The 70,537-nt window shown below is 37.5% G+C and overlaps 6 protein-coding genes across 8 annotated transcripts; 5 read left to right on the forward strand and 1 right to left on the reverse strand.

The window, feature by feature from the left end:
* The first annotated feature begins 8,873 nt into the window (after positions 1–8,873).
* On the forward strand, positions 8,874–24,111 carry LOC126628508 (glycine--tRNA ligase, chloroplastic/mitochondrial 2). Of its 3 annotated transcripts, none has more exons than XM_050298224.1 (36): positions 8,874–9,210; positions 9,343–9,393; positions 9,832–9,899; positions 10,723–10,804; positions 10,941–11,004; positions 11,721–11,776; positions 11,932–12,009; positions 12,096–12,170; positions 12,247–12,317; positions 12,551–12,667; positions 12,762–12,863; positions 13,804–13,930; positions 14,180–14,263; positions 14,400–14,486; positions 15,202–15,303; positions 15,516–15,579; positions 15,702–15,757; positions 16,570–16,641; positions 17,066–17,148; positions 18,041–18,089; positions 18,224–18,286; positions 18,392–18,481; positions 18,559–18,645; positions 18,997–19,068; positions 19,177–19,235; positions 20,382–20,475; positions 20,661–20,879; positions 21,018–21,112; positions 21,517–21,607; positions 21,684–21,788; positions 22,058–22,096; positions 22,446–22,535; positions 22,876–22,977; positions 23,123–23,204; positions 23,305–23,390; positions 23,739–24,111. In XM_050298224.1, the coding sequence occupies exons 1-36, from the start codon at positions 8,947–8,949 to the stop codon at positions 23,835–23,837; spliced, it is 3,225 nt and encodes a 1,074-aa protein (XP_050154181.1). In that variant the 5' UTR covers positions 8,874–8,946; the 3' UTR covers positions 23,838–24,111. The 3 variants fall into 3 exon arrangements, with proteins under 3 accessions (XP_050154181.1, XP_050154180.1, XP_050154182.1); XM_050298225.1 differs by having other exon boundaries at positions 9,193–9,210; positions 9,832–9,909; XM_050298223.1 differs by having other exon boundaries at positions 18,224–18,481.
* A 1,275-nt stretch (positions 24,112–25,386) lies between these two features.
* On the forward strand, positions 25,387–29,791 carry LOC126628509 (RGG repeats nuclear RNA binding protein A-like). Its single transcript, XM_050298226.1, has 7 exons — positions 25,387–25,896; positions 26,815–27,142; positions 27,235–27,300; positions 27,434–27,566; positions 28,106–28,264; positions 28,366–28,419; positions 29,283–29,791. The coding sequence occupies exons 1-7, from the start codon at positions 25,698–25,700 to the stop codon at positions 29,466–29,468; spliced, it is 1,125 nt and encodes a 374-aa protein (XP_050154183.1). The 5' UTR covers positions 25,387–25,697; the 3' UTR covers positions 29,469–29,791.
* An 8,069-nt stretch (positions 29,792–37,860) lies between these two features.
* On the forward strand, positions 37,861–38,738 carry LOC126627984 (uclacyanin-3-like). The gene is made up of 2 exons (XM_050297565.1): positions 37,861–38,091; positions 38,209–38,738. Exons 1-2 carry the CDS (start codon positions 37,938–37,940, stop codon positions 38,580–38,582), a joined length of 528 nt encoding a protein of 175 aa, XP_050153522.1. The 5' UTR covers positions 37,861–37,937; the 3' UTR covers positions 38,583–38,738.
* Positions 38,739–39,363: 625 nt separating this feature from the next.
* Positions 39,364–42,387, forward strand: LOC126630607 (protein mago nashi homolog). The gene is made up of 3 exons (XM_050300752.1): positions 39,364–39,721; positions 41,431–41,607; positions 42,148–42,387. The coding sequence occupies exons 1-3, from the start codon at positions 39,503–39,505 to the stop codon at positions 42,205–42,207; spliced, it is 456 nt and encodes a 151-aa protein (XP_050156709.1). The 5' UTR covers positions 39,364–39,502; the 3' UTR covers positions 42,208–42,387.
* A 6,853-nt stretch (positions 42,388–49,240) lies between these two features.
* On the forward strand, positions 49,241–54,678 carry LOC126629741 (uncharacterized). Its single transcript, XM_050299847.1, has 15 exons — positions 49,241–49,921; positions 50,006–50,064; positions 50,334–51,224; positions 51,322–51,382; positions 51,480–51,542; positions 51,838–51,901; positions 51,986–52,079; positions 52,240–52,323; positions 52,453–52,542; positions 52,656–52,683; positions 52,924–53,454; positions 53,529–53,590; positions 53,785–53,894; positions 53,985–54,072; positions 54,318–54,678. Exons 1-15 carry the CDS (start codon positions 49,519–49,521, stop codon positions 54,570–54,572), a joined length of 2,883 nt encoding a protein of 960 aa, XP_050155804.1. The 5' UTR covers positions 49,241–49,518; the 3' UTR covers positions 54,573–54,678.
* On the reverse strand, positions 54,617–58,225 carry LOC126629742 (uncharacterized). Its single transcript, XM_050299848.1, has 5 exons — positions 57,794–58,225; positions 56,729–57,136; positions 56,071–56,163; positions 55,578–55,717; positions 54,617–55,246 (listed from the first exon to the last, which is right to left on the reverse strand). The coding sequence occupies exons 1-5, from the start codon at positions 58,172–58,174 to the stop codon at positions 54,796–54,798; spliced, it is 1,473 nt and encodes a 490-aa protein (XP_050155805.1). The 5' UTR covers positions 58,175–58,225; the 3' UTR covers positions 54,617–54,795.
* Between the last annotated feature and the right edge of the window lie 12,312 nt (positions 58,226–70,537).

Here is a 70,537-nt window from a genome sequence, read left to right on the forward strand (position 1 = left end):
ATGTTCCACTGTCCCCTCCACTCTCCCCCTTTGTAATCATTTTGTTTCACCTCAAAGGAAACGCTTGGCATAGAACATGGAGCTATGGGGTAGCGGAGGAATCTCAAATTGCGAACATAGTTCTTGGATCCTAAGTTCTTTAGGTAGAGTCTGTTATCTCTGTTTTTTGGGTCTAATTCCAATTTAATCGACTAAAATGGAGAACCCATTTCTGCATATTGATCAAGTGTTCTTTTGTCGGTTCGTCGGGAAATCTGGGTTGTGGGTTCGTCGGTATATCTGGGTAATGGGCTTGTCGAGAAGCAAATAGGGGGTTAGGTTCACAGGACGATGGAGATTGGCAAAAAGGCTGGATTTTGGTGACTGGGTTCGCGGGACGTTGGTGCTAGGGACGAGATTAACAATCCCGTAGTTTTTGGGGGGCTTAGCTAAGATCAGCTAGCGAAGGACTTAGTCGGCATGAGTCCGACTTAGTCTCATTAAACTCAATCCCTTTTCGCACCAAACACGGATTGGCTTACCAGTCTAGTCCAGTGAATCCTAATGAAACCAACAAACGCCCTTCTAGGGTGCGTTTGTGTAACAGACTATCTCTAATCGAACTAGCTTCAGAGACTAAGCTGGATTGACTTAGAATAGACTAAACTGGATTGATTTAGTGAAGAATTTGGTGTAACATCGGACTAAAAACAAGATTATCAAGAAACTTAAAATTATATTTATTATTTAATCCATATCTATAAAAATGTTGTAGAAATGGATGTCCACTCAAATAATGGGCAAGTTGCCCTTCCACTATTTAGCATGTGATTTACTTCTATAAAAACAACACTATGGAACACAACAAAAGAGGAGAGTTTCATAATTGGTGGTGGAGTTCACGGGAAAGATAGGAATGAAAAGAAAGAAAGAAAGAAAGAGAGGAAGGAAGGAAGAGGAAGAGAGAGAAGGAAGAGGAAAAGAGAAAATAGAGGAAGATGAGAGGAGATAATAGAGAGAGTTATCTTTGTACTCCTATTATTTCAAATTATAATGAAAGCACTTATGCTGCCCCGAGGACGTACTCCAGTCACACTGACTGTAGAGGAACCTCGTAAATTTTGTGTCTTGTTTCATTTATTCCACTGCACCCACAGTCAATTTCACAACACGTTATCAGCACGAAAATCTATCATGTCAATGGAAAGCACAACACCATAAATCCGGTGAAGCATTATCTACCTCTCACCTCGGTCAGCTAAAATCTCACAGAGTAGAGACGGCAAGCCAGACATGTCAAACAGGGAAGATCATCTTGTCAAAATTCCATCAACCTTTCTTTTATCACTTTTCTTTTATCACTCTAACTATTGATGTGCTAATCCTTATCCCTGCTAGACCTGCAATCTATTTTTCTCTCGTGGACAAGAAAGATGGAGAGATCTTACAGACAAACAAAGGTGCAGCAAAACAAGCAAAGGTATGTCCATTTTTCATTTCTCCCACCGCGCCAGAAGCGCCCCACCGAATTCCGGTGCGAATTGAAATTTCCAACGACCTGAAGTCGTTACGAGATAAGAAAACTCGTACCTGACAACTGGTTTCCAGAGATCCAGAAGAATCTCATTAGACTTGGAAACCCAGATCGTGTCGTTCTCAATGGATCTCGAGGACCTCCATGAATCCTCAGTTGTCTGAGATGGTGATGGCATGACTGACTCCACACAGGCCTCCCTCTTTTGTGCCTCCGTCAACCTCACTGTCATCTATGTCTCTGTGGAGAGATTCTTGCTTTACGATGCCATGTTCTTTGGGCCATGCGAGAACAACGTCAGTATCTGGTAGCCTTTTTGGATTGAATTGGTTTTGTGTGACCTCCACAACAACCCAGCTGATACTGGGTTTCGAGACTGGTAGAGACAGACAAAGAAAAGGGGGAAGATTATGGAATATGCATGGCACAATCTGGAAAAGGAAATAATGTATGATACCATTTGAAAAAGCAAGAAATAAATAAATAAAATTAAAAAGGAAATGGGGCCAATGATTTGGAAAGGTGCGTTGCACCATGTAAAAAATGAAAGAAAAAGGCAATGTTTTTTGGAATGGTGTAGAATGTGGTTGAATAAGAAAATAATAAAAATAAAATAAAGGTAAAGGTTTTTGGATGGTGTTACACCATCTGAAAAGAAAGAAGAAAATATGTATATATTTATTTATATGAATGGTGTTGGCTTAAAACACTTTCACAAGTTCTATTTATTTAAAGTAATTTATTTACAGTGGGTAGAATTATTACCCTTTGCTTTAAAGCTTTGATATTTATGTGAATGGTGCTGAATTAAAGCCCTTGTCACAAGCTTTAATTTATTTATTGTTCAATTTATTTACTATGGCTGGAATTACCGCCTATTGCTTTAATTTATTTATTGTACTTATCTTTTGTTACGATGAGTATAACAAGGACCAGAGTTCCTTGATTAGATCAGAACCTGCAGTTTCTTGATCCTCATCACATAAAATGATAGGACCCGAAGTTCCATCATGCAAAAAGATCAAACATGAAGTCCCTAGATCCTCAAGATCGGACATGAAGTTTCTTGATAAGTACCTTAAGTTTGAAGTGTCACAGTGCCTCAACTTAATTATAATAAAGGTCATAAAAATCTCAGTCCATAGACTATTTAATAAGGACCAGAAGTTCCTTATGTCCATACTTAAAATGGTTTAGCAGAAGCATTTATTAAGCGGATGAAATTGATTACCCGCGCTCTGCTCATGAAAACGAAATTACCAGTTTTCTACATGGGGACATGTCATTTTACATGACGCATTATTAAGTTCGGATGAGACCAGTTTCCAACCATCAATATTGCTCAGTACAACTCGTGTTTGGGAACTAGCCAAACATTATACATTTACGAGTTTTTGGTTGTGTTATCTATGTGCCTATTGCACTGCCACAACGTACTGAAATGGGCATTGATGTTGAACATCATCTATCATTCAATATTTAGAACCCTTGACTGGGGATATATTTACCGCTTGGTTTGCGGACTGTCATTTTGATAAGACAATTTTTCCGCTGCTAGGGGGAGAAAATATCGTTCCAAAAGAACAATGAGAAAATATCATTCCAGAAGAATGACGAGAAAGGATCGTTCCAGAAGAACGAAGAGAATTTATTTTATTTTGATTCATGAAGTAATCAAATGAAGTAAGAATAATTAAATGATGCAATGATGTGTGAATCAAATGCCAAATGCATTTAATGATGCAACAAAAGTGATGAAATCACATATATTTGTTGCAAATGTGCTTACAAAAATTGATGTCTCTGTTTGGACAAAATAATGAGGCAGTAAATGAGTTATCTGTTGCACGCCTGAAGTGTGACAAACCCTTAGACTAAAAAAAAAAGGTTCAATCCTTCAAAAGAAGAAGAATATCGCATTACTGAACTATTGCATTCTCGAAGCATAACTGTTGCATGCCAGAAGCATGACAATTGCCACATGGATACACATCCCAGAAAGGACAATCTGTGGACATGGGAATGTTGATGTCTCATGCATGAAGAATGATAGACGTATAGGTTCCAATGACTCAACTCTCGGAAGTGGAGATTAAGATCCAAGCTCTATAACGCTCAGGAAGAGGTTATGATCCGCATTCTCTAAATTACGACTATCCTGGAAAAGATAGTGTAATGCCCTTGAAGAGGCAATGGATATCCAAAGAAATAAAAAGCTTTTATGCATGTGCATGCACATGAGAATTTGGGATCATAGATTGATGATAACCAATGGTAATTTTGGTTTTTACAAGTAGCTACTAAAATCATCAATGAGCTGTGTTGATATTGAGTCTCGTTCTTTTCAACAAAAAACAAAGATGGAGAAAGGCAATTCCATTACAATTTTGTAAGAACGTGGGAAAATGGACCTATATATTTGAATGTAATACAAATAGTCAAAAGATGTTGAACCAAGAAGGTTACATTGGGCATTTGTAATACAGTGAAATACACTCACATGATATGACACAAGGTTGTAAACAAGTTCATATGAATGGAGAATTATATACGAAGGGTTGTGAGCCACCCACATCATATCTCCATAAGCAAATCCCTCAATTATACATGGGAGCAAGTTGCTCTGTATAAATTCCAAGGAAAATGTGTCATGAAGTGTAGAAAACCCTTGAAGGATTCAAATTGCTTGAAGTAAGCATCTGAAGGGTAAAACATAAAATATGTACTCAATACCAATGGATTATATAAATTGCCTTAGTGAGTACTATCATTATGATATTGTTGCAACATACTAAAATCTCTTGCAAGAGTCAATGACATTAAATTAGAACTCTTGAAGAGTTGATGATATTAAATTGGGACTCCTGAAGAGTCTAGAAAAATTATAAAGTGTTGAAGGAATTATTGTCTCGAGCTGCAGATCGAACAATCTACCAACACGAATCTTATCCATGATATTTATGATATTAAAAGAACCATATGGATTGCAGATTATGAGTTGAATACTCATATGATGAAGACACTAAGAATAATCATTTATCTTCGTAAGGGTAAAGATAAATTAATATTTGGTCAAGAAGTACCACATCTTAGTGAAGTATATGCTTTATTGTATTTGGCACAATACATTGAATGAAATAAAGCTTATTTATATCTCCAAGAAATTACAGATATATACATACACATGAGTTAAAACAAACAAACAGGATGGAGCATTCACAAAGGTTGCTCATGTGAAGCCTCAGTACTCGGAAGTACCCCAGAAGGGGGAGGCACTGGAGATTGATCATGTGGCACCCCAGTACTTAGCAAAACACCAGAAGGGGAAGGCATCAGTTACTTTCGGAATCTAGCAACGAACCTCTGGTGATCACTTTGAATCCGACTTTCGGATTCCTGCAGTTGGACGAGCTTTCTTTTCATGCTCGTAGAGTTATTATTTGCAAGCACGTGTAACACCCTATTCTCGTGCTTGAGCCATCTGATCTCTTGTTTAAGACTTGCCACCTCCGCCATCAATGATTCAACTTGGCGAGTTTGAGCAAGTAGGCGTTGGCCCATATTGGACACAGAGCCAGCACACTGAACACTGAGAGCCAATGAGTCTTGAACGGTCGACTTTTCAGACCGTTCTGAAATGATCTTGTTATCCCTTGGAGTAAGAAGATTCCTAGCTACCACAGTAGCGGTTATGTTATTCTTCATCACAGAGTCCCCAACCGTAAGAGGACCATTAGAAAATAAGAAGGACGGGCGCCATATATTATCCTGACGCTGCTCGTCTATATCACTCCTAAGACTCAAATCTAAGCAAATGTTAGATGGGCAAGTCATTTTTCAGAAATGATGAAGGAAAAACAGAGGTCAAATAAAATTTCAAAGGTGCAAGATAGGGGAAATTTCTACAGGCAGCAACTTTCTGAGCATACTCTTGAACACAATTGATGTCTTTATAAAAGAAGAGGCAACAGAGCCACTCATTCAGAGATCGAAGATGCACCACTCTCCGAATTTCAAAAGCCAGATTTTCCTGAATAAAATTCGTTGGCATTTTTCAGACGTAATCTCAGCTTTTCAGATATCGCGTGCAACTTTGTCAAAGATCTCTGACAAAGTTGAAAACGCGTAAATCTTACTGTTCTATTTACACCACAGTTGCTGACAAGAGTAAAAGCACAGCACCACCACTTGCTATTGAGAAATCTTTATATATGTCGACATCTGTTCTCCATAACAAGGCAGACTCGCAACACTGCAAGAATACCTAACTCTTCCTCATCTCCGAGAATGCATCTTCAACATAGCATCTCGAAATACTCAGTTTTCTTCCTCTCCGAGAATACCTCTTCAAACATGTCACACCAGAGCAAGATTATCACATATCTTCAGGGACCAGAGCAAGATTATCTCATATCATGCAATCTCCCTGTCCTTTCCTTTGTCCTTGTTCTTGCCTGCAAAGACAAGGATAAAGAAAGCAATATGTCAGAACCTCCACTCAAACTCCCGGTAAGGAACCGACTGCCTGGAACCTTTTCTGATTGCTTACCTAGTATTGCTCTCGAGTAGTCATCTTCAACGGTTGGAGCTGGGTCTCCAGTCACCAAGAAGTGACGAACCATCCAAAAGCAAGGGTTGCATTCCACTCCTGCATCAGAAGGCAAATACTGCAGGAGAAGATGCCACACATGCATAGGAGAAAACCAAGGAAAATACTACTTAAGCAAGGGGAGCAAGTAAGGCAAGTGAAAATGATACATTGAAGCATGTGGAGACAAGCGCAACAAACATGTGCTGATGCATCCCCGAGAAAGTCGAAGATCACTTGTCACGTGAAGCTCTTCACGGTACAACTTCATTCAAGATCAAGCCTCGAAGTCCTTGAAGAAATCACAAGTCCGATTCAAGATCAAATGTCCACCATCCTTGAATCAAATTCCGCTCCAGATAAAGAAGTAAATTCAGACCTTTGGTGCAGGTCTAGCAAAAGGCCCTCCAACCCAATTCAAGAACAAGCATGTGGAAAGTTAACAACAAGTAAATCAACTATTTCAGCAACTCTTCTTACTAAGAGACTAAAGCAGAATGATCAACGATCAACCTAAATGATTTGAAATCAGGGGGAGATACTCATCAGGGGAGCATCCAAAACAGATCAAGATTTTAACGAGTCAATCGAAGACTTGTGGCCATCCAAGGGGGAGTGTTGTAGAAATGGATGTCCACTCAAATAATGGGCAAGTTGCCCTTCCACTATTTAGCATGTGATTTACTTCTATAAAAACAACACTATGGAACACAACAAAAAAGGAGAGTTTCATAATTGGTGGTGGAGTTCACGGGAAAGATAGGAATGAAAAGAAAGAAAGAAAGAGAGGAAGGAAGGAAGAGGAAGAGAGAGAAGGAAGAGGAAGAGAGAAAATAGAGGAAGATGAGAGGAGATAATAGAGAGAGTTATCTTTGTATTCCTATTATTTCAAATTATAATGAAAGCACCTCTGCTGCCCTGAGGACGTACTCCAGTCACACTGACTGTAGAGGAACCTCGTAAATTTTGTGTCTTGTTTCATTTATTCCACTGCACCCACAGTCAATTTCACAACAAAAAATTTATTATTAATTCTATTTTTTTTCTTTTGTTTGTGCACCTTCCTCTTTCTCTCGAGAAATATCAATCCTCTCTACCAACATTAACCATGCTTTTGAAAGCTCTTTAATTTAGACACATAATTTTTTTCCCTTCATCAACCATGTTTTTGAAGGCTCTCCAATTTAGACACACAAATATGTTTTCCTTCATGGACCATGCTTTCATGGAATTCCCATTGGCAAAAAATCACATTTCAAAATCCCCAATTCCTACTAATGCCATTCCATTTTCTTTCGTTCTGTCTCTTAACTTTTTCACCAACTAAACACCTTTGAAAATTCCCAATTCCTACTAACTACTCACCTTATATGTCGCATAGATTGAGATCATAGTTCGCTAAATTTTCGCGACGGAACACAACTAGTGGGAGAATCAGCGGAAACGGGTGTTTGGCAAGGGAGAAAATTTAGGGCGTTTGTGAGGTTGAAACAGCGATGTGTATGTGTGATCTGAGATAGCAAAGGACCCATCTTTGGCATGTTTGGGTCAACATAGATGGCGGAAAACCCCAAATAGGGGCTGGGTTTGAGGGACAGTGAAGATCGGTGAGAGTTGTGTCTGATTTGGTCACTGGAGAAGGTGACTGCAGTTGCTACTCATGTAGACTAGGTTGCTGCTTGCAAACGAGGGAGACGGGACTAACAATCTCGTTGTTATTGGGGGGCGGGGTGGGTCTCGTTAATACCTCATACCAAGGGACTTAGTCGAGGCAAGTCCTTCTTTATCCCATTAAACTTAGTTCTGCTTATAACAAACACATGCTTACACTAATATCTAACTCAATTCAGTCCAATAAAACTTAACGATGCCAAACAATCGCCCTTAACGTCCTCACTACATTTAGATCCTCTTTGTTTTGTGGTTTCTTCCTTTTTGGTTGGTGGGCCCATTCCCAATTTATTAAGGGGAAAAAAAGACATTTTCAAAGGAAAGGGAATAAAAGTAACACTATTTATCAAATATAGCTAAAATTTAATTTTTAATTTCAAAAATGTCATTTTTTTATAAAAACTTTCAAATATATATAAAATTTCACTTAAATAGACACAAATACCCTTAAGTTTAACAATTAAATAAATTAAAAGCTTTTTAGCTCCTGTCGCCTCAATCTTTGGTCCAACTTCACCTTCGCTTCTACACTCCACCACCACAATCCTATCCCCTTCGACCCCCTCATTACCGACATTGAGCGTTGCCGCGAATACCACAAGTGGGAGCAGCAAAATTTCAATCATGCCTTCAACGCCTTTTTTCTTACTAATATCATTTTTAGTTTTAAATATAAAAATAGTTTTTAAAGTTAATTCACATGTCGTTATATGATTGTATTTGTGAGACCCACTTGGCGCCCAATCATCACACTAACATAGCTCATACCAAGGGACAGATTTTTCACGAAAAAACTAAAATAATCATGATGGACAAATTCAAAGAAAGATTAAAATGATTAACGATGAACAAATTCAAGAACACTATTATGGATTATCATTAATTGTTAAGGACCAAATAAATGAGTTATGTCAATGTCATGAATCATTTTGGCTAATTTTTTTTTAATTTATTTGATTGTTAAATATGAGGGTATTTGTGTTTATTTAGGTGAAATTTTAGATATATTTGAAAGATTTTATAAAAAAATTGACATTTTTGAAATTAGAAGTAAATTTTTGGTTATATTTGATAAATACTCGAAAAGTAAAACCCTTGTTCGGATTCAGTAGCTGATAAACCCAAGTGGGTAAGGCTGTGATACAAGCCTCAAACTCAGAGAGCGAAGCCGGCCATGGCCATCCTCGCTCTCCCACTAGTCATCTCCTTTCTCAAGCCCCACGCTTCCCGCCTCCGCCTCCTCCGCCCCGGTAACCCCAATAATCCTACCTGTCTCTACAACCCACTCTGCCACCTCCACTGCCGCCGCTTCACCAAAACCACCGTCTCCGCAGTTAGTACCTCCGCGGTTCCACAGCACGACTCGTCCACAAACCCCAACGATGAGCCCCGGAAAGCCTCCGTCCTTACTTTCCAGCAAGCCATTCAGCGGCTTCAGGTCTCACTCTTCAGTCCAAAGTCGTTTCCTTTTCACTCTGTGTTGCCAATTGCTTGATTAATTTTGTTGGGTAATCTCAGTTTTTCATGCTTTGATATTCCATTGATTGCATTGTCGTTTTCTGCTTTGTAGGAATATTGGGCTTCAGTTGGATGTGCCATAATGCAATGCAGCAACACAGAGGTAATGATTAGTGCTTAACTTTTTCACTTGGGTTTACTTATAAAGTTATGCTTTGTTTAATTCTTTCCCTTTTAGTTGTTGCTTGATTTGGAGAAATTGTTTTTCTGTGTTGAATTATAACCTCTGATCCGCATAGTGCACCTTTCGCCCTACTGTATGTTCAAAATTGTGTTTTGCATGTTGTTCTTTATCAAATTGGACTGAAAAGTCATTTTGCCCTTTTGTTGTTTTGATAAGTTAAAAACTTGTGATTAAGAAGAAGAAAGGTTCGCCAGGTGGACGGGGAATGCTGCAAAACTCAATGGGCAAAATAAGCACATAATTCTCTTATAGTTGTTTAGGTGGTTTGAGGCACTAAGCATCTTAGTTTTTGTCTGGCTATCCCAAATTTATGCCTAGTTACATATTTTTCTTACTGTGGCTTTGGTTATTGATCAGGTTGGAGCTGGGACTATGAATCCCTTGACATTCTTAAGGGTTCTTGGTCCAGAACCGTGGAATGTTGCGTAAGTATGCGTAAGTTTGTAAATTACTACAGTAACATATATTCAGAGGACTACGGTATCGATTTCCCTGATGTGTGGGGTTATCTGATCATAGTCATATTTATTACATTGCCGTAAGTTTCCTTTACCAACTTGGCCTTATAGAGTGTTACCTACCCACCCATATAAACCCTATCAGTTCTTACGCGGGATTCTTGTTCTTAACCTTCTCCCCAACTCAAACACTTTATGCCCTCATTGTGGTTGGAGCGCCTGCCTACCCACCCCATCGGCAGGGGATCAGTTATCTATGTGGACCCTCTGTATAGACGATTCGTGCGATATTGGATAAGGAACTAGTCCTGTCATGATCTTAATATCACAGGTTGTGAGCTTACTATACTAACTAAAGTACGAACCAAAGTGATAGGTGTCTATCCACCCTTATGAATCCTATATCAAATCTGTTGTGTCAAGGGCTAGACTCCATGAGTGTCCATGACTAAGGCCACCATGCACCGAAATTGTGCCCACTTAACCACCTAGGCCCAATCCCCTGGGTGTTATCAAGCCCAATGGACCTCAGGTGTGGGGTTTTATCTCAAAAGGTGTCTGTGCTATTAGAAGTGGAACACCCTTCTCCGATGTGGGATTCTCTTCACATCCATCTTGGCTTATATTGAGCCAGCCTTTTACACCAACGAAATCCACTTCCTATCTGATGTGGAATTCTTCTTTATGACATTTGTTCTTTTTTTTTTTCATTTTTGTAATTATTACCACATAGAGCAGCTGGTCCTTCAAGTTTTTCGTTTAACTGCCAATGTGGACTTCTTGATAATAGGTATGTGGAGCCTAGCATCCGACCAGATGATAGTCGTTATGGGGAAAATCCGAACAGGCTCCAGAGACACACTCAATTTCAGGTTAAGTTTGCTTTTTTTTTTCTTTCCCAAGCAAGTTAATGCAATTTTGGATGACACTTGGTTCTACTCTTTTTTGGTACAATTCTTTCATATTACCTGTTGTCATGGACAGTTCCTTTTCATGTATCTATCTCAGGTTATATTGAAGCCTGATCCTGGAAACTCACAAGACCTTTTCATCCGCAGCTTATCAGCTTTAGGTAGTCAATAAACATCTTTTTCTTTGAACCATTCAAACAAACCATAAACGTGTATGTGTATTGTGACTCTGTTCAAGTAATAGAAAGTGGCCTTGCTAATTGTGTGTGTGCATCACTTCAGTGTTTTCACACATATCTACCTGAATACATTGTATGCGTGTTCATATCTCTTACCGTACAATTCAAGCTTCAATTCCGGGTGGATAGTCAACAAATTATTTAATATGCTTATACACATAGTTCATATATATTATTTTAGGCTGCCCATTGCATACACGCCTTTAACTTGGCTTGTGCACCCTAGAACCTTTTATTAATGTTTTTACTTTCAAAGAAAAGGTAAACAAAATGAGAAAATACTAGTCTTAGATCCGATAAAGAATTGGAACTGATCTTTATCATGGATCAAAATAAGAAAGAGGACTCTCACATTGTTTGGTATGCTACTCATCAGGTCATGGGGTTCAAGTAAATTTTCCATTTCCAAAGGAAACTGGAAAGGCTTTGTTGTTGTTGTTGTTGTTGCAAAGGAAACTGGAAGATAAAGAATTATTGGGCGGTGTGTGTAATTCATTGTTAAGATGTGCAGATCTTACTTAGAGAAAAAAGCAAAGAATATAAAGATTTCATCCATATAACAAAATTTATAGCACTTGTTCCTGTAACTTCAACCATTTAACTTTGCCATTATCATTTTATGTTTGTATGCTTTGTAGGGATTGATGTCGGTGCACATGATATACGATTTGTGGAGGACAACTGGGAGAGTCCGGTAGTATTCTGTTAATTGGTGCTCAATCAGTTTTTCCTGTTAATTTTATGCAGTTTTTAATTGAGCCTCTGGGTGAGATGCAATTTAATACGTTGGTTAGATTTCCTTTCAATTGGCTGATATGCTATATACTTACTGATCATTAATGCTTTTAGGTGCTAGGAGCTTGGGGTTTGGGTTGGGAAATCTGGATGGATGGAATGGAGATTACACAGTTCACCTACTTTCAGCAGGTTTCTTATTTTACGTCAAATTGAAATATCATACACAGAATGTAGATTCAGTTTTTTTTACTATCTCTCTCTCTCTCTCTCTACAGGCTGGAAGTCTTCCCGTATCACCAGTATCGGTTGAAATCACTTATGGTCTAGAGCGTATCCTGATGCTGCTTCAGGTCAATTTATACATCTGATATTCTGCTTCTTTCTTTGTTCTTCTGTCCACTTAAGTTTTCCTTGACTAATTTGCAGGGAGTTGATCATTTTAAGAAAATTCAGTATGCTGATGGAATTACATACGGAGAGCTATTCTTGGAGAATGAGTAATGAACTACTGATTACGATCTCTTCTGTTGACATATACATATATTCTTTTACCCTGTGGAAGAGTGTGTTAGATTGATAAGGATCCAAAGAATTTATATTTGTACTGCACAATATTTTGAGTTGGAGATTCAGTAATGTTATGAATATGATACTATTCTTCTTCTTTGTTCATCTTATTTCTCATTTTCTAGTAAGAATGTAAAATAATATACGTTATATTTCTCTTCAGGAAGGAAATGAGTGCATATTATCTAGAGAATGCTGGGGTGCATCATCTTCAGAAACACTTTGATCTTTTCGAGGAGGAAGCTCGTTCATTGCTTGCTAAAGGCCTCGCAATTCCTGCGTATGACATGCTTTGTTACTTTGTCTTATTTTTGGAATTGCAACTAACGAGTTTTTGGTTCACATTTCTTTACATTTCCCCTATTACTTTCTAGGTATGATCAGCTTCTGAAAACATCACATTCTTTCAATATCTTAGACTCTAGAGGCTTTGTTGGGGTAACAGAGCGTGCTCGTTACTTTGGTCGGATGCGTAGGTAAGGTTTCTTTCCTGATAGCAAAGAAATTTGCTTGAAAACTTGTAGAACAATTTGTGTAGTCAAAATCAACGCTGGAAACTTTTCTCTGCTGTGGAATAGTATTGGGGAGTATAGTTAGAAGAGAACAAAGCTGAGCCATTTTTTCTTTGTTCAATAATAACTTTTCTCTGCTGTGGAATAGTATGGGGGAGTATAGTTAGAAAAGAACAAAGCTGAGCCATTTTTTCTTTGTTCAGTAATATACATCTCGGTACATTTATGTGAGAGTAGTGAGTACACACCCAGTTTTGTTGAGCCTAAATTGTTTTTTGGATTAATGTAGAAAAGTTGTAGAAAATATTATAGGTCACTGGTGAAATTTAGTAGAGTACAAAGCATTGTTATTGTAATTACCTAGTGGCTGCTATATATTGTAAACACAATCAGTCAATGAATATCAAGAAATTCTAATAAAAATGATCTGGTTTGACAAAAAAATGAGTATTATGCCAACATCAATTAGGAGAATATATTGGGGGCTTTGTCATATGGGTGTAGGTTGAGACGAAGGAGGGCCCTTGGGACTCTGGCAGCCATGAAAGTTCTGCGGGGCAGTTTTTATTTTTTTTGCTGGGCACTTGGACGGTGAAAGATGAAAGGATAAACATACAATAAAATCATAATCATCCTCATTAAATGACTTGGCACCATTCATTACAATTTGATCTATTTGAACGGCCAAGATAAAGGCTCCATATGCGCAGGGGCGAAGCCAGAAATTAACTAAGAGGGGGCACCTTAAAAATGTTGAGCTTTTTTTTGTGAGAAATAGAGCTAATGTTTACAAATGTTGAAAAAGTTAGTTATAAAATTTAAATACCTAATTTTGTGACTCTATTCCCCAATTTTGTGTCTATGCTTATTACTTCTCTTTGTTTCTTAAAAATGCTTTTATCAGTTTAGCTCGTCAGTGTGCACAACTTTGGTTAAAGACCAGGGAGTCCCTTGGATATCCGTTAGGCGCAATTTCTGAAACTGTTAGTCTTGTATGTCCTCAAGAGCTTGTGGAGGCAGCGGTTAAAAAGGTCAGCTTTTGTATATTTGGAAGCTTATCCGGAATGGTTTTACTTTGTTTTGTTTTCAATTAAATTCTGTTTCTTTAAGAACAAAATTGGTTTTGACCAAGAAAGAAATACAAAAATTTGGTTGAATTGAGGTTTTCAGAATTGCTATGTGTTCACCATTTCAGATGTTTAGGTATATGTCAATTTTTTATACATATGATTATTTCTTATTATTTAGTGTGCTTTTTTGTTTGTTGACTTATGTCCCAGGTGCATGATGATTCAAGGTTATTTGTTCTTGAAATTGGAACTGAAGAGATGCCACCACAAGATGTTGTTGATGCCAGCCAGCAAGTACAATTAATTTCATATGATGCAATATCATTTTTTTTACATGCATTTTGTCCTTTTTGAAATTCCATGAGCATTTTGAAAGTTATGTGCTTTTCCATGAGTTTGTTCTCTGATTGTGTTCAGCTGATCATTGCAGCTGAAAGATTTAACTGCTCAGTTACTAGCAAAGCAAAGATTGAGCCATGGTGAGATACAAGCTTTCGGCACACCTCGCAGACTGGTGGTAAGATTAGAAATTTTGTCTGTGTATGCATTGGCAATTTATAGATTTATACTTCTCAAACATTTTAATTTCGAAGATGAATTTTTCTTATTCCATTAGGTTTATCACCATAATTGGCTGATCAAGATATCCATTTCTTCTATTCTGTTTCTTCCTTTTTCGTTTTAAAGTGTTAAGATATTTTTAGTAGCCATATTCAGTTCACCCTTTTGTTGTGTTGAACCTCCATTTCATAATTCAGGCTTCTCTTTCTTTGAGATACTTCCACAGTTTTATGGTTGGATGTCTGGCCCCCCCTTTCTTCCTTTTTGCTGGGTTGAAATTTCTAGTTCTCAGGATGTCCATTTCTTCTATTATATCTCATTTTCTTTTTGAGTTTTAGATAGTTTTAGTGGCTATTTTTGTTTATCATTTTGTATGTGTTGAACTTCAGTTACATAATTTAAGTTTCTCTTTTTCAGTTTTTCTTCGATATCAGTTATGATGGTTCTCTTTCATCCTTTTCCTTTATGAAATTTCCAATTCAAGCCTTTATTTTATTTCATTGAGATTGCAGATGTTTTGACTTGTCATGTTGCCTACCTTAGATGCACTGTTTTATATAATTACGACATATTTATGCACGACTTGGAACTTAAATGAAGTACGTTGGGATTAGAGAATTTGTGGACATAGTCTTATGATCTTGCTTTGAATATTTACTTTTGCATTCTAGGTTTCTGTCGAGAATCTCTGCACTAGACAAATTGAGAATGAGGTTGAGGTTCGAGGACCTCCCGTTTCAAAAGCTTATGATGATCAGGGAAATCCTACAAAGGTGATACCTGAGTTTCCATTTCCTTTCTTTCCTATTTGGCCTCTCCTTGAAGGCTTGTGGGCCTTCTCCATTATACCTATTTGGTTTATCATGCTTATTGATGTCATTACATTTTCATATTAACGTAGTATAAGGATTGCCCATGTCATTAATTGTTATATTATAATGGATATACAAAGGTATTTAGTGTTGAACCTGCTATTTCATGTCAGGCTGCCGAGGGTTTCTGCCGGAGATACTCTGCACCATTGAACTCGTTATTTAGAAAGTCTGATGGTGAGACCTGGGCTGATTCACACTTTAGACGTGTTTTGAACCTCTTATTTCATGATTTAGATTTTGTTGCTGCTTTGTTCTAGTTGCAAACACTCATTAGGAGCTTGTTTCTCACTTTTCAGGGAAAACAGAGTATGTCTATGCTCGAGTAACAGAGTCTGCCCGACTTGCTGTTGAGGTTCAAGCTCTTATCTTTTCCTGTTTGCTAGAAGAATTGAATTTCAAATTTCTCATCTTTATTTATTTATTTCCTGTGGAAATTTCATCTGTACTTCAGTAGAAGCTGATGCCCTTTTAAAATGCTTATGTTGCTGTTCTGTGTGCTTATTGAAGTCATAAAACTGAAAGTGTTAACCTTTTCAAATTTATTAGCTAGTATATCCTTGGTAAGTTTGTTCAGTCAACTATTTGCATATGATGACAAAAGGAATAAGAAAAACCTCAAGGGTAGGAGAACATCTTTGGTTTTTTGTTTGAATTGGATGGGATCGTTGCAATATTATTATTGTTGTTTTGTTAGTATCATCATTCTTCGTCTTATTATTACTATTATTATTGTTGTTATTGTTATTGTTAATATATTTTCATTTAGACAGATAACATAAATAACTCTAAAGCATGTTTGGATATCTTTGTCTTGTATGTCATCCTGTATGTTGGTATGCAAGTTAATATGAGCAAAAAATTTGTGAACCCAACTAGTTGAATGCTATTTATGATTGTTATTCTTATGAATTAAACTGTTGTCCGTGAATGAATATGATTGCAAATGCCTCTATAAGTACATATGAACCCAATTGTTTGAGAAAGTTAATATGAACTGAAAACTTGTTCTGTGGTTTCCCTTTCTATGGACTTGATGGCTAGTTACTTTGGCTGCTGGATTAATTGCACTGTGGGTGGACCTCTGGTTCACTCTGTTTCCTAATGAAAAAAGTTGTCTATACAGTTTCATTGCAATAAAAATGTTTTTTTAATTCTCTTTATTAGGTTTTGTCTGAGGATTTTCCCAATGTGATTGCTAGACTTTCATTTCCAAAGTCAATGCGCTGGAACTCTCAGGTATATTGTATTTTAATTTTATGTTATATCTATGTGTGGACACATACTGGACTGTGGCTGAGATGGAGAACTAGCCCTACCCACCCTGCCTCGTTGCCATCAGTATAAGTGTACTTTCATGTTGTAGTGCGTGAAAATACCTGTACTTGTGTTTTCATTTATTCATCTATACTATTATAGAAAGCCCCTTCTGTGCCTGAAGAAACGTTATTATATCAGGACATTATGTCTTTTCATATAATTTCAGAAATTGTACAGTGCTCCATTATCCCACTTGAACACACTAGCCTAAAACTCCTGACTTTTGCTTACCTTGTTTCTTTTTATTATTGCCACGAAGAGGAGCAAGCTAATATCCTCAGAGTACTTGTAAGAGTATCGTTTAGCTAATATGTTATTTTTGTGTTTCTTGCATTGTATCTAGGTTATGTTTAGCAGACCTATTCGTTGGATTTTGGCGCTCCATGGAGATGTAGTAGTGCCCTTTGCTTTTGCTGAAGTTTTGAGGTAATAAGGGTTATGTGCATATCTCTGAAATCTGATTGTGTAGTTGAGTTATAATTTACATGGCTTGCTAAGCTGGACTTGTTTTGGGTTACATGAGGGAGAATGATCCCATAGCTCTTGAGTGGAAGTCCTCAACTCATTTGGGGTCATTTATCCCTTAAAATTATCTCTGTTGCTAATCACTAACCCATGTTAGTGGCCACATCATTGGCGTGATCAACAACTCATCTTTCTAACCCAAAATGCATGACCATTCTCCTTTTTATTGTTTAGAGAATAATTCACTAAATGTGTTTCAGTTCTCAGATTAATACATTGCACTTGGTGGCATATTATACCCGCCTCAAGCTTTTATTTGGTTGTACAACTTAGGTCTCAATTGGGAATTTGGGAGTTAAATGGTACTGCATGTCAATGCTCACAATGATGAAACAATTATTTATTATGTGCTATATCAATTCACAATGACATTGATCCAGTCACCGAAGGTTTTGTTTTTTACCACCAGTTATGTTTTTAATTGATTTTCTATCCAGTTTCTAGCTAATAATATGTTCGCCAGGTGAGTATATTTACAGGTGTCAAGATATGGTCTTGATAAGGTTGTTTTGGAAGATTCGTGTGGTAGTGTTGAAAATTATTCTTTATGTTGGCATATACATATCTACCAAGTTTTGTCATTGTCTCTCATATATGCTATTTTGATAAGTCCTGTTTGATGTCAGCCAGTACTCATTTTCTTTTCCTTTGAATTTGTGCATCTTACTGAAAAAATAATTAATAATCCCAAATTTACATTGTGCATTGTCGTACCATTGTTATTTGTTGTTGATATAACCGTGAACTTAATTATTTGGTTGTTCTATTACTCTTTTAATATTTTTTTTTGCAGTGGAAACCTGTCACATGGTCTCCGTAACACGCCTGCATCTACTGTCGTGGTATGTGTTGTCTCCCTCTCTCATGCGCTCTCTCTATATGTAAATATAGATATAAAATGAGAGAGCATAAAGGTCCTTTTTAGAGCTTCCTAGTGATCTTCTGACGATGCTAAGCTGCACAAGTATTGTCACAGGTTGATAGTGCTGAATCTTATGCTGGTGTAATGAGGAAGGTTGGGATCAATATTGAAATTGAGGTATCAATATCATATTGCAATTTGATAACTTTCTTCTTAGGAATAGCTCTTTCACATGACCTTATTAATAGTGACTGCTTACTTAAACAAGTACTCTACTCGCAGGAACGTAAGAAAACAGTATTGGAGGGGTCTAATGCATTAGCCAGAAGTGTAAACGGACAAGCGTTTATTCAGGAGGGCTTACTTAATGAGGTTGGTAAATTGTTGTCTGTGGTTGGCAGTGCCAACGATAAACATGTTTTTAATCATTTTCCAACAAATTATGATAGGTTGTAAATCTTGTTGAGGCACCTGTTCCACTCCTTGGGGAGTTTAAAAGGTCCTTCTTAGAGCTTCCTAGTGATCTTCTGACTATGGTAAGTTGTTTAATCTTTGTAGACTATCATGAAGTCCTTGTGAAGCTTAACTATATTTTGAAAAGGTAAACTAGGTATGGTTGGGATGCTTCCCATTGGGAAGGCTATTCCAAGTAAGGTGGAATTGCCTAGAAAATAGGAATGGCATCTGGGTCAATTAGATACTCGGTTGTGAAAATTTGTCCCAGTTCTGATGCAATTCTTTCAGAATTGGATAGAATCTATTGTTGTTTTGTTCTTTCTAATGGTTAGTTTTCCAATATCTAAATGGCAGGGATGATGGAAGATTTTTCTGTCATTTTTTTTAGAATTGTTTGTTTTTATTGACTATATTATGAGTGATCCCTGCAGGTTATGCAGAAGCATCAGAAGTATTTTGCTGTGAAAGATGAAAATGGAAGGCTGCTGCCATATTTCATTGCTGTGAGACATGCTTTCCAGTCATATATGACTCTTGACCTAATATTTTACTTTATGGTGGCAGTTAATATATTCATAGTTTGTTTTGTTGACGTGAGACCCTTTTTATAGGTGGCAAATGGAGCAATTGATGAGATTGTGGTAAAAAAAGGAAATGAGGCTGTACTGAGGTAAGCATGCATCTTGCTAATTCTTTTGTATTCCTTGTGCACTGGAAAGTTCATGATCTGCTGGATTTGCATTTTCTAATTGCTATTTTGGTGGACAAGTAAAGAAACCATGAGATATTTGTTCAGTGAAATGGTTTTGCTAATTCTTTTGTATTCCTTGTGCACTGGAAAGTTCATGATCTGCTGGATTTGCATTTTCTAATTGCTATTTTGGTGGACAAGTAAAGAAACCATGAGATATTTGTTCAGTGAAATGGTTTTAAAAATCTCTGTAGTGTGTTTCGTTGTACATATGCTAGCGCTTTCATACATGGTTTTGCACATGTGTCACATTTTTCTCCTTTGAAAAGAAAATAATGGGTGTAGCGGAGATGAGAATGCTTTGTTGGATGTGTGGGCACACAAGAAAGGATAAGATTAGGAATGAGGATATCCGAGGTAAAGTAGGAGTAGCCGAAATTGAAGGAAAGATGAGAGAAAATCGGTTACGGTGGTTTGGACATGTGAAACGAAGGCCTACTGACGCTCTGGCCAGAAGATGCGATTACTGGACAGAGGTTCAGGGCCGAAGGGGTAGAGGAAGAACTAGGAAGAGTTTGGAAGAGACTCTAAGAAAAGACTTAGAGTACTTGGATCTAACGGAAGACATGACACATAACCGAGTGCAATGGCGTTCTAGTATTCATATAGCCGACCCCACTTAGTGGGAAAAGGCTTTGTTGTTGTTGTTGAAAAGAAAATAATAAGTTTTAAGCCAAAGAAAAATCTCATAGGATAGATAGCCTGTTGTTGTAAAGCCATTATGCTCCCAAGATTAATTTTCATATAATGGGTGATATGGAATTTCAAGCTTAGGAGAAAAGTTCATGAGCTAATTGGCGTAACACGACACTGAACCTGTGTCTATATATGTTTGTTTCCAGTTATGTACTCTTTCCTTTTTCCCACTTCTGATATTCAGTGGCCACTGTTACCAAATATCAAATAGTGCAGGAGGGTAGATTTGCATAAAATCTTGTTCCTCGAACACTTTTTTCTGATGGGGCTGCTCTCTGGATTACATGCTGGCAGATTCTCTTCTTCAATTCAAGTTCTCTGACTTTTATTAATCTTGAAAAGTGTCTGAGCATTTCACTGTCTATGCAGAGCTCGCTATGAAGATGCTAAGTTCTTCTATGAAATGGATACACGGAAAAGGTTTTCAGAATTTAGAAGTCAACTGAAAGGGATTCTTTTCCATGTAAGCCTTTTATTTTGTCTTATGTAAGAAGAGAGTATCTTACCTTTTCATATTGATAAGAAAAAAAGAATGAGATGGTTATCAAAACTTAATGTTAGCTCAATAAAGAACAATTAGACAGTTTTAATATTTTATTTTATAAAGGATTCCTGATAATAGTTCCTTTATTTTGACCATATTAATAGGAGAAGTTAGGAACAATGCTGGACAAGGTGCTGCGCATACAGAATACGGTTAACAAGCTAAGCTTGGCTCTTGGAATGGATGAAAATACGAACAAAGTTGTCCAGGATGCTGCATCACTCGCTATGGCAGATCTGGCTACAGCGGTTGTCACAGAGTTTACTTCCCTTTCAGGAGTAATGGCTCGTCATTATGCTCTTAGAGATGGCTATTCAGAGCAGGTTTGTCTTGGTGCTGGTTATATTTTTCCTGTGTATTTGTGCACTCGAGCTTCTTGTGGGAATTGACAATGATAGTACTCTCACTTCTTGCTCAGAAGTAACTGCTCCTTACCCCACCTTTTTGTTGATATGTTTCAGGTTGCAGAAGCTTTGTTTGAGATCACACTTCCGAGGTTTTCTGGAGATACGCTTCCTAAAACTGATGCAGGCATAGTTCTATCTGTCGCTGACAGGTAATGCTGAGAACTTAGTAGGTCCATTTTAGTTTGCATTGAAGCATCGCAGTTTGTCAAATAGTCAACAGTACACACACGAATATATAGTACGAAGGGGGTGTATAATGCATGTTTATTTGCTTTTATTGGGGATAATTCTATGTGAAGACAGTTCACGTTTTTAATATGCAATGTCATTTTCCATCATGCTGCTTCCAGAAGAAAATTATCAAAATGAAAAACCCCAAAGAAGTTCGGGTTGTTTTGGTTTGACCTCTCTCATCTATGCATGGAATAATCATTTTTGCAAATGGTATGGGTATGCCCCACCATATCCTTTCAGGCTAAGTTGTTGATTGCATGTCTATCTTTCATAGTGGAACTCTAATTGCAAATCTCTTGACTTGATATGTCTTTTGCAGATTAGATAGTCTTGTCGGCTTATTTGCTGCTGGTTGTCAGCCCAGTTCTGCTAATGATGCGTTTGGCCTGAGACGAATCTCTTATGGTCTTGTAAGTTCATTGGTCATTCTGATGTTTTGAGGCTCAGCTAACTAAGATTAAACAAGTTAAAATTTGTTTCCTCTAGGTCCAGGTGTTAGTGGAGAAAGATAAGCATCTGGACTTACAACAAGCATTGGAACTTGCTGCAGATGTCCAACCCATTGAAGTAGATGCAAGTACTATAAATGATGTATGAACTAAACTTCTTAGTTATGGTTGGAAACTAGATTTTCTTTTTGGCCATAATCAGCATTTCAAATTAAAATATAATGTCGACATGAAGTTCTGAAAAGGAAGGGTAATGATGCAGAGAGGGTTATCATGAGTCATGATGTAACCTACCATCTAAAGGTTCCTTTGGGAATATTTAATTATATTAATGCTCTTGTTATCTTGTTGGAGTCAGTATGGGCATCAAGTGATGTTGATTGCATCTTTTTTCTTTGTCTCTCCACTCAGGCACATCAATTTGTTACACGGAGATTAGAACAATATCTGGTACGTATACATCTCCTGCATCCATCTGAATCCTGTTCTGTAATATTGTAGAGTAGAAAATATGGAAACAGCCCCTAAAAAAGTCTTGTATTTTGGTTTTCTCACGTTCATATGCTAGACTCTCTGAGTTTGCATGTTCATATGCTAGACTCTCCAAGTTTGCACGTTCATATGCTAGTCTGTCAGTATATTAGTTCTTTATTTTCTTCGTTTATGTTCCAATATTAGATTTTGTATAATTCACCTATTATAGTTTAACCTTATTATCTTTTCTTCTCATGGTATATTTTTGCTGTGTTACTTGTCTTATTCTTTGATTTTATACACTTTGGTTACATTATGTTTACAGGTTGATAAGGGAATAAGTTCAGAAGTGGTTCGTTCTGTACTTGCAGAGCGTGCAAATTCACCTTGCCTTGCAGCAAGATCTGCCTGTAAAGTAAGTTACGTGATTGTTACTGCTGATCCTGCTGCATAGTGTTCTGTGAATATGTTGACAAGGCCGTTAGATTTCTATGAGAAATATTTACTGTTTGTACTACCTTGAATTTGATGATGCTTGTAATATCATGACATCTGGATGCCTAAATCGTAAACCCATATTACTTGTGTTTTCTTTGGGCAGAACATTTTGACCAAAAAAGATGAATTATTTTCTGGTACTAAAAAAAAAGGATATATTTTTATTCCTTTTCATGTTTTCTAGTCTTTTTTTTTCCCTCACTTCTTTTACGTCTCAAATCATGTCAATTCTTTATGGTTTATATGATTAATTGTAGATGGAAGCCTTGTCAAAAGGTGAGCTTTTCCAAAAGGTTGTTGAAGCATATTCTCGTCCTACAAGAATAGTTCGAGGGAAGGATGTGGATCCTCATATTGAGGTACTCTTTCTCTGTAGTGAAGATTAATTTCTGTCTTTAGGACCTGAAATTGTCTGGTTGAATGGCTATTATGATTTCCGTACACTATTATTGCCTATCTTACTCTTAGCTTATATCCTCACAACGCATGTAATAAACTTCTTAGGTGGACGAGGCAGCCTTTGAGACAGACGAAGAGAAAGCATTATGGAATTCTTTCTTGTCCGTTCAAAACAAAATATGTCATGGTATTTCTATCTTTCTCCAAAAGATTTCCAATCTGTTTTAGAGTTGAATAACTTTGTTAGCATATTAAGTAACCTTGAACTCCTTCCTCGTGGCTCATAGGTATTGAGGTTGATGAGTTTGTTGCAGTATCGTCACAGCTACTACAACCCCTCGAGGATTTCTTTAATCATGTGTTTGTAATGGTGGTATGAATCCTCCCTTACCATTTGCTTGTACCACTTGCATCTTCACAGCTCGTACCTTGTACCTTGAACGTGTGTTTACTTGTATGCGTGTGTAAATTAGGATAAATTAGACAAGTATCCCCCTTGAGGTTTAATACATGCTAACAAAAACCGTAGAACTTCCAAAACTTACAGTCCGACTCTAAGAGTCGTTAGATCAGGGAATTGAATAATAGACTCCTTGAGGCAGCTACATCATTTGAAACTGCATTTTGATAATTCTTAAGTCCTAGTTCATTTGTATCGTCAATCGAGTTGAGACAAGAAAACAAAACTCAATTTGTCTTTTTGACATTTACGTGTACACAGGAAGAAGAAAGAATTCGGAAGAACAGGCTTGCTTTGCTGAAGAAAGTTTCCGACCTTCCAAGAGGAGTAGCCGACCTGTCAATTTTGCCTGGATTTTGAGTTGTCTGTCTTTCTTCTTGTCATTTAATAGCGAAGGGACGTCATTTTTTCGCTGAAGTGAAAAATACGAGGGAAAGAGAAGAGTCTCAAGGTTGTATTTGTCTTCCAATTTGTATGTTGATTTGCATATAATGTTATAGTTATCAGATATCAAGGCATGTTAATTACATTTTTTTTTTTGTGTGTAAATTGGATGAGTAGGAAATTCATTGTAAAGAAGAGAAAATAGTTTCACAAGTCAAAACCATAAAAATATAAATCAATGTTTTGAGCAGCTGTCATCGTTCTGGACATTATGAACGTGTTTAATTTGATCCGCGCTATATGTTTGGTTTTTCTTTCGATGATGTTTGATAACCGTTTTTATTATAATTATATATTTTTTCTTAGAGATGTAGGGAAAATTAAAAGGAGAGACGAAGATCACTAATATGATATATATTACCACTGTCTTGAGTTCAGTTATCAATTTTTAAAAATTGAAAAGTTTTTTCCTAAACGAGCTTTTAATTTTAAAAATAATAATTAAAATAAAGTAATTCTCAAACTATTAATATGAACATTATGCAAATTATTAATTGAAGGAGGCAGGCAAGAAAACGACATGTCTCAGTCTTATCCATTTTTTCTAAAAATACAGAGAGACAACGACACCATTCACTTGTTGATTGAGTGGAGCCCACCGAATGCCTTATCCCGACGACATCAACGGCCCTGATGATGCCACGTTGTTGCTACCGAGCATTGTGGATATAATAAGCCCTACATGCTTCCAATAACACAAGCTAAAACAACGCGTGAAACTTGACGTTTTGGAGACTTTCGTTTTTACAGGTCATGTGCATTTAAAGAGTTTCCATGTTGCAAATAATTTGTAATTCAGTTAGTTTTTTTTACCCTTTTTTGTGAGGGACGAAAGATTAAGTTTCTATTATATTATTTATTTCATCTTACATTTGTAACTCCAAGAGAAAAGAGAAAATCAAAAGTTAGACAAATTAATTGTTCGAAAAAAAAAAGTTAGACGAATTAATTGACAATGAATGATTTCATTCCAATTTGTCCATGCTATTTTTACTTTCTTTATTAGATGATGAATCTTGGTCGCTACTATACAATCGACTCTTCTTTTGCCCAATTGGATTGTTGAAGATTGATTCTTCTCCAGATCTGTCCATTGTTCTACATGTCCTTCTTAGCTAGATGCCGCATAATTTAATGTGGTGGTGCAACTTCAATTTGTGGTGATAAACAAATTGTTATGATTTAGATTTAATTAAGATTTGGTTGTTTCAAGGTTAGGTATGAGTTTTTAATACAACAATAAGACCTTTCACGAATGCTACTAAACTTCGAGCTTAAGTGACGTACCATGTTATATTTTGTTATTGTAGATTTTTTAGTCAATGTTAAAATTCGTATCTTGTACGCGTCTAGGATTTTGTTTTAGTGAATATCATTGATGTTTGTTAACAAAAATTGAAAATGAAATGTGTCTATTGGTTGGATATATTAGGCATGTGCATAGAAACGAGACTAAATAATAATAAATTGAGCATTTCAGATTAGGTTCCCAGAGACACGCATACTCTCACTCTATCCCTCTGTTCTTTGCTCTTTCGCTGGTTGCGGCTAGGGTTTTTCTCTCTCCTTCTCTCTTTCTCTCTTTCTCTCTCCCCGTTTCTCCCTCTCTGACCCCTAAAGCCTCAATCTTTCAGATCTCTCTCTCTCCCCTTAGTCTCGATATTATCCTCGTCTCAGTACATCCATGGAGATATTGGTAAGGTAGGGTCTCTTTGTCGCCTCTGACAGCAAGCATCTCGCGGATTTTTGGGTTTTTGTGGTGGGTTTATTGAAGAAATGGCGACCATGAACCCGTTTGATTTGTTGGGTGACGATGATGCCGAGGACCCGTCGCAGCTGATCGCAGCTCAGCAGCAGAAACTGGCTGCGGCGCCCAAGAAGGCGGTCCCGGCTCAGCCGGCCAAGGCAGGGGTTCAGGGTCAAGAGACCAAGCCGGCCAAGCTGCCTTCCAAGCCTGCACCTCCTGCTCAGGCTGGTGAGCTTCTGATTGTCGCTTTATATCTAGTTCTTTAGAAAATGCGTTGTGTTCTTGTTTGTTTGGTTTTTGTGAGGTTTCTTGGCATTTTGTTTATCAACTGGAAGTGGTTGCAATGGTGAAGTTATGATTGGAAATGGTTTGCCTTCTGTTTCTGTTGGTTTTGGGTAATCTTGGATTCTTTCCTTTTTCTTCATTGAGATTTAAGTTTCCGGTTTCGTTTACGGCTTTGAATGTTCCATGAATTTTGAATGTTGGATTTTTGTGGATTCTGTTAACTATGGATTGTATTGTTACTTGGTACATACGTTTATAGTCATAAGATTTTATACATTCACACCTACTCAAATGTATGTAATTGTGCATGTTTGCGCACTTTTGTATACGTGTGTTGATAAAATACACCCATGTATATTTCATTAAATGCATAATGTACTTTCATTTAGGGATGCATGTTTTTCTCAGAAAAATGCACAAAAGACAGCACTCAGAATGATACTTTTGTATGTATGTACATGCATAAATTAACAGTGGGCTACTTCGACTTTTGATTTTCTTACTCAGAATGGTACTCGTGTTTTTGTCGTGACTATGTTTAGGAGTATTTTATTGTGTTTGCATTTAAAAACACCATTTGAATCAGGGAACTTTTTGTTTTATTTTCTTTTGTTCTCTTCCCTGAAGCTTGGAAGTTGTGGGAAATAATAATGTGGAAAGTTTTATTTCACATTGTTGCGATTTATTGATATATGTATAAATATACAAGATGATACCTTTTCTGTGCCTATTATGACAATTTAAATTTGGTTGTATCATTTACTTTTTCGTGGGAACCAAGTTTCAGACTTTCAGTGATACTTTTTTGTGAAATTGCTTTCTGTTACTGTTTGTCTTAAGTAGTTGTTTCTTCTTGAGCAGTGAGGGATGCAAAGAATGAAGCTGGTCGCGGGGGAGGTCGTGGAGGTGGACGTGGATATGGTTATAACCGTGGGCGTGGTGGTGGTGGTGGTGGTGGTGGTGGTGGGGGTTACAATCGCGAATCAGCCAACTATGAGAACACATTCAGCAACAGTGGATCTCCTGCTGGTCAAGGTGCTCATGAAGATGGTGATGAGAAGGATAGGCGTGGCTATGGTGGACCTCGTGGTCCTTACCGTGGTGGTCGCCGCGGTGGTTTTGGAAATGGGGAAGTTGGTGATGGAGAACGCCGCAGGGTATATGAACGCCGTAGTGGGACTGGACGCGGGTAAATGTTACTTTTAGCTTTCCTTTCTATTACATTATATATTCATAAATTTCTGAGGCTTAATGTATTTTAATTTTTTGTTTTTTTTGCAGAAGTGAAGTCAAACGCGAAGGTTCTGGTCGTGGCAACTGGGGAGCACAAGCTGATGAACTTTCTGAGTAAATGCACCTCTCTTGCAATCCAATTGCATTATCACACTAAAATCCATTTTAATACCTAGTTTTATTTGGTTGAAATACATTTTAATTATGCTGGTGACCTTGATGTCTTAACATTTTTTTTTGTACATAGGGTGACCGAAGAAGTTGCTAATGTAACTGAAAAGAATTTAGGTGATGAGAAGCTTGTGGAAGAGGGAGATGCAGCAGATGGCAACAAGGATACCCCTGCTAAAGAACCTGGAGAAAAAGAACCTGAGGATAAGGTGAGTGTCTTCTTTTTTATTTTCATTTTTGTTGCAGCATCTCTCAATAGTTCTGCCTTTGTTTCCCTCCAGAATCAAGGCTATCTGAAATGTCTTGCTGCGGGTTTATTTATTTTCCGTAGGCGTCTAACATTAGTGCAAAGTAACAACTATTGGCTGTTGTAATCTTTAATGTAAATGCTGCAAAAATTGGTGTTATATGAGAATTTCATAGTAGGAACCCAAATAAGTGTTTTTTTCTGTCTTGCTAAAGAAAATGTCTGATTAGTTTAATTTGTTTCTATGTTGAACTGTGAAAACTCTCCTTGTTTCCTTTGTGAGGAACAATTACTTTGTTGCGTCAATTATTTTATTGAACAATCTTTTGTCCCTGTAGTTAGCTGCAGATTTTTATTAAATGCAGTCTTTTATGTGAAACCAGCTATGGTTGATGATTAGTTTGATGAACATAAAAATTTGGTATTAGATCTTTGTCTTGCCTTTTATTCAGTCAATAACTTATCTGCGGTTGGTGATTCTTTTTTATGGTTCTTGAATAGGAAATGACACTTGAAGAGTATGAGAAGGTGCTCGAGGAGAAGAGGAAGGCCCTTCAGGCACTTAAGACTACTGAGGAAAGAAAGGTTGATGCTAAGGAATTTGAATCATTCCAACAGCTATCAAACAAGAAGGCCAATGATGAAATCTTCATTAAATTGGTGAGATCCTCTAGTCCTTTGTAGGAGTATCTAAGTCCCCGTTCGTCTTGTGGAACTTAGCATCACACAGTCCATTCCACTTGACCTTTTCTTCTTCATAGGGCTCGGACAAGGATAAGAAGAAAGACGCTGAGAAGGAAGAAAAATCCAAAAAGGTACTACTGCCTTTACCTTTCATGGGAGGCTCTCTCTATTTATTAATTTTATTCTCAATCCTGGTTGCCTTCTATGCCCTCTGGCTTCTAGGAAGAATAGTTTTCTTCCCCACTTTTCTGTATCTGTATTTCTATTACACTCATTGGGATTTTGTGGCCTTTGTATGTCTAAGGTGTACCAAATTCCTGCCCAGGTATGATGCTATTGGATTTTCCCCTTCAATGTCTGCACTGCTGCTTTTTTTTCCCCCCTTTTAAAATAGAACCCAGTCCTCCTCCTATTTCTGTGTAGTTATGTTGGGTGCGTGTTATGGTTTAGTTGCAGGATGTGTATCCTGACCTACTGATCAGTTGATTTTGACGAGATCACTTATCCCGTGTTGGAGAATGTTCTTTTTTGCATTTGTAGTTGAAGGGAACATGGGGGCAACTCTATTCCTCTCCCATCCTTCACTGTCTGTTCACCAGAATAACTAACTAGTTAATGAATTATTCCTGGCAATTCCTTAGTCCATTTAGCAATCATTGCGCCAGAGCTCTTGAAATGTGCCATAACATGTTTGATCCCGTTGAACTATATGGGGTGGACAGACCACCATGATGTCTAAAATTGATTTGATATGTTAACTGGTATGGCTCAAAGAATTATTTTGGTGATGTAGTCTCCAAATTTCCTGATACATTTGTTCTGCATGAAATTGTTTTTCCATTGACATGCCCTAGGTGGTGTTCTCTCTGGTCATTACGAGAACATGCATGTTTGTTACGTGACACTTGTGCTACTCTTTCAATTGATTTACTTTGTTCATGCTCTCCTCCATGGATCACACTGAAATGCGGTTATCTTGTTCTTGTTGCCCTAGTCTGTCAGCATCAATGAGTTCTTAAAGCCTGCTGAAGGGGAGAGATCCTACAACCCAGGTGGTCGTGGCCGTGGCCGTGGTCGTGGTTCCAGAGGAGGAGGGTTTAGCAGCAATTACTCGCATAGCAGTGCGGCAGCCCCATCCATTGAAGATCCTGGGCAGTTCCCTACCTTGGGTGGCAAGTGAGTTTCATAAGAACCCTGCCTGCATTCTCAGTGGCATTCGATTTTTGGGTTCTTTCCGTTCATCTGAAGCAGGAAATTAGCTAGAATAATTGGGTTTCCTGTATTAATTTTTTTTTAAAAAGAAATTTTATGACTTAAAACTGTAAATTTCAATTTCATATGTCCCGGTAGGTTTTTTTTTTCTTTTTCTTTTTGAATTGTTATGCAATGTGACTTGGTTTTATGACTTTGGGGCTTGTGAACATCCTTGACCAGTTTTGCTTTCGAATAGATTGTATTGACTTATCGTCTCTGGAATTGGCTATTATTTTTCCTACTTGGTAACCCAGGAGTTGTGTTTTGCGTTATTCCGTTCTATTTTTGTAGTGGTGATGAGATATTTTAATCTGTATGGTCCGCAACAGTGCTCGGGAGATGAGCACTGTCACGGACCATTACACTAAGCTTGCATGCTAAGTTTGTTTGTTGTAGATGGCATGTACTTATCAGTAAGATGTCTTACTTATCAGTAAGATGTGTTGGTGGAAAATGCTGCTGTCGGATGTTATATGCTTAATTTACATGTGATGTAGATTTAGGGTTTTGTATTGCTTGATTTAGGTTTTGTGTTTCAGAAAGAACATACTGATATCTTAACTCGGTCGGGAGGATCAAATCTATCATCTTAATTCCATGACATTTGAAGTTTTGTTAGTATTCAACAAACCCGGACAATGTTTGCTTTCTTCCACCGGTTTAGGAAATACATATTTGGGACACTAATGCTAAAAGCGCTTCCAGTGCTTCTATTAGAAGCGTTTCAATTTTTTTATAGAAATGCAAGTGCTTTTTGAAAAAGTATTTGAAATGCTGTTTTGAAACACAGAACACTTTTAACTTTTTGAAAAAGTATTGAATTACAAATGCGAAATCTATAGTATGGTTGGGTTTTATTCAGTGGAAGACAGGTAGAATCTTTATTTTGAAGAGATAACGGAATAGTTTCGTCCCTCCAGGCAAATGTGTATCCTATGGATACAACAACAAAGTCTTATCTCAATAAGTGGGGTCGGGTGTAAGAATCTTCAAACGTCAATGCGCCAAATTTTTCGTCAAGTCTTCCGTTAGCTTCCACTTGTCCATGTCTTATCTCAAAGCCTCTTTCCAAGTTTTTTTAGGTTTTCCTATACTTTTTTTGCCCTGAGTATCTGTTTCATAATCGTATTTTCAAATTGGAGTATTTGTAGGTTATTGTTTCACATGTCCAAACTATCTCAATTGATTTTTTTCTCATCTTATCTTCAATTGCGGCCACTCCTACTTTACTTAAGATATTCTCGTTCTTAATTATGTCCTTTCTTGTTTGTCCACACATCCAACGAAGCATTCTCATCTTTGCTACACTCATTTTTTGCACGTGTTGATGCTTGACAACTTCAACATTTTGTGCAGTAAAGCATTGATAGCCTTATTGTTGTCCTATAAATTTTTTCCTTGAGCTTTAGTGGCATACAACGTCGTACAACACACTCGATGTGCTTTTCCACCTTATCCATCTAACTTGTATATGATTGAGATCTTCATCCAATTATGCGTTCTTTTGCAAGATAAATCCAAGATAACGAAAGCGTTCACTCTTTGGTACTCCCTAATCTCCAATCCTTACCCCTATCTTGTTTGGACCCCCATTCCCACTGAACTTGCACTACATGTATTCTATCTTTGACCTACATAAACGAAGACCTTTAGATTCCAACACTTCCCACCAAAGGTTAAGGCTTCACAATTACTCTCTCTTGCTTCATCTATCAACACTATACCATTTGCAAAAATCATACACCAAAGAATATCATCTTGAATATGTGCCGTTAACTTATCTATTACCAATGCAAAATGGTAAGAACTTAAAATTGAAATTTAGTGTAACAATATGATTATGAGAAATTTTTAGTTTGTCTTTCAAGAGTTCTTACTCGTATCCTTACTCCATCATACATATCTTTTATTGTTTGGATATATGCTACTCGTGCTCATTTTTCAAATCTATGGATACCTCACAAATATTATTGGATGGATTACACTTTAATCCATTATCAATTCTTTTGATTTGCTTAAAAGCATAAATCATTAGTTACTTAGTATTACGGTTTAGTGATATCATTTTTCACTTGTAAGTGAGAGGTCTTATATTCGATTCTCGCCATAAGCGAATTTGAATCATATTATTGTGAAACTTAGCCCACTTTCCAAACTATGTAGTATAAATAATATCGTTTGTTAAAAAAAAAACATAAACCATATGTATAAAAAATAAAAAAATAAAAAAAAGAATTTTAACGAAAAACTCCCGGTACTGTTCACTTTAACGAAAAACCATATTTTTACACTAAAAAGTCAATCCTGATACTATTCATTTTACCCTTTATTTTGTCCTTATTATTAAAACTCAAAATTTTCAAGGCATTTTCATTAGTTTTCCTAAAACCAAAAAACAAATGTAGAGTTGCTCATCTACCCTACTATAAAAAAGGAACATCCCATGGGGAAAAGTTTCAGTTCCTGCTGAATAATTTTCTCATATAATGGCATCAAACATGGACTAAAGTCTAAAATATTTAATTATTATTGATTCTTTCCCAAACACTTTGATACCAAAAAATAAAAAGAAATCCAATTGAAGATTCCCAATCACCCATAATTTTTGCAATAAAAGTTAGACACCCATCTCAGCCGGCCGTGGCATGGCAAAATGCAAATAGTGAGAAAAGAAACCCTTCAATTCCCAACTCAATCACATCATATAACAACAGAACAAGTGACTCTCTACCACAATAATGGAAATATGTGTTGTCCTTGCACCAGGAGTAAATTAACAACATATTTAATTCACAAGTTCCCCAAAAAGGGTTGGTTTAATTCAAAATCTGAGAAACGAAACCCACCAACTCCCAACTCAATCACATCATACATAACAACAGAAAACTCTACAAATAAATTAACACAAATTGCAAATTTAATTCACAAGTTTGCCAACGAGGGTTGGTTTAATTCAAAATTTGAGATTCCAAAGCACAACTTTTTGGATTAAAGTTTAAAGCACTAGTAGACACACCATTTTTTTGTTGGCCTCATCGGATAAACGGTCCTTATGATCATTAGTATTCGGAAGATAATTTATATGGTAAAAAATTACGATTTAAACTCATATGGTGAAATTTATTAAGATATATTCTCAAAATTAAACTTTCCGTTATTCCCTTATTAATAGCCTGCACATGAGCCTCATGTGTGAGGCTGAGATGGTCATCACATCCCTTCCGTTCATCATTCATAACTAGAACTCTCATTCACAATCGCTAGCCATTCTGAAGTAGAAATTGCGAGTTGAAGTCGAATCCGAATGCGCAAACAGAATTCTTCGACTGAAATTAGAGAGTGGAACTGACACACCCCGTCCCGAAGGAGGGCATGCTGGCCGTCACGTGAGAGTGACGTAACCATTTGCACAGTACGGAAGCTTTAAAGATACAATTTATAATTTGATACACCCGAAGGTGAGTCCTAATTTTGTCCAATCTGTCAGAACACCGTCGAATTCCTCGTAGTCACCACACCTTTGTGATTCCTGAACCTGGAGGGGCGCAAAACCAAAATTGAGTGGGTCAGTAAAACAATTCTTTTCCAAATCCAAACATTTCTCAAAACGTTGTAACCCCTCTCCGTAAAACCTGTATACTTTCCCAGAAATGTAAAATATAAATATACATATATATTCTCAAACTTCATTTTTTACTATCTCAACATTTTTCTTTATCAATCATGCCATGCCATGTCTAATTCAACAGTTAAGTATGGATGCATCAACAATAATCATATCAGGTGCAAGAAAGTAATCAACCGGAGGCCCTCTAATAGCCCTGCACGGTTGAACCTAGAGCTCAAAATCTATCACTCTCACACTCTGCCGGAGTCACTCCGCGTGACCTGTCCGGCCTTCTGCACATAAGTTACGCTCTAGTGCTTCTCATAAATCATCTGTGCACATAATCTAAGGTCACCCACCAGTCGGAATCTCACTAACACTCTCGCGACTGGCCTGTCGTACCCACTCCGCGTGGACTGTACGACTAGCATCTACTTGGATCCAAGACGAGCGTGCGATGCGGTGAATACTATAAGCACTAAACTATGGTGCAGGATTTGAGCTCAATATACATCAACATCATCATAACAGAAATAAATACTCACATGTGCGTCCACCGCACCATTTCATACATATGCATCATAAATCAATTCTTACCCGTGCGTCCACCGCACCAATTCATGCATATGCATCATAAATCAATTCTTACCTGTGCGTCCACCGCACTAATTCATACATATGCATCATATATTAATTCATGCATGGCATTTCAACTCACATTTCTATATACTTTTCATATCAATTCTATGCATGGTATTTCACTTCCCGTTTTTCCACATAACTCATATGCATTTCATTTTAAACATATTTTCATTTCAATTCAATTTCTGGGAAACGTCAAGTATATATATATACGGAAAACAAAACTGCCCACTCACAGAATACATCGACGTCTCGTAAGTCCCTGAGCATCCCTTGGCCATGCCCGATGCCCGCATAAACCTCACCTATACAAGAGTAACCAATTTGACGTTATTTAACGCCTAACCCAAATCTTAGTTAATAACTCCTCATATATTGCTCAAATTGGGTATATGAATATACCACCGTGACCTACACAACCTCAGGATCATCCCCATATTTTTAAAATAATTTTTGGAGTCCTCACGCGCCCCCACGCGCCTGACGTGGCACGGACCTACGCGCCCCCACGCGCGGCCACGTGTCGTGTACACTGACAGCACAGTAAACGGCAGTTAGGGAATATTCCGTTAAATCCTAGCATATTCCGTTAATAATTAACGGCGTCAGTCAACGCCGTTAGCATATTCCGTCAAAACTGACGGAATATTCCCTGTCTTCTCCGGCGATTCGCCGGTCGCCGGCGACTGTTCGCCGGTTTCTGGAAAAATTTCAAACTTGCTATTCTCCTTCGTTTTTCATCCATTTTTCACGTAGATTATACCAAATTGAAGCCCTAAACATCTACTATCACGTTGGACTAGTTTTAGGGTCTAAAAACAACGGGATCAAACTTTCAAAAATTCAAGAAATCGGCCTACCTTCGAACTAGGTGATCTCGACGTCCAATTCATGCCAACGAAGCACTCCGAGCTTCCTTGGGACTTCCTTAAGCTCACTGTGAGCTTGGTTTCACCTAAAACAAAGTCAATTCGAAGATCATGAACAGTGTTCTTCACGGGAACTTTGAAACTAGGGTTTTCCGAAGCAAAACTTACCTGAAATGGATACCATCGTGATCGTGGAGGTTCCAGGAGTTTGATGGTGGTCTTAACTCCGACGTTGGTGGAAGTTTAAGGTGGTTTTGTGGTGGTCCGTGTGAGTTCGAAGGAGAGGGAGAGAGAACTGAGAGTTTCGTGATGGAGGAGAGAGAGAGACAGTATGCAGAAAATAGGGAGAGGATTGAGGGATGTGGGGATCCCTCGTGGTCCTTTTCCAATCCCCAACTCCAAACCACAAAATTTTAACCCTAAAATCTAAGTTCCATCCTTAATAAATTCCATTTTATTTTCAAAACTTAGGAACCTAGATAATTAACAACTTGAGCTTCTCATACTTAGTATTTCTTAAGGGCAATTTCGTCCATTCACAGCCACGAATGTAATATTTTGGAACGGGCTGTGACAGGAACGATGAAACAATGAATTTCACGCAGTTGGGTGTTAGGGTTCATCGTTGGAAATCAAATTGGGTTTGAGCGAAAGGTATGTATTTGTTTTGGTTTCTGATTGATGTTGTTCCGTCCAATATATACTACTTCTTTCCGAATCGTGTAACAATTAATCAGATTCCATTTGTTATTGTGCAAGCCACAATGGCAAATCGTCAAACAATGTGCATTTGTTATTAATCAGAGTGGTTTGGTTCGGTTTCAAAGACTGTATTAAACTGAATTAAAGGAATCTTTGATTAGTTTAGTTTGTTCGGTGGACCTATTCGAAAACAGCTTAAGCCAAACCAAACCCTTTTACGTTAATTTTATTATTTGTTGACCCTAGATATAATTTGGTTATGACCATTTATAATAAATTATATTCCATCACACACAATAATGCCAATCTTTAACATATTATTATATTTCGTTGTTTGTCATTTTGATCACATACTGCCAATCATTCATAGTTGAGATGTCTCACTTTTAGGTTATAACAATGCATGTGTTACAATTTGGGTGAAATAGTAAAATCATGTGACGGTGTTCCAAGTACACCAAAAAATTACGTTGAAGAAAAGTAGTGCATCAGCTGGTGCTTGCCGAAATTGCTTTAAAACGTCATCTCCAAACGACTTATCTCCATGTTTTCAATCGTTTTTGAAATATTTAATTTGTTTGAATAAGAGAATAGCATATGGCTTCTTGTATGTAATCGTAGAGAAAATTGTACCAAGTGTATTTTAACTTTATCCAAATAGAGTAATGATCCTCAATTAAAAATCTATGATTATTGGTCCTTTGATTCATCAAAATATATAGCTATAGTATTTTTCGTCAATTCCGTTAAACTTCCATTAAAATGAGTTATGTGCCACGTATGTGAGGTCAGAATGAAGGGGAAAATATGGGAAACTAAATGAAAAAAAAATGTAGAAATGGTCCTTCGACTTTAACCCAATTTGATGAATGGTCACTCGACTTAAACCCAATTGGAACGATGGTCCCTCAACTCTAACCCAATTGTAGCAATGGTTCTTTCAACACGATTAAAATTCTGACGGAGTTGACGAAAATGATCATAGTTGCACCTTTTGAGGAGTTAAGAGACCATTCGTCATGGATTTTTAGTTGAGGAACAATTGTTTCAATTGAGTTCAAGTTGAGGGACCATTGCTACAATTTCCTCTGTAATCGTAACGTGAGTGACACTCTCTACAAAGGTCGAACAAGCGACTCTCAATCGCATTGGCCATATCCTTTGACTTCACCTCTGGTCTTGTGTGGTGCCTATTCTATACTAGTTTTTGGTTTAGGTGTGGCGATAACGATCGAAATGGCATCGCTTTTTACTTCAAAATTATGTCATATATGAGAGGAAGAAGTTTGAACATGTATGGCTCATGAATAAAATAAGGAATGCTTTAACAACTCCACCGGTTTCTTGGTGTTACACAGTCAACAATCATTTTCCCAAGGCTAACAAATACATTTTCCAATATTTGAAGATGCATGAGAGAACAAAAGGTGTGGGTTCAAAGGGTACCTAATCTCTACATTTTGATGTTCCTTATCTCATGTTAGGTGGCAATGATAGAGCAAAAATAAATACATTGATATAAATGATGAAATCATGCATATATATACACACACGTATAGAATGTAGAGGTATTTACGGATTTTTCCCCAAACTCCTAAGGAACTGCAAATTTTCTCTAGAATTTTAATTTTAGCCGATTACCCTCCCTAAACTTTTATAATTGGCCAATTCCCCCCCCCCCAAACTTTAATTTTAGCTGATTAACTCCTGAACTTTCGTAATTGGGGAATTTCCCCCCTTAAACGTTAATTTTAGCCGATTATTCATGAACGTTTATAATTGGCCAGTTTATAGTAACAAATTTGTTGAGATGAGTAATTAGTTTTCTTATTTGAATTTGGGTCTTGAGATTGAACTAGCGGAAGAGAAGAAGAAGAAAACAATATGTTGTCCACATTAAGAATAAAATTACCATTTTGCCCTCAAATAGTTGGAATGTGCCGTGCACGTGACCAAGATGAACGGAAAATTGGTTAAAAAAACTCCAAAATCTAATGGCAGGGGGAAATTGGCCAATTAAAAAGTTTAGGGGTAATCGGATAAAATTAAAGTTCAGGAGGAAAATTAGTAATTATAAAATTTCAGGAGATAATTGACTAAAATTAAAATCGAAAGGGAAAATTGACAGATATATTGACCTTCTACTTCATTAGGTTAGCTTAACTTTTGCTAGGGTTTCTGTGTTAATGTATGAGGACATAATGACTAAGCTAACCTTTTGCATATACTTTTGCCTAGCACACGAAAGTTGACGAAAAGCTGCTCTAGTTTTCCTTCTCTATTTTAACAAAGAATTGAGTAATAATGTGCATCATCTCCACCAAGTCCTTAACAACTAAAGCTATACAGAAGAATAATTGTTTTAGTAGTAGGAAAATAGTAGCACCCAAACCAAATAAAGGTGTTGTTGGTAGGTGAATGATTCTCTCTCATTCCTATTTGTATATTACTAACAACTCATTATACTTTCAGCTAGCTGCCTCCCTATATATGACATATTACATGCTCAAGGGTCCTCAGCACTCTCTCTCTCTCTCTCTCTCTCTCTCTAAACTACACAGAGAAGACTTCAAACATGGCCATTGCAACAGCTCTGCTGGTCCTCCTGCTGGCAGCCCCAACAGTGTATGGAGTGCAGCACATTGTCGGTGACGCCTCTGGTTGGAGCACATCGGTAGATTATGACTCTTGGGCTGCAAGTAACGCCTTCACTGTTGGTGACACTCTCGGTAATCACATGCTCTTCATAACCCATGATTGCTCTTTCTACGCTATAAAATAGGGAGCTCATAGGCACTTGAACATGTTTCTCTAACACCTCTTGACCTAAAATTTGATCTTACCAGTGTTCAACTATGGTAGTTCCCACAAAGTGGATATTGTAAACCAAGCTGACTTCGCCAGTTGCAGTTCAAGCAATTCCCTAAAAACCTATGATGATGGCGCCACAACAATCACCCTCTCCCAACCTGGTCCAGCCTACTTCATATGCCCTTCTGCAGGTCACTGTGGTAATGGCATGAAGCTTTCGGTCAACGTTGTAGCAGCTGGCACCCCAAGTGGTACTCCGTCAACCACCCCATCTACACCCACCACTCCTGGAAGCATTGTTTCACCACCGCCACCACCACCGCCTCCTAAGGGAGCAGCAAATACTCTTGACATGAATATGCTTGGGTTTCCACTTGTGTTGGCAACCTTGGTTGCATTCATGGGCTAGGGAGGAGGCAATGCTATTGATCTTTGTTTTTTTTTCTTTTTCTTTTTCTAGTTTAATAATTGACCAAATCTTCTTGTATTTTGCTGAATTTGGGTGGTGTTAAGAGATGATAATGTAGATCTTATGTTTATTATGAATGAACAATTGGTTCGTAAACTTTCGGAATCTCTTATCAAATACCCTTTGTCTGATAAACCTTGTATTTTACCCCTACTAATACACTGCCCTGCATTTTTCCTTCAACAATATTTGAAGTCGAAAGCTCTGGTTCGTTTCGAATACGTCGTGTGGAAGACGCTGCCGGAGACGGTCTGTGAAACTCAATGAAAATATTTTAATGCACGGGGAAGTTACAATTCAATTTTTGTAAATATTGTCCAATTCTGTTGGGCAATAATTAACGGGTCATTTAGAACCCAATTTCATCTTAAGCTCGGTTATTAACGGGTCATTTATAACCTAGTTTCACCTTAAGCTTGGTTTGACTGATTTGTTGTCAGCCATTTAGACTTGTCCGCACACATATGACTCGTTTGAATATGCTTTTAAAATGATTAAAAACGCTTTTAGTGAAAATGATTTTAAAACCAATTCTTCGTAAAAATACAAGTAAATCCTGAAAAATCACTTAAATGCTTCCTAGAAGAAGCAAACTTTTTAAATGCTTTTGAAATCAAAAATATTTATTTCAAAAACGTTTTTATTTATTTTAAAAGTAGACCTAAACGAATTCATTGTTCGAAAACACAGATCCGGCCCTCTAAAATATTAATTTACAATTAAGCCCAGCACGAGAGTCGCGCGACCCACAAAATTCAACCCCTTTTACCTTCGCCTGAAGTCCTCAAATCTAAACCCCCTCCTCCTTCCTTCCACTCCATCTGATTTCAAAGGACAAAAAGCAAGCGAGAGAGACGGAGATGGCCGGAGAGGAAGAGAACAGTGAGTTCTACCTTAGGTACTACGTCGGCCACAAGGGCAAGTTCGGCCACGAGTTCCTGGAGTTCGAGTTTCGACCCGACGGCAAGCTCCGCTACGCCAACAATTCCAACTACAAGAACGACACCATCATCCGCAAGGAGGTCTACGTCACTCCCGCCGTCGTCAGGGAGTGCCGTCGTATCATCTCGGAGAGTGAGGTTCGTCTTCAATTGTAAACCCTTTTGTTTCTGTCACTTGTAATCTCTCTATTTGTTTTGTTTTGGGTTTCAGGGTTTAAGGGTTCTTTTTTTTTTTTTTTTTTTTGATCTGGTGATTAGGGTTTTACGGTTCGTCTGTTGTTGGGGAAGTTTTGTTGGGGTCGGTGTAATGCTACAATTGCCTACATTGCATAAAGAAGTACGATATTTTGGTGTTTTATATGAGTTATTGGGTGCTGTATTGGAATTATATTATGCAGTTTAGGGTTTGTTTTAGGAAATTTTGAGGGATTTCTGCTATTTTTATTTATTTAAGGGTGTTTTGTTATGTGGGTTTGTGTTTGTTATGGGAAATTTGATGGGTTAAGTGGAATTTAGCGTAAATGGGATATTCTCTGTTTGGTTTCTCAGATTGGGGGAAGGGAAACAAGGTGGATCTTTCGTGCATGATCGATATTTTACGGGGGCTGGATTGTTTGGATTGTCACTTGTTAGTGTCTAACTGTCTATTAATTTAATTATTTACGTTATGTTGATTATTTGTTTCCGCTTTAGCCTTGGATTTTCGTTTGGGTTCTGTGAAAGTTGAGGTCGAAGAAAATAAGGTGGTATTGAGTTTAAAAGAGGTTTCATGTCTTGTGTTAGGAACGTGAATGCATTTCAGCTTATGACTATTACCCTATATTTGGATTAGGAAATTTAAACTTCCTGTAACTTAGGCTAAATTTGTTAGGTGTGCCCTACAAAATGACTTGGTCCAATACATTTGGCAAAACTTTCAAATGACACCTTTCAAGGTTCTATTTTGAAAGTACTTTGTTTAATGTATTTGTAGTGTTTGAGTAGCTCATTGCTGATATCCTTCTGGTGCATTTATACCAATTAAGTGTAAAGTTCCTTGGTACTTTGAAAGCCCCTCATCCAAAACATAGGTTTATGGTCATCTGATTGATGGTTTAGGCTTTTCTATCTCATCCTCGAGGAGTCAGGGGATTGAGAAAAAGTAAAGTATATATGTGTTTGGTTCTCGTAGGATCTAAGCAATTGTGATTTAATGTGGTTGGTTTTAGATGTGATTTAATGTGGCTGGTTTTAGAGGTGATTTAATGTATGGTTTCAGCAATATACTACCACCCTTTGGTTAAAGTTTTTGGGTTTCCTGCTTGGAGGCTGAGAGCATGGAAAATTCGAGATTGGGGAAATGACAAGGAAATTGTGCCTGTCCAGTGTAGGCAAATATTAGATAAAATAAGTGTATTAAGTTAGAAACTGCGAGCTTTTGGTTTCCTAAAGTCATTGATGACTAGTATTTAATAGTAACATTATTGGAGTGTATTTTTGGATTCTCAGGTATTGATAGCAATCTGAATTTTCTTCTAATATTTCAGTTAACATTAAGTTCACAACATTGAAATTGGGGAATCAAGAGCAAGGAAATCACCTCTAAAACATGAAGTTCTATTTTTCCATTAATTAATAACACTTGTTTCAGATTGCCATCTAATAAGGTTAAAGGAAACGTTGATATTGGGTGGAATTAGCTATGTTTTATTAAAGGATGGAAAACAAACATTCGTTTTATCTTAACTGAACAGTGAAAGTACTTGTCAAACTGATTGATCTTGGGAACTGTATTCTTCCCGGAATTTGAGTATTGGAATTCTGTTGTCCTGATTTCCTTAATTGGTTGCATGTTTGCTTCAATTCAGATCATGAAGGAAGATGACGTGAACTGGCCAGAACCTGACCGTGTTGGGCGGCAGGAGCTTGAAATTGTAATGGGGAATGAGCATATCTCCTTCACTACTTCAAAGATCGGATCGCTTGTTGATGTCCAGAGCAGTAAGGATCCTGAAGGTCTTCGTATCTTTTATTATCTCGTTCAGGTTAGTTAATTTGCACTTTCATTTAGTATTAGGAGATGCTTTCCTTTCCTGGATTCTCATTGCATAATGCTGATAGCTCATACATGTCACTGCTGTAATTATGTCCTCCCATAAGCGAGATTTCACCGTGTATAATTGCTGCATGGTATGAGCTTGAGCTTGTTCTGTGGAATACACTTCTAGTATTCAATGCATTCTTGTATGTTATGTCGTAGATGGAGAGAACATGCTATTATGTGCATATGTGAGTTTTTGAGAATCAGGTGCTTAACAGGGCAGTGCTTTTTCCGCGGATGTTCAAACCGTTTGGTGTTGAATGGCTTATCTTATGGAAGAATGATAAGATGGTATCTCTGCCCAATTTTGCATGGGTGGTGGGTCTATGCTGGTTTTTCTATTTATGCAATGAAACACCTTAGTTTCCTCACATGTTGTATATTGTGTCCATTTTTAGCCTCGTATACGAGTTCTTTCATGAGTGACTCAGCATGAGTTTTCTGCCCATGACTGTTTCTTAATGACGTTTTTATTTGATCGCAGGATCTGAAGTGCTTTGTGTTCTCTCTCATCTCCCTTCACTTCAAGATCAAGCCGATATAAGATGTATCAGTGTTTGCTTGACAAGTTGCACTCCTGGGTTTTGTATGCCTTTCGATACAGTTTACATTTTTAATATGAAGGCCTAATCATTTGACAATCATTTTGTAACTTCTGTTATTTGGATGGTTACAAGTGGATTTCGGAATATAGGCCAAATGGAATTCTACAATCTGTTGCGAAGTCTCCAGTTTCTTGGTGTCGACTCTGCACCTCCTACTCTGTGTGTTTCGGGGCTGCAGGCGGCAGCGGTTCATTGTACCGTGTGCGCTTTCTTACGTGCAACTGCCAAAGAAAGCAGAAAGTATGCCAACTGATTTAGGTGGAATTTATGATATTAACATGATCATTGTCGTTTCGCAACTCACTGTATTGCTTCAAGTGCATTGCAATTCTCTCTTTCAATATTCTTACTCACTCCCCAAAAGGTCAGAGCCTAGAGAGACTAAATTTCTAAATCAAATCTCGTAAATTAAATGATGTGGATACTGATGATTGGATTATTTCTCTCTAGCATTATTCCCTGGAGAGACAAGCAAGTACGACTACCCGGACTTGGGCTAGCTTTGAATCAAACAAGTAATTTGAAGGGCATTTTTATACGCATCCTGGAGAGGTCATTCTAGAATGATATGAGCTTGATCTATTGGTAACTATCCATCTTGGAACGGAGCACACTTTTAGAAACATAATTAGCGCCAATTGTGAGTAAACTATATATTTCTTCTACATAGACTTGAGTAAAAGCCAATCCGACTAGGGCACCATGCCCAAGCCCACCCCCTTGTATCCAGGGTGGTGTCGTTCATTTTATCTTTTGTAGAGGCTAGTTATCTTTAAGGTTAGACACTCATTCACCTTTTCTTTTATATAAGCGATATTCTACTGAAATTAATCGAATTTGAGTACATAGGGGATATCAGGTCTAATCTAACCAATGCGGCTACATCCACGTTTTGCGACACTCATTCAGTTAGAAGATGAAAGATCCACTTTAAGATAGTGTGGAAAAATATGTTTGTGCGAAAATTAGGTTTCATGACATCTTCCAATCATTATTTTTACATAAGCTTTATCATGATAGTGATTGACAGATATCGGCTACCAATCTATAGTATATTTTATGTTTACTTGTGGCTGATTCATAGAATTTCATGTTTATAAATGGAGGTTCTACAATAAATTTCATGTTTATAATTAGAGGTTCTACAATAAATTTCTATGTAATGAACATCTCAACCATATTATAAATCTCTGTAAAGAACATCTCTACAAAGATTCAATAAAAATAAAGGAAAACTAACTTGAAAACTTTGAGGTTTAATGATAAGGACAAAATAAAAGGTAAAGTGAATAGTACCAGGATTGACTTTTTAGTGTGAAAATGTGGTTTTTCGTTAAAGTGAACAGTACCGGGTGCTTTTCGTTAAAGTTCCCTAAAAATAAAGGTTGTTTAGTCAATCAATTATAACAAAATAGATAGATGTGGTTCTTACTACTTTTATCTAATCCGTCCAAACGTTTTTATACAATATGAAGACTAAACGATCTCATATTGTATTCATTTTATAAAGTTTTTTTTTTTTTATCATAAGCATGAAGTTCCGTAATCGGCCACATAATAAATTGAGGAGAAACTCCTTGTCACAGCCTGTCCCGAAATTTATTTATTGTGGATGTGAAATGACGGAATTGCCCTTAAAGGCTATTAAGGTACGTGTGACATGTTATTCGTATAAATGTATACTCTCCTAAGTTCTTGGAAAATTTAATTAAGTAGATTAAAATGGTATGCATTTTTGTGTGGTTAGGGATTTAAGAAATTGTGAGTTTGTGTTGGGTGGACCACACACACACGGGACAAGCACCTCCCCGTGCTCTCTCTTTCTTCCCTCTCAGTTTCTCTCTCTCTCTTCCTCTCGAAACTGTACAGACAAGGCACCAAACCCTCAAATCTTCACGGATCGACGTCAAAAAGGTGAGTTTCTTCATCCTTGCAACCTCCTGAGTTGAATGGTACCATTTTTAGAACTGGAAACCCTCAAAATCACGTGAAATCCGAACCCCAGTTTGATGTCACTGTTCATGCACACGTGAAATGTTGATTTTCAGGGAATTCTAAGCTTACTGGGAGAGTACTTAGTTTGAAGGTTTTGGACGTCGGGATCGTAGGGTTCGAAGTTGGCCGATTTTCTTGGATTTTCTTTGGTGAGATTTCGTATGTTTTTTAGCCTTAAAGTAGTATAGCGTGATTCTACATGCTTAGGGCTTCATTTTGATATAAAATGCGTAAGAAATGGTTGAGAATTGACGGAGAACAAGGAGATTGAAAAATCCCCAGTTTTCCGGCGCCGGCAAAACCAGTCCGGCGACTAGAGGAAGAAGATGACGCGCGTGGGGGCGCGTGGGTCCGTGCCCCTCCCGGTGCGTGGAGGCGCGTGCAGCATTGAAATTTTTTTCTAAAAATACCTCGACGTCTGTGACGTCGAGTAGGTCACTGTAGTATATTCATATACACAATTTGAGCATCGTATGAGAAGTTATTACGTATTGTTGATTGTATGCTTTAAAATAACGTTTTTATAGTTGTTTCGTATATAGGTGATACCTATCCCGAGGACGAGCGTATTCAAGGGCGTCACGGGGGTTACGGCCCTTCGACTTACCAGTGAGTGGGTAGTTATTTTCTGTATTTACCTATATACTATTGATTTTTCCCCAAAATTGAATTTAAATGAAAGTATGTTTTAAAATGCCATGCATGCATATTATGAAATATCTGAGTTCGTCATGGATGCATATATATATATGAAATGGTGTTGTGGACGCACAGGTGAGTATCAGGTGAATTTTATGTTATTCAGGTGAATTATTGATGATGCGAATTGTGTTGAGAGCTCATAACCTGCACCCCTGGTGTTAATGCTTATATTATTCACCCGCACCACACGCTCACCTTGGATCCAAGTAGGTGCATGTCGTACAGACCATTAGAGGGTTCCGACATGTCGTACAGACCATTAGAGGTGGTTCCGACTTGTAGGTGATTTTAGATTATTATACAGTTGTTGATGAGAGAAGCACTAGAGCGTATTCTTACACCTTTCTTATCGTACGGACTACTTCAGGTAGTTTCGATTTATGTGCAAAGTAACGCCGTACAAGTCACTATGGTGACTCCGGTTGGTTGGATATTGAGCTATAGAATTAACCGTACAAGACTAGTTGCAAGGTCTCCAGTTGATTCATTATTTCACCTGTTATATTGATGCATCCTTAATTTGTTATTGACACTTATACCATGGCATACTTTCTGGTTTTTGATAAAGATTTGTGATTTGAGATATATGAAGGTTTATATGCATGTTATGTTATTTTCTGGGAAAGTATACAAGTTTTACAGCGAGGGGTTAGAAATGTTATTAAATGAAATGTTTTCGAAAAGTTTTGTTTTACTAACCCACTCAATTTTGTTTTGCACTCCTCCAGGTTCTAGTTAGCAACGTTGGTGGCCCACGAGGATTCCCACGGCGTTCTGATAGACTCCTTAAATGTAGGACTCACCTGCGGGTGTTGTAATTTTAGTTATAGTCCTACTTGACTGCACCTAGTACTTACGCTCTGAATATATGTGTTTCACACTTAAACCCACTCTAGCATGTTAGTTGGATATTATTGCTAGTAGTTGGTTTTTATTTATTCGTATTTCCTTTATCTTTTGCTTCCGCATTGCACTTTTGGTTACGTCACGCTCACGTGACGGCCAGCACGCCTTGATTCTAGGATCGGGGTGTGTCACTCCTTCTCATCCATTGAGGAACAAGCTAATTCCTAACAAATTTCCATAATTTGCTACATTTTTTTGTGCCCATCCATAATTTGCTACATGATTTCATTTTCTAGTACATCATATCATCCTAAAATCCAACATGTCATCAAACTTAATAATTGATATAGTCACAACTCATAGATTAATAACTTCAATGTTCGCTAAACCTTCAAATTCAACATCTTAACCTAGTTGGTAACCATAAAGGAAACTACATGAATAAAATAAAAGGAAAATTTCATTTAAACTCATATAACTTTTCTCTACATCCAATTTAAACTTTAAATGTGAAATGTATGTATTACCCTATTGCATAATCACCATCAAGTACTAGATAAAATTAACAGTAAAATAAAATTTATTTTTAAACCCACACCCAATAATATAACCTAACAAAAAATGACACTCAATACAAATCATGTTATTAAAAAATTCATCAGCAATAGAGTTTTTATGTTTATGTTCATGCTTCTGTCTCTTACAAAAAAATTGACAGCACCCGGTACAAATGAACAAAAAAATTTCTCACCAAATGGAGTTGCTCTCAACTAACTTTTCTTCTATCTTCCTTCGAACTGTGACCTAGGTGCAAACATATGCTGATATATACACACCAGCGAGTGTGCTGGATAAGCCAAAATAAATAAATGAAAGAGGGTAGTTTAAAGAGGATGACTTGTTTGACATGGTTACACAAAGCAACATAGGATTTATCGAGAGCAACAATGTAGAGGGTAATGGAGACTCCATTAAAAGAAATTGTTGGAAGGAGATAACGTTAGAGGAGAGAATGCTTTGATTTTGGATTTTTATTTTTTTAAATGGGTGTAAAAGATAAACTGAATTGGGTTTGTGAGGACAGTTTAAGTAATGAATTTGGGTTTAAAGAGATATTAATAATTTAATTAAAAATAATATGGGTGTAAAGAGTAAGATAAGTGTAAAGAGAGGTTATATTATATGAGTTCAAATAAAAATTTCCAAAATAAAATCATATAAATATCAATACCAAAGCAACTGGTCCGATTCGAGTTAGGTTAGTTTACAAATGCTAAAAAACTATAACCAAACTAATTCATTACGATTTAATTTTGTTTGTTGACTTTTCTTTAGCCAAAACTAAACTAAACCGTCACTCAGTAATACGGTATGGTGATATTCCTCTTTACTTGTAAGTGAAAGATCTTAGGTTCGAATCTCGTAAAATGATAATTCGATACTAAATTAGGTAGCTCATTGTGTGTCTTAGCCGAACTTCCACACTTTTCAGTGCAGTATAATCGGTTCGATTGGGTTGATGCCCACCTTAGGCCATCTCCAACCGAGGGCTGGCCAGATGGCTCGTTTTAGCCATCTGGCCCTCCAAGATATTAATATTTTAATGAACAGTACATGACCATATTTGCCTCCGTTTCCAACTGAGGGTCATAGGGCTTGTTTTAGCCCTGTCACAAAAAACCGTCTTCAACCGAGGGCCAAGGGCCAAACATAATTTATTATTTAAATTTAAAAACTACAACAACTTAAATTCAAATCCAACAACAACTTAAATTTAAAAACTACAACTTATATTTAAAAATTACAACTTAAATTTAAAAACAACGAATTAAATTTAAAAACTACAAATTAAATTTAAAAACTACAAATTAAATTTAAAAACAACATTAACTTGAATTTAAAAACTATAACAACTTAAATTTAATATCCATAATCAACATCATCCGCCATTGTAGGAGTACAGTCAGAGGTAAACAACTGCCGCCAGGTCATAATTTTTGTTTTTTTTTCCTATCAAAATAGGCATTACTCATTGGAGTGTAATTCGAAGTGTTCATTTCCATATTCTTATCATCCATCTCTTCTTGTATTTGTGTGACCCGTTCTTCATGCCTACTTTTCCTTTCTTTTGCCTCAAGGGCATTTTGCTCTGCTGTTAATTGCAATGAGGCCGCCATTTCATGTTGAGCGGCGTAATCATCATTTGCCTTGCCATTTTCCTTCAACCTTCGTGCCTTGTTTCGTCCTATAGCCCTAGGTATGAAACCTTCACCCGAAGACGAATTTTCTACCCTTATTTGTTGAATGGTTGGAGATCCATCTTCATCCATATCTGCAGCTGAGGATGCAATTCCGAACAGCAGCGTATGAGCTCTATGTGGTGGATCTTCAAATAACACCCACCTTTTACAAATTTCCCAACAATTGTGAAATTGAAAAGGTTTCAAACTGCTCTCCATATACAATTCCTCTGCTTGGCGTACCTAGAAAAAAATTAAAGGAAATTAATTTATGAAATTAAATGTAATATAATTAAATATTTAAAATAAATTATGAAAACACTTACTTTGTCGTAGTAATTAACGCCGTTTTCATGTCTACTTGCAGCTGCTAACAATGCTTGATGCCATTTGTTCAAACTTGGTTGAAGATGTTTCTTCCATCTTGAAGAAAAATTCTCGTGGTTTCAAATATTCACTGGAGTTGTGCCTTAATAGAACTCTAAGTATTTTTTGGACACACGAGTCCAAACACCGTCATTTGTTTGACAATTCCCCCTACACTATCTTCCGACACCCATCTATAAGCCTTGCAAAGAGCTTCATCTTTTTTTTTCAGGTCCAAGCCCTACTTTTCATTGCATACGATGCCATTTGAAAATTATTGAAAAAATTGAAGGATAGATTTTTGAAAGAGGAAAGAAAATATGAGAATTGAAATGGTGAAACTTTTGTGAGAAATGGTGAATGAATATTTAGGTATATATAGGGAAAAAAATAGAATTTTTGAGAATTAAAAAAAAAAGGCCCAAAAAACCTAAAAAAAAAATTTGAATCCAAAGGTAACTAGCACCAGCTAGCAACGACTAGTTGACATCAGTTAGCCGTTAGATTCAAATTTCTTTTTAAGCATTCCTATCAGTTATAACCGACATGATTAATGTTTTTTCTGGCCAGTCCCCAGCTAGTTGGTTGGGTGCATGCAGCCAGCCTTCCAGCCCTTTGGCCTTTTCAAATTCCGTGGGGCCCTCTCAGATTCCACGAACCTTTTGACCTAACTCTCAATTGAAGACGATTTTTAAACTATTTTCGACCCTCTAGACCATTTTGTTGGAAATGACCTTAGCCGAGGCGGGAGGGGTACATTAGTGCAATTTCATTCCAACTTTGTGGCGGTTTCCTCCCGAGGCCAAGTCAAAAGAGCGCGAAAGCCTAAAATAATTCCAATTTCCCGCTTCTCTTCATCACTTCCATTAAAATTCTCTTCTCTTTTTTAACCCAAAAATTAAAATAAAATTTACATTTCTTTTTTTATTTTATTTTTAATTTTGTCATTACAAAATTTCTAATCCTGTTTGGTTGCGGAGAAAATGAGACAGAAAATCAGCTCCGCTTGAGCTGCTCCAAACGCCAGAGTCCACCACAAACTTGAAATGTTAGCTCTCAGCTCTCCAATTCAAACCGGAAATCGTTTAATCAAAGCCCGCCATGCCAGAGCACCACCTCACGAGCTCAGAGCAGCGGCAACAACAACCACCGCGACGGTTTACAAGAAGCGCGGTGGAGAGAGAAAAGACAGGGCACAATTGCTCCGTTCTGTCGACCATTGGCCACCCCGCTAGTCCGGAAGAACTTGCTTCGCGATGCCGATCATCCGATGCGACTGCAGACAGTGTTCCGAGGCTGTGCTCGATCCCTAACTCTCCAATTTATGTGGCGGATAAGGGACTAGTGTCAGCCGCGGCGGTTTCGGCTTCAGGGGAGTTCGTGCCCGATACAATGCGGAATGGTAATGTGAAGGCATACTCTAGGAAACGGAAAAGGCAGGTTTCGAACAATGCGAGGGTGCCGACGGCGGCGAAAAGGAGATTGCATTTACCAACAGAGAATGGTATGAAATTTTGTGTGTTTCAAATTTTGAATTTTCGTTGCTTTTATTGCAACTTATTAATTGAAAATTGAAATGATATATCAGGTGAAGCAGATGGAAAGTTGGGATGTTTGCCAAATGCTTCTAACTGCGATTTTCTTGAGGTATTCTCATGTCTACTTTTAAATTCCTCGAAATCGTTAATCTTTTTGTCGAGACGATATTCTAAACTACTGTATTTCACGGGGGAGGGAAGTTTGAATTTGGGTGCAAGGGGCAGACGCGATGTCTTAGTCAACAGACCAAACCGACGTACACTAGAAGTTGTTATATCATATGTTACCATTTTATTATGCCTGTTGTAATTTCAACTTGGACTTGTATCTGTGTTTGTTGACTTTTGTTACTTTAACTGTCATGAAATTTCGAGCAGGGTAATTCAAATAACGAGAGAGCTTTGGTTCCCTTACCTCTTGATTTTAATCCTCCCGAGTCTTCAAGTTTTTGCATGACACATTTGGAACATCGGGAGGGCAATGCTGGTGTTCAGTCGAGCACTTTAATGCATGAAGAAAGCCCACCCGACGTACACCATAGTCTTCTCACAATTGGGACAGATTCTTGCAGCCTGAAGCCAGTTGAAGTTGATAGAGGTACAGCATGCTTCCTAGATGTGAAATTGCCTCCACAAAGTAGTAGTTATGATCGGAAACCATGCCAGGAAGCTGTGGCTGGCAACAGAAAATTAGAAAATGAAACTGATTATACTCCCACATTTTGCTTAGAGGATGACAAGCAAAGCAATATTGATGCTGGCATTCATGATACTCATTCGTGCAAAGCTTCAACGGATCAATTAATAGAAGATGCACAAACTCCGGCGGAAAATAATGTAGAGGAAGGTTTTCTTGAATTTGGGGCAGAAGCAGAAGCTGAAAATTTTGTTCTATCAGTGAAGCTTGGGGAAGCACTAGCAAGTTGCTTGGACTCTAGAAATGCTGTGAACATAACCTTGGACAAAGACCAGAGTATGAAAAAGGCAGAGTCTATGCCCGACCCCATATTAGCTGAATGCCCTTCCCCTAAGAAGCAGTTGGGAAAATCGTCGGGCAAATTGAAGGGCTTGTTCAAGAATTTTCCTTGCCAAGAACAAGTTCTCATGGAGTCATTAGAATATAATGAACTTGTTAACATTCCCAAACAGGAGAACCAGTGTAAAACTTATCAGAAATCTCGCTCTATAGAACCTAACTTGAAGAGTAGCAAGAAAAAGAACATACATGCAAAAGAAAACATGGTGGATACTACCTCTTTATCTCCACAGGTAAGTAGTATTATTGAACTGCTCCTTGTGCTTTTTTGGGATGGGTAGTTAAATGGAAGGATCTACATGATGTGTATTGGGTTTTTTGTTGGACCAGCTGGAGAAAATACAACTACCTCAGTTAGACAATTTTATCATAGAGGAAGAAGAAGGTTCAGGTATGCAGAATTTAGTTGTATGTCCTGTTTATAGATGAATTAAACGTTCAGACAATTTTTGTTGTTTTTCTGCCATTTATCACGCTCAATCATCCAGGTGGTTATGGCACTGTTTACCGGGCTAAGCGAAAGAATGATGGAAAAATATTTGCTATTAAATGTAAGCGAAACACATCTCCCACTTGCATTCTGTTCTTGACTGTTAGAGTTTCTTAAACAGATGTTTTCTATGATGCTGAATGATGAGAAATTTACAGCTTGTAAGATGGAAAACAATTAGAAATTATGAGAGAAGTCTTGTGAGCATTGTAGCTTACAAGAAAACCAAAATTACTTGCATGACTGTTTGAAAGCTTGTGAATTTCATTTTTGTTTTGACAATAAGCACTGAAGTCACTAAATACATGAGAATAAAGTTGCCATTATTGATGCTATATTTTTTGCTTACTCCTCAGATCCCCATGTCAAAGCTCATAAACACCATTTTGATACTGAGCGAAAAATGCTTGAGCGTTTTGGGTAAGTAATAAGATTTCATTTCAAAAAGAAATACCATATGCAAAATTGTAAACTAAAATTTTCTATTGAAACCAAATGATGCAGGGGTAGGAACTTCATTATAAAATATGAAGGTTCCTTCAGAAGTGGTGATAGTGAGTGCTTTATTTTGGAACATGTTGAGCATGACAGACCTGAGGTACTCATGAAATGCTTCAGTTCAGATTTTTGTATCAGGTTTACGTTGCAACCCCAGATTGATAAGTTGTGATCAAATTAAAACCTCTTTTAGCAAAAGTGAAGTGTTTGGAAGAACTATCTTTTTCAAAGCCTTATTCTAGTTTCATCTTAACTGGTAGGTGTTGAAGAAAGAAATAGATCTATACCAGCTCCAGTGGTATGGCTATTGCATGTTTAGAGCCCTTAATTGCTTACATCAGCAGGTAAGATTACTACGATTATCGCACATCTGTTTAATATTCTTCATGGATCCAATTTTTCGTTTTAAAAAATGATGAATGAAGGATACCAAATAACCTCAAGGATTTCTAAACTTCATTTTACGGTTACAGGATGTGGTGCACAGAGATGTTAAGCCTGGAAATTTCCTCTTCTCTCGTAGGCTAAACAAAGGTTACCTCATTGATTTCAACCTTGCTAAGGTTAGGATCTTGTATTGCTAGTGCTGCCCTGCTCGTGCAACTTTATTTCTTTATGCTTTCATTTTCAGTGAACAAATCTGATTGTTTGCAGTCTCTATTTTCTTGTTTCACAGCATTTACCGCAAAAGTACACAATTGGAAGTAAGTTGGTCTTTTAAGCTATTTTACAAGGTGTTGCCTGCGTCATATCTTATTGCAATAGCCATTACTCTGGGAAGTGCAAACACTAAAGCAGATGTCTCGACGTGCTTCCTTCCCAAATCACTCATCATCTGCATTCTGTTGTCTTTATCGTGCCTTTTTTTGGTGTAGTACATGCATTATGTTATGAAATTCATCTCACATTCATCTGATCAACTGATGGATCTCTACGTCTCTCAGGTAAATCAAAATCAAGTCCTCACGTGTCCTTTAGTCATGTCCCTCTCCCTCAATCTAAATCTGCTCTACTGAACGGAGAAAAAAAGTTTGTAACAGGTGATCTTACAGATACCAAATTAGGGCAAACAACAGATTCTAAGCGAACTCATGAGCCTCGTAAGGATGTAAGGAAGCGGGATAATGATGGTCCCTTGAAAATCTATCCTGATATGGGCGGTGGTAATAGATATAAAATCCAAGGTGCCGAGGGCTCAGGTATGACCTCTGCGAAGGATGTGATAAGCACCAGAACCCCATCTACAGAAAGGGCAAGGGAACCTCTGCCGTGCTTAGGTAGAAAAGAGTTGATCAGCCTGGTGCAGGATGCGGTTCTCGGTCCAAACCATGATGCAAAAAACACTCCTGCTTCCCAAAGGAAAAGGATTGCCGCCCCTCCAGGCAAGATTGACAATAAAATCATCTATACAAGTCCAATGTCTCTGCATTTTACTGGTGGCTCTGTATCCGCTGCCAAGTTATTGAAAAGCAAAGGTGTGTAAATGGATGGAATTTTTTCAAATAAGGATACTAGTAATGTGGCTGCTAACCGCTTCAGTTGTCTTTAGGTAATGGGAGACAAAAGAAAGAAGGTTCATGCGTCGGAACCAAGGGATTCCGTGCTCCAGAGGTGAGGTTTCCCCTTTGCCCTTATTTTTAGATGCTTTTCTGCTAACGCTGTTAATAAATGGGATCAAAGTTGAACGAAATTGAGTCAAAGTGAGGTTTTCACAGTGCGTCCTGTTTTTGAGGATGTCTTGCACACAGAATATCTCCTTGTGTCCTGTCTTTGCGAGTCTAATATTTGACTTCTCCATTTTTCAGGTGTTGTTGAGATCTTTGCATCAAGGCCCGAAGGTTGACGTCTGGTCAGCCGGAGTCACCCTCCTTTACCTGATCATGGGAAGAACTCCTTTTACCGGAGAACCGGAACAGTAAATCCTTAGGCTTATTACAAAAATAGGTCGTTACGTTTCCTTTTATGCTCATGTCCTTACTCACTGACGATATCCCAACCATGGCAGGAGTATAAAAGACATTGCAACGTTACGGGGCAGTGAAGATCTATGGGAAGTGGCCAAGCTGCACGACCGGGAATCCTCATTTCCAGTGGTATCTCTTTTGATTCGATTTTTTTTTTTTTTTTTGCTTCTTGTTTTCGGAACAGAAATACACTAAACACTGAGAACCGATACAACAAACACCTCCGAAAGATTCGAAATCAATAACGATTTACAACGAAGTTTTTCGTTGATTTCGTATACATGTTCAACACTGCGTTTCCTTGTTGTATGGTTGCCTTCCCATTGTTTAAGTTTCTGCTACATTGGAAATCAAGTTGTTTCCGATTTTCCCAGGAGTTGCTGGATATCAAATCCTTGCCGTCAATGAAGCTGCAAAGTTGGTGCAAGGCTCGGACAAAAAGAGGTCAGTTTTTCAGGCAAATTCCGAGATCGCTATTCGATCTTGTGGACAAGTGCCTGACGGTAAACCCAAGGCAGAGGATCAGCGCAGAGGAAGCTCTGCAGCATGAGTTCTTTGCCCCGTGCCATGAGAGCCTGATGAAGCAGAGAATGTTCAGGCGTGAGGTTATGAGCACCCAGAATGAGTAAAAATGTCAAAACATCAAATTTTAAAGGAAAGTTGTGCTGCACGATTATGTTGGAGTGCTAATAACAATTCCCTTTTGAATACCATCAATATGTAAATTTTCGAGCATTCAGTGTTGTTTCTTTCTTAATCTAGACTATGGAGATAATGTACAGCCAATTACTATAAAACCGGGGAAAAACAATTGAGAACGAAGAAACAGATCAAAACTGTTTCAAGAAAAGTTTACGCAGGTAGCGGATCAGACCACCGTCTTTTTACCTCTGACTTTGATCGGACCTCCTTGAGTTTCCCATCTACTCCATAATCCCTCTCCATAACAAGGTTGATCCCTTCATCAGAGTACCATCCGACTCCAATGCAAAGGATGCCATCCTTATTTACATCAACATAGGCAGTGACACCACCCGGTAGCCAAAGCATAGTCACATCTTGCATGTCTACCATCTCTTCTTCTCCGAAGTAAACTGGATTCCCAGGCAAGCTTCTCTTTTTTAGAGTTTCTGTGCAAAGATAGACATATGGAGTGCTATCGTTTTGAGCCATAGACATCTCATCGATCTCCTCACCAAATATTGGAGTGGCACTGACCTCAAATACCTTCCAGGATCCAGCCAGCTCTGATGGCCGGGTTCGTTTGCGCTGAGAAAAGGGTTTCAAATCCAACTCCTGGTCACTGTTTATGGTGCAATAGGCATCAAATGAGTTCTCCAGTTACAAAATTGACGACACAAATTACTTACTAGAAGAAATTCAAACTGTAGAAAAACCTAAACAATACAGAAGTGACAAATGGACTTTCAACAAATGCTGAAGTAACAATAGAATAAAGATTTCAATTCCAATTGAAGGTCACAATATGCAAAAGCTTTATGGCCGTTAGAGTTGCCCAAACAGACTTTTAATAACATAAAGCGAATTCACGTTCCAATTAAACAGTACCAATGTATACAATTTATAACAAATGTCACAAACTTCAATGTGAAGTAAACTGCAGCTTATGATACCTTTGGTCATGAAGATTGGCAGGGCTATCCCACTGCTCTTCATAAACAGCTACTCTCATTATCTGTATGTTTGAACCACCGTTGCTGAATTCTATAGTATGAACAATACGAAGTCTCTTATGGCAACCTTTAACCAAGCACTAGACAAAAAAAGAGCAAGAAACTTAGTTTTTAAGTTAAACAAGAAATGTTCCATTTTTCTCAGCTTTAGTTTGCAAGACCATTTATACCAACCACTTTAGTAAAAGAAAAGGTATATTAATCAATTCCACAATTCAACTAACTAATCAGCGGGAGATCTTTACTCTATGCACAAGTTAATGATGTGCAATATTGGCTTTTTTATATTTTATACAGACATTGAAATTGCAAGTCCACAAAAACAAAACAATCACCCCCTGTTCATTGGCATGAATGAATGAAAACATGAATTTACCAAAATAGATTTACGCGTGACGCTGAAAATCAACCATGCATACCATGTAAAACTTACCTGTTCAAATTTGAAAGTTGGTGAAAGGTAATATTGAGAATCATCAACTTCACCAACCGGGATATCAACAGGGCCCCTTGAATAAGATCCATCCTGCACATTATCAATCAGAACATTAAATAGTTGCCATTAGTGTTCATTGGTAAAACAGAAAAAGAAAGACCCCTTATTTCTCCTTCATGAACTCATTGTTTAAAGGCAAGGGTGTTTCCAAGTAATAAAGGAATACACTGTTGAAAACTCTCAAAAAGCTACCTCGATGTTAAACAAGATTCACATTTATCAGACTCAATACTAAATAAGTTCTTAGTCATAGTGTATTTGTTGCAAAAGTTGAATACGTAGTTTATCTTATAGGCCAAAAATTGATGAATCATACATTTTCTAAAATTCAACCTGAGGTGCATGGGACTACTGTAAAAATGGAATTATAACCCAATAAAAAAGAAGCAAGTAGTCACTTCAAACCTAAAATACATTTATAACTGCTTAAGCATTCTCTCAATAGCAAGAAATGATAATATAGAAATGCAAACAGCAAGAAAGTCCAAAAGTCTTAATCTGAAAACTAAAAATGTCATCGCTTGTTCTTGGTACCGTAGCACTAGCTTAGCATGCATTATGAAAATCACTGACGTAGGACAAGGATCAAGCATACCTCAAAGAAAACAAGACCAGGTTCCTTGCCCATGAGATCTTCTTCCATCACATCACTTCTTTCAAAGTTAAAAGACCCAAATTGAGGCAAAACACGATTTTTCCCACTTCTGTCAGCATAACTTTTGGGTAAAGCTGCATCTCCAACTTTATGCTGTGGTATTTCACCATAAGGGTTTAGAGTCACCCAATTAATCTTCGTCTGGATTTGAGATGTTGGCCCTCCAGACGAAGATGGAACATCCTCAATGCGGGAAACAGTATAGCAATCATATAGGTGCTCATTCCTGCTTCCGACTTCAATAGGTTCCATTTCAGCAGTGATGGGTGAAAAGACAGCTCCAACCCCCTTCCATATCCCACTGACGCTACTAGCAAATGTATTCCATGCTGGTCTTATTACAGGTTCCTGACAGGAAAAACCACCATTGAGTTAGGTTAACTTTAAGACACCAAAACCGCTGCCTCAAATTTCTGTATAGCAACCACCTACATGAATACCCATATTCTCACAAAATTTGCACAAATAATTTCCATTTTGTTTATTCAGAAAAATTTCACAAATGTTCTGAGTGACGGCAATAAGTTGTGCAAATTTCCCAAGATGTGAAGGCAGAACTTCAAATATAGTTACTCCTAGAAAATTTGAAGCAGCATGAGTCTCGAGCACTCTCAAGAGTGCCAATTATCGTCGAATAAAAATCCTTCGTTTTACTTGATAACCAACAAGAAGTAGTAAACTAATGTTTTAGCTACTTCTTAATTCTACTTCTTTCCATTATCTCCGAATTCGAACACTAACATATAAAAATTCATGACCAAATGCTGTAATGGAAAATATAGAAGCCACTACCAGAGCATGAGGTATATTTTCTACCAAGTGCCCAATTCCCAACTGTCCTCATTACCATGTAGCCAATTTCCAACTCTAAACACTCAATTTTCTCTATTATTTTCCAGACATTTTCTCAGCAACCAAACAAAAAAAAAAAAAAAAACCAAACTCAATACCCCAAAAATAAAATACAATTAAGCAAACAAATAAACAATAAATATTTGAAAATACCTGAGTTTGAAGAACGGTCTCGACCTCCATTAACATAGCACCAGAGACCAACACACTTTTCCCGCCATCGCTCCTTTTGTCTCTTCTCCTCGGGCTTCCCCCTCTCCCCTTATCCTTCGCAGCGAGCTCGTTGTCAACGCTCCAGACATTTTCCGATTTTCCCTTCACATTGAGCAAGCCCCCGTCCCTGGCTCTGCCTCTGCTGTTGGATACTGGTTTCTTTTGGCACTGGGCAGCGACCTTCCGAGGGTATTTTGGGAAAGTGGAGGGCGGGAAGGAAAGAGAGGTGAAGAGGTTTTGGGCCGCCGCGGAAGAGAGTGTGTGGTTGAACCCTAAGTGGTGGTGAGTGGTGGTGGACAGGCGGAGCGACGGTGAGGGCATTTTGGGGATTTACGTTTTGTTTCAGAGAGAGGAAGGCGAAAATAGTGGGAGCGAGCGAGGGAGCAGGGGAAAATAGGGAAACGCATGAATTTGGGTTGGACTGGATTGGGCCTGATCAAGTTTTCTTCCGGATCATAAGCGCTGAGCCCAACAGGGATACCGAATCAAAGATGCCAAAACTTAAGGGCCCGTGTATAACGTTTTATAAAGAGATATTATATTCACATCACAAATTACTTCTCCTAGACCTTTTTATTATTTTTAATATTTTTTTTATATTTTACGCACCACTAACAATTAATAGAAAAATATTAAAAAGTTAAAAGGGTGCGGACGAAATAATTTAGGATGTGTAAATATAATCTCCCTGAAAACAACTCATACATTTTTCATTATGATGTAACTGGTAGTTTAATCCAAGAATGATTGTTTTAGTTAATTCAAAATGTCTTGATTTACTACTTTAGCCCTTAATAATTCACAATTGTAATTTTTGGTATTTGAATGTTTCACCCTTTATATATAGAGATAAAGATGAGTTTTGCGTAAGGCTATGACTTGTCGATAGTAAAGAAAGACCTTACACATGAGAAGCCAAGCAGTATTCCTTTATTTTTATTATTAAAAAAAAAAAAAAAGACGAAATCTTAAGAGTTGCAAGATCCTAAATGTAACCCAAAACAAAAAGGCTAAAAGTACAAGTAAATTTTCAAACTATGATATCAAATCAGCCGTGAATGCTTTAATCCTGTTTGGATGATGGACTTTTAAAGTTGTAAACTCAATGTTAAAAATGACCTGCAAAACACAATCAACAAACTACTCAAGCATACACTACAAAGACACGAGACAAATGAACTATCAAAATGACACCTTAAAAGTTTTCTAAGACAACCTCCAACTTACATGCATAAAAAAAATACCATTACACGGTAATACTAGAGGCTATAAAGTTTTTTCTTTTAGAAGTAAGCAAAGGGTTGGATTTTCAAACCATATAGCTGAGTCTATAGTTCCATAAAAAGCATAGGTCTCTCTCTCTTTCAACACATCCAGGATTGGATAAAGGTACTTGTTCACTAACGAAACCAAATCCAGTCATATCATGTGCATAAAAAAAGAATTTATAATTGCAATTAGTGGAATTTAGAGATTAGAATTAGATTAGATGGGTTTGTTGCTATCAAGGTGGTAAATTAAATTTATAGATAAACAAATCCATGCTTTAATTTGGTTCTTTATAGACCACTCCACCTTTTTAACATAGTGTGGCTCCACAATGTGTTGTGCATGGTGATGGATGATCTTTGGTTATATGTCATATATTATATGCCCTAAATAAGGTAATTAATTTTAAAGAAGAGGTCATATTTGTTATTTTAACTTGCATGATACTCAATCAAAGAATTGTTTATTACAAGATGGTGTGACAGGTAAAGCAATTATGAAAGAAATTAATTTTGCTACCTTGTGTTCACACCATTCAACAAGAAATTTTTGTATAAATAAACTATATTATCACATAGTGTTATAGTGTTATCAATTTACATGCTAATATATGTAGACGATATGATTGATACGTCAATTTTTAGAATACAACAACAACAAAGCCTTATCTCACTCAATGGGATCAGCTAGATGTATCCTAGAATACCATTGCGCTCGGTTTTATGCCATTTCTTCTGTTAGATCCAAGCAGTCCAAGTCTTTTCTTAGAGTCTCTTTCCAAGTCATCCTAAGTCTTTCCCTACCCCTTTAACCCCGAGCCTCTTCTCATAATTGTGGATGCAAATTTCCGCCTTCTTTTGATTGGCGAATCTACACCTGCAAAACAATCAACACCTTGATCAAAGACCAAAAGCCTCACACGCCCACGATGAGAGGGGGTTTGGGCAAAGGACCTCTAATGCTTAGGTCATAAACTTTGAGAGAATGAGTGTTTGGCTTTTTCTATATGGTGAAAGGCTTTTTCTAGGGTAGCTAAAGCTTCACGAATTTTGGAGATAAAATGGGTATTTATAAGAGAGAAGAGGAGTAAGGGCCGGCCCTAGGGTTGTGTTTAAGTGGGAATATTCCAAGATATTTGTGTAAATAATATCTTGGAGTAATTAGGTAAATATCCTAAATAAATGGAATTAGGACTACTTACTTGAAAGAAGTCTTATCTGATTAGGAAAATATCCTCATTTCTAATCTTGTTCTTTCTTGTGTGCCCACACATCCAACGAAGCATTCTCATCTATGCTACACTCATTTGGTGTACTTGTTAATGCTTCACCGCCCAACATTCTATGCCATAAAGCATTATTAACCTTATTGCCGTCCTATAAAATTTTCCCTTAAGCTTTAGTGGCATACGACGGTTGCACAACACACCCGATGCACTCTTCCACTTCATCCATCTATCTTGTATTATGTGATTGAGGTCTCCATCCAATTCTCCGTCCTTTTGCAAGATAGATCCAAGATAGCGAAAGTGTTCGCTCTTTGGCACTTCTTGATCTCCAATCTCACCCCTAACTCATTTGCACCTCTGCTCCCACTGAACTTGCACTATGTATACTCTGTCTTTGACCTACTTAGGCAAAGTCCTTTAGATTCCAACACTCTCCCCCCCTTCAAAGGTTAAGCTTTGCATTTACTCCCTCCTAAGTTTCATCTATCAATACTATATCGTCTGCGAAAATCATACTCCAAGAAATATCATCTTGGATATGTCACATTAACTCATCCATTACCAATGCAAAAGGATATATGGGAAAGCATTAATGTAACCCTACAATTATGGGAAAGTTTTCAGTTTGTCCTTCATGAGTTCTTACAGTAGTCCTTACTTCATCATACATATCCTTTATAACTTGGATATATGTTACTTGTACTCAATTTTTTTTTTATAAAATCCTCCAAAGAATATCCGTTGGGACCCCTATCATACATCAATTTTTAGAATACATAATAAAAATAAATACACATGCTATAATTTGTGTAGAATAATAACATTAATTGAATGTCTACAAATTACTGTGGAGGAACATTTGAGCCTTTGAGGGAGGATGATTCTCTCCCCTCCTAATCTCTCTCCCCTTCCCTTCCCTCCTACTTGAATAGTTACGGTTAAGCCACATCAACATCTTATATTGATTTTTTTTTATAAAGACAATAAGACAAAAAACAAAGTGTGAGAAGAGGGGAAGGAAGAGGATGTGAATAAGAGGGGAGAGAATCCTACTCCGCCTTTGAAGGCACCTCAGGAACAAAAGAAATGTCATAATTGACAACTCATAAAGCTCTTTGTCCATTAATGAGTCGTGACCTATAAAGATGGTTTGGCCAGTAAATAGAAATAGTGGAACAATTCTGAAAGAAATGGGCGATACATACATATCTATGATTGAATTATATTGGGTGGTACCTGAAAAGGGAAACACCTTTTTATGCTTTTGCTCTCTTCCAGAAGGATCTTCTCTATCTTTAAAATAATCCTTTATTATTTCCCAACATATATCATATATAGAGAGATTATGAAGCCCATTTTTTGGAGAACAACTTGTATTGCACACATACACCGTGGCGATAACGTTCCGTATTAATTTTATAAAGATATATGGAGAAAGAATAACACGTATTCATGTATTATTAGTAAAGAACGTTACTGTAACAATATACTTATGCCATATAAATTCTTATACATTTCATGATGTAATTATAAAATTATATTCATTCTTCTCCAATCATGCTTTTATGCCCAAAGGGGCTTTTGGCCCTTTTGGTTTAATGTGTAAACATAGATTGGTCTGGTTTCTGAGGAAGTATGGTCAGTGTCCTCGATTCAAACTCCACCACAATAACAATGGCCAATACATGAAGGAAATTATCTTATTGCATGCGGTGGTAGGAGATATATTTGAGTGTGTCAGAATACGGCTTAGTACATCAAGTGTCATAATATAATTGGTTAGATTTTTTTTTAAGTTTCTAATCAATTGTATTATTACACTTGATGTACCGGACCGTTTTCCTAACACACTGAAATATCTTCACAGTTATAGAGTGGCCTGAGAAGACATGGGTCAATGATGATAAATTGTTTTTTTTATTTCTGACAGACACCTTTTTTATATTATATAATAGGGTGAAGTACCAATTTAGTCCCTGAACTATCACCTTAGTGAAAATTAGGTCCTTGAATTATCTTTTCGATAAAATAAGTCTCCAAATTCATTAAAAATTTAGTCCCTGAACTATCACCTTAGTGAAAAAGTGTGTCAAGTGAATTATTTTTTATATTATATAATTGTCGGATTTTTATAATTCAATGATTGATTTTTCTTAAAAACTAGTAACGCAGGCTTGTAAGTAATTAGAACATTACAATAATTAATTATATAATTGTTAAAGAAATAGAAAACTTCCATTGTAAGTTTTCTTATTGCATTAACTGAATGATGAATTACATAGTGTGTTGGTATATATAGCTTTTTGACTATTTACATAGATACCCCTAACTGCCCTAACTAATTACAACAGTAACCACAACTAATTACATTTAGTTTTAACATTAACTGGAATGGATGACTTGTCATTCTCCCTAATACACCCCCTCAAGCAAGAAGGGGAATCAGACATGATTCCAATTGGAAGCTTGGAACATAGATAGTTGAATATGTTTTTGATAGGGCCTTGGTGTGAAGGTCAGCTAATTGGTCTTCACTACAAATAAACTGCACTTTGAGAAGATTTGCCAGAACCAATTCTCAAATGTAGGGATAGTCAATCTCAACATGCTTTGTTCTAGCATGAAAAAATTGGATTGGATGTTAAGGATATAGGTGAGATGTTGTCACACCAAAGTGTAGGCAGTGTAGATAGAGAGAAGTGAAGATCTTTGAGAATCTTGCAAACCCAAGTCATTTCTGCAGCTGTGTGAGCTAAGGAGCAATATTCAGCTTATGTAGATGACCGAGCAACAGTGCTTTGTTTCTTGGCACTCTAGCTAATTAGATTAGAGCCTAGGAACATGTAATAGCCACTGGTTGCCGATCAAATGTTCAGCCAGCCTAATCAATATCAGAATATGTTGAAAGATGAACATGACCCTTTGTGAACCACAAACCATGAGAAATAGAGCCTTTAAGATACCTAAGAACTCTTTTAGCTGCCTGAAGATGTTGTTCCCGGGGAGCATGCATGAATTGACATATCTGATTCACAGCAAAAGAAAGATATGGCCTAGACCAAGTTAGATATTGTAAACCACCAACAATTGAACGATATTCGGTAGGATTGGACAAGAAAGGCCCATTGTGATCTAATTTCTTGGATCCAAGGGGAGTGCAACAAGGTTTTGCACCCTCGATGTTTGTTTTCTTGAGAAGATCCAGTAAGTACTTGGTTTGGTGGAGAAATATGCCCTGTGAAGATATGTGTACCTCTAATCCCAGGAAATAGTGTAGAGGACCAAGGTCTTTCACTGGAAATTTGGCACTGAGTTGTTGAATAAATTGTTGACAAAGTTGAGAATTGGGTCCAGTGACAATAATATTGTCAACATAGACAAGGACAATTACCAATTGATGACCATTGAGAACAAACAAAGAAGCATCAGAGGAGGATTGTTTGAACCCAAGAGATTGAAAAGCTAGATACAACTTATCAAACCAAGCTTGAGGAGCCTGTTTGAGGCCATACAAAGATTTTCTCAGCTTACAGACATAATTAGGATATAGAGGATCAACAAAACCAGGGGATTGTTGCATGTAGACATCATCTTTTAAATCTCCATGAAGGAAGGCATTACTAATGTCCAATTGGTTAAGAAACCAATTATATTGAATAACTAGGGTAAGAAGTATCCGAATTGTAACCGGTTTGGCAATCGGACTATAAGTTTCTTGAAAATCAATACCTTCATGTTGATGGAAGCCCTTTGTTACAAGTCGGGCTTTATATCGATCAACAGTGCCATCGAGATTTTTCTTAATTCTGAAAACCCGCTTGCAGCCTAGTATGTTTTGAGAATGATGAGAGGGAACTAGGAACCAAGTACCAGTGGACAACAAGGCATTTTATTCATTTTGCATGGCCTTTTTCCAGTGAGCATGCTTGGAAGCTTGCAAATATGTAGTAGGAACATAGTCAATATCAATTGGAAGTGGGTGCTTTGTTGCTGAATATGCTTTTAATTATATATGTCAGCCTTAGATCTTGTAATCATAGGATAGGAATTAACTGGAATAAGAGGATGACTTGGTTGAGTTGATAACAAAGAGGAATGTTCTGAAGTGTGAACAGAACTAGACGAATTGTCTACTAAAATGGTTTCAATGGAGGAGGAAGGTTGAGTAATGGGAATAGGCACATAAGCACAAGATGGTGATGAAGATGAAGGATTGGAAGTAGTGGAAATATGTTTACTAAATTGGAGATCTAGAGAGGATGAACATGGTGTTGATGAAGATGAATGACTATTATCTAAACATGGTGGTTTCTGAAGAGGGAAAGACTGAAATGGATAAGTACTTTCATCAAATACAACATGGCGGGAGATGTAAATTTGATTGGTAATAGGATCAAGACACCTATAGCCTTTGTGTTGAAGACTATATCCCAAAAAGGCACAACTTTTGCTCTTGGGATCTAATTTGCTACGAATACAAGGTTTGAGCCAAGGAAAGCATTGGCAGCCAAACACTTTAAGTTTAGAGTAGTCAGGATGATGATGAAATAGCAATTCCCAAGGTGATTGTGAAATTCTAGAGATGGGAAGTCGATTGATAAGGTATATGGCAATGGAGAATGCTTTTACCCAAAAGATATGAGGGACATGGGAGGCAACTAGCAAAGTTCGAGCTGTCTCAACAAGATGCCTATGCTTTCTCTCTGCACAACCGTTTTGTTCAGGAGTATGGGGACAGCTGAAATGATGGAGAATGCCATGTTTATTCAGATATGATGCAAAAGAATTACTAGTGAATTCACCCCCTGAATTTGAACGCAAAACTTTGATTTTATTCCCAAGTAAATTTTCTATAGCACTTGAAGACAAGAAATGTAGAGAATACATCTGACTTTGATTTCAAAGGAAAGAACCAACTATATTTGCTAAAGTCATCAACAATCAGCAAGTAATATAGAAAACCACTATTGGATTTGACTAAGGCAGGTCCCCACAGATCACAATGCAATAGTTGAAGACTTTGAGTTGTTGAGGAAGAAGCTGCTTTAAACGAAAGCTTATGATTCTTTGCAAGTGCACAGTCTGAACAGAAGAAATCCACAGTAGACTTACCTTGTAAGGCAAGATTATTAGTTGATATTACCCTTCAAAAAATAGAGGAGGAATGATGACCTAAGCGCTTGTGTCAAATTTTAACATGAGCTTTAATACTGAGTAAGCAGATAAGAGTTGCTGGAACTTTCAAGATGATAGAAGTCATCTCTAATCGGTCCCCATAAAAGCATCTTCCCCGAAATACGATCCTTGACAGTGGATCCATAAGGGTCAAGTGTCAATGTATTATCCTTAAGGAACTGATAAGCAGATAAGAGATTATGCTTCATGTGAGGAACATGTAAAACATTTCTCAATTGAAAAGACACATGAGGAGTGTTAAGAGAAGATAAACCAACATGAAGAATGGGCAAACCTTTACCATCTCCAATATACACTTTATCCTCGCCGAGGTAGGGAGTAGGAGAGGTAATGTTGGCAACATCATTGGTGATATGAGAGGTTGCACCTGAATCAATTAACCAAGGCTGAGATGATTTTGTAGAATGTTGTGCACACATGGCAGCGAGTTTAGCTGGAGGAATACAACCACAGATGTCCGAATTCATACGATCAAAACAGTCAATTGCCTCATGACTGGTAGAACCACAGATTTGACAAGAAACTTTGAAGTGAGAGGAGCCTTGATTGGTGCGAGAGCCTTGATAACCTCGATTGCCACGATTGTTACTGAATGAACCATGATTTCCTCGATTACCTCGATTAGAAAAGAAATGTCCCCTAATGTTCCTGCCACGATTGGAGTTGAACTGAGATGCAAAATGAAGAGGTTGATTCTGAGCAGCAAATGCAAATGGAGTAGGGAGTAGAAGAGGCTGAGTTTACACCGAGAAGGCCTGGAAGGGTTCAGTGTTAGGGGATGAACTGACATTTTTGCGTCTGGCCATAGATAATTCTTTTGTAAGTAGGAGACCATGAAGTTCATCAAGGTAGAGGACAATCGAAGCATGATAGAGTCTATGAAGGACTCAAATTCATCAATCAAGCCGTGTAGTATGGATGCGATATGATCTCTAGAAACACCAGTAGCTTGCAAGGAATCTACAATTTCCTTGATTTCTTAAAGATATTCAGAGATGGAATGAAAACCTTTCTGAACCGATTGAAGGCGCGATCGCAATTGATGAACATGAGCCTCTGAAATTCCACCGAATCGCTATTCAAGTTTCACCCAAAGCTCTTGAGAGGATGAAACTCCAACCGTGAAATGGATAATCTCTTCAGAAAGTGTTGAATTTAGCCAGATCAAAAAATTTTGATCTTTCTCATACCATTCCTCAAAAGTAGGATTGATGCTACGATCAGGCAAGAATGGCGATGGACAGACTTCAATGCCATCAATTATGCCAAGAAACTTGTAGCACCTGAAGATTGGGCCAAACAGTGCACGTCATGGCAGATAGTTGGATCCTCAAAAAATAATATAAAATCTCAATAATACAAATACGTAGATTATAACAGTGAAATCCAGACTTATACCAATTGAAATTGGTACCAGGTGGACTACCCTACAATAAAAACTTAGAAGTAATTGTACTAACTAGTCAGATGAACTAGTCAACTAAGTACAAGTTGTTAGATAGCCACAAGCATATAAACCAAGTAAACTGATACTGCTAAAGCAAAACAAATGATCTTTAGTTATTGTTTTAGCCTTTGTTCTTGAGTTAAGTTTACTTAGTTAACAAAGTGTCAATACTAGTGCACCTTACAAAGTATCTCTAACATTGATTATTTGGACATAAAGGTAACTTTGCAAAGTATTAATAAGGAAATTTTAACTGGAAAAAAACTCACATTTAGGTTAAAAAACCGACGACTCTCCACTGAGTCCAATCCACTAGTGTAAACAAGGTTCATACAAAGACTACACAAGCTCAATTTGTCACATCCTGGACCGGCTACCCCGTAGCACGATATTGTCTGCTTTGGGCCTCTACTACACCCTCACGGTTTTGTTTCTAAGAACTCATGAGCAATTTCCAAGTGGGTCACCTATCTTGGGATTGCTTTCACTCGAACTCGCTTAACTTCGGAGTTCCTATAGAATCTGAAACCAGTGAATTCCCAAAAGACCTCGTGTTATATGGAGGTGGGCATTTACATATAAGGCACATCACCCCCTATCCATTAGTCGATATGAGATGTTACAATCCACCTCCCTTAGGGGCTCGACGTCCTCGTCGGCACACTCGCACCACATGGCAGAGTGGCTCTGATACCATTTTATCACATCCCAGACCGGCTCTGTCATAACACGATATTGTCCGCTTTGGGCCACAACCACGCCCTCATGATTTTATTTCTGGAAACTCACAAGCAACTTCCCAGTGGGTCACCCATCCTAGGATTACTCTCGCCTAAACTCGTTTAACTTCGGAGTTCATATGGAATCTGAAGCCAGTTAGTTCTCAAAAAGCATCGTGCTATATGGAGATGGGCCATATAAAGCACATCACCCCCTTTTCGTTGGTCAATGTGGGATGTTACACAATTCCTAGACCCGTATCTATGGAGCAGTTTTACCTTTGTGCAACCTTACCTTACACAAGATGAACTCCTTCGGTCTTCACGAAGTGGCAACTTCTCTTGAGCTATTCACCTTGTGGCACCGATATCAACACGATTAATGAAATGATATGATGTTATAATGTGCTCATGAAATGAGGATTCAACGACTAGTCAGGTTCTCTAGTCAAACAGTTGAAGAAGAGCTTAACACGAATCCAAATGCTTGGTCTAAGAAAGATATGAAACTTTAAAGATTAGACTAATAACTTAGTGGAAAACCATGAATACAATGCAACCCTAATATGCAATGATTGAGTATTTGTGCATGAGATGATTTTGTGGCTAGGGTTTCGGTTTAGAAGCTTAAGAGGTAGCTTTTGGCTAAATGCACTATTTTCTTGAAAATGTGAAAAACCTAACCAAGGAACGAATGAAACCTGGAAAACCCTTATAATGGAGAAGACGAATGTTTCAGACAAGGGGAATAAGGAGACGCGTGTCACGAGCCAAAAAGATCTTCCCAGATCAAGGGTGAGAGATCCACACACAGAAAAGGGTGTCAGATGGCCCATGTAGGCTGTCTCATTTTGCATGCCTAGACAGCTGGAAAAACAGACTAAAATTCTGACTAGACAACTACACTAAACAAAGGATTATGGAAAAATAAGCTTGACATGCATATGCAAATGTATGATTCAAACCTTTTGTGGTGAATATAGCTGGTGCTTTGACGATTTAATTCCAGCAGAAATCCAAGATTAGCATTGTACCCTAATTCTAAATTATGAGCATGTGTAATAACATTTACAATTTTTTGACAAGGGAAGCCAAACAATAAACCTAGTACTTAACAAAATCTGTTATTTCCTAGGTAACATTCTTCTCCAACAATCTCAATTCCTCATTCATTGCTTTTTTCCAGCGAGAATCTACTAAGGCCTCCTGCACCCCTTAGTATTAATAGCAAATGAGTCCATACTCTGAATCGGTACACCATATGGAGATAATCCTGCACTAGCTGCTGCTTGGTTTCACTAAAAACCATGGGCCGCAACTCACTCCGTGGAGTCTCAGGCCCAAAATTTGTGGGTTGTTCTTCCTCTTGAAACAAATGGGTCATGCTACGCTGTTGTTCAGTGGTCTGTTGCTCTCCCCCAAATGTCGTGGGTTGCAAGGGTGGTGGATGTTGTTCATGCATCTCACTTCCAGTTGCGAAGTAATAATCAAAAGTCTGAACTTCATCTCGGAACTCCCCTTGAAGTCAGGATCTGGAGGAACCAAAATACATTTCTTTTACATAATATCTTTCTCAGTTTCAGGGGTGGTTTGGGAGTGAGGTGCTTAAAAAAAAAACACCCATGAAAAAAAGCTGTGAGGGTTTTAGGTGTTTGGTAAACTAAAAAAAAAGGGCTTATTTTGGAAGCTGCTGTGAGAATAAGCTGAAATCAAAGGAAAAAGCTGAAGCTGCTATTTGCAGCTTTGGAAAACTGCCTTTTTCTCAAAGCACACGGAACTACAATGCTCCTTTAATGAAAAGACCCACTATCAGACTGCTTTTTTTTCCAAAAGCACTTTTACAAAAAAATTTACCAAACACTCTGCTGATTTATTTCACATCCGCTTATTCTCACAGCAGCTTTTTTTCAAAGCACAGCAATACCAAACTAGCCCTAAGGCATGTTTGCTTCTCAAAAAATGGAAGAATGAAGGAATCGGAGAATTTAAAAACATGAGAAGTAAAGAAAGGAAATTGGATCGACTAACACTCCTAGTTGATCTATTCTTGATTTATAGGTATTTGATTACAGATTTTAAGAGAACTCACACTTTTTATTTTATTTTTATATTTCATATGCTAGTAAACCCATAAAAAAGTTAACCAGTAAAATAATTATCGTATCACATTTAATAAATGCAGAGAACTAAAGAATCATCATATTTCATAAAATAAACACCCTAAATCTTAAGTTATATACTTAAAACGGTTAATACAAACTTTAGAATGTCCTAGTTTTTTACCAACATAGAATATGAAGTTTCTGATTTTGGAAACGATATAGATGCATGTAAACCTGTCTCTGCTTCTTCAACGTTGCAGTTGTTAAACTTTATTAGCCCAAGCAGGTTCACCATATCATCAATACTATTTTAATTTAATCATCTATTATTACATATTAAATTTTATTACAAAAAGTCTTAACGAGACGTTAACTTCTATATATTAATTACATATTATTTTATCAATGAGTAATGTGGAATCTTGTTCTCTAACAACAGTTGCTTTATGTTGAAGAAAAATATGATGAGGCAAAGGTCTTGATCAAATAAACATTCCACGTAGTTTTCAGATGGCAAACAATAGAAAACGATATTGTTATGATTGAAGCAACATGAGAACCACATCTTCTTATCTTGGTTTTTGACTAACTATATCACATGATTGCGTCGACAAACGTGCGTTCCACTTTGTTGGATATTAGAAGCTTTGCAACCAAATGCCAATTTCATACGTTGATTAAATATATCTCAATAAGTGGTTGAATAAAAGTTTCCACAAGCAA

The sequence above is a fragment of the Malus sylvestris genome, chromosome 7 (assembly GCF_916048215.2).
Source record: "Malus sylvestris chromosome 7, drMalSylv7.2, whole genome shotgun sequence".
NCBI lineage: Eukaryota > Viridiplantae > Streptophyta > Magnoliopsida > Rosales > Rosaceae > Malus > Malus sylvestris.

Coding starts and splice junctions, on each gene's coding strand:
- LOC126628508 (XM_050298223.1), top strand. CDS start 8,947: ATGGCCATCCTCGCTCTCCCACTAGTCATCTCCTTTCTCAAGCCCCAC. Junction 20,476..20,660: donor TGAAAGGGATTCTTTTCCAT/GTAAGCCTTTTA, acceptor CCATATTAATAG/GAGAAGTTAGGAACAATGCT. Junction 23,205..23,304: donor TCAAAACAAAATATGTCATG/GTATTTCTATCT, acceptor CGTGGCTCATAG/GTATTGAGGTTGATGAGTTT.
- LOC126628509 (XM_050298226.1), top strand. CDS start 25,698: ATGGCGACCATGAACCCGTTTGATTTGTTGGGTGACGATGATGCCGAG. Junction 27,301..27,433: donor CAAGCTGATGAACTTTCTGA/GTAAATGCACCT, acceptor TTTTGTACATAG/GGTGACCGAAGAAGTTGCTA. Junction 27,567..28,105: donor AAAAAGAACCTGAGGATAAG/GTGAGTGTCTTC, acceptor GTTCTTGAATAG/GAAATGACACTTGAAGAGTA.
- LOC126627984 (XM_050297565.1), top strand. CDS start 37,938: ATGGCCATTGCAACAGCTCTGCTGGTCCTCCTGCTGGCAGCCCCAACA. Junction 38,092..38,208: donor CACTGTTGGTGACACTCTCG/GTAATCACATGC, acceptor TGATCTTACCAG/TGTTCAACTATGGTAGTTCC.
- LOC126630607 (XM_050300752.1), top strand. CDS start 39,503: ATGGCCGGAGAGGAAGAGAACAGTGAGTTCTACCTTAGGTACTACGTC. Junction 39,722..41,430: donor GTATCATCTCGGAGAGTGAG/GTTCGTCTTCAA, acceptor GCTTCAATTCAG/ATCATGAAGGAAGATGACGT. Junction 41,608..42,147: donor TCTTTTATTATCTCGTTCAG/GTTAGTTAATTT, acceptor ATTTGATCGCAG/GATCTGAAGTGCTTTGTGTT.
- LOC126629741 (XM_050299847.1), top strand. CDS start 49,519: ATGCCAGAGCACCACCTCACGAGCTCAGAGCAGCGGCAACAACAACCA. Junction 49,922..50,005: donor GCATTTACCAACAGAGAATG/GTATGAAATTTT, acceptor ATGATATATCAG/GTGAAGCAGATGGAAAGTTG. Junction 52,543..52,655: donor TTGATTTCAACCTTGCTAAG/GTTAGGATCTTG, acceptor CTTGTTTCACAG/CATTTACCGCAAAAGTACAC.
- LOC126629742 (XM_050299848.1), bottom strand. CDS start 58,174: ATGCCCTCACCGTCGCTCCGCCTGTCCACCACCACTCACCACCACTTA. Junction 56,164..56,728: donor CTGGTCTTGTTTTCTTTGAG/GTATGCTTGATC, acceptor GATAATGTGCAG/GATGGATCTTATTCAAGGGG. Junction 55,247..55,577: donor GCCAATCTTCATGACCAAAG/GTATCATAAGCT, acceptor CACCATAAACAG/TGACCAGGAGTTGGATTTGA.